At 42.9% G+C, this 72,089-nt stretch overlaps 1 protein-coding gene and 1 pseudogene across 2 annotated transcripts; one reads left to right on the top strand and one right to left on the bottom strand.

The window, feature by feature from the left end:
- Positions 1 to 5,801: 5,801 nt before the first annotated feature.
- LOC142047855 (E3 SUMO-protein ligase KIAA1586-like) lies at positions 5,802 to 8,103 on the bottom strand (annotated as a pseudogene).
- A 24,588-nt stretch (positions 8,104 to 32,691) lies between these two features.
- RFT1 (RFT1 glycolipid translocator homolog) lies at positions 32,692 to 71,465 on the top strand. Of its 2 annotated transcripts, XM_032772904.2 has the most exons (14): positions 32,706 to 32,957; positions 37,466 to 37,551; positions 39,465 to 39,581; positions 42,065 to 42,254; positions 42,540 to 42,641; positions 44,260 to 44,394; positions 48,133 to 48,211; positions 51,723 to 51,773; positions 52,886 to 53,016; positions 55,023 to 55,167; positions 59,158 to 59,253; positions 60,085 to 60,190; positions 63,448 to 63,697; positions 70,532 to 71,465. In XM_032772904.2, the coding sequence occupies exons 1-14, from the start codon at positions 32,895 to 32,897 to the stop codon at positions 70,694 to 70,696; spliced, it is 1,716 nt and encodes a 571-aa protein (XP_032628795.1). In that variant the 5' UTR covers positions 32,706 to 32,894; the 3' UTR covers positions 70,697 to 71,465. The 2 variants fall into 2 exon arrangements, with proteins under 2 accessions (XP_032628796.1, XP_032628795.1); XM_032772905.2 differs by lacking the exon at positions 59,158 to 59,253 and having other exon boundaries at positions 32,692 to 32,957.
- The last annotated feature ends 624 nt before the right edge of the window (positions 71,466 to 72,089 follow it).

Below are 72,089 nucleotides of genomic sequence, written 5' to 3'. Positions count from 1 at the left end.
ATTTCTAATGGAAAAAATAGTGCAATTCCTCTGTCCTGGGAAGAGGAAGAATTAATGACAACAATATCCACCTAGACTTTTCCTTTGGTAAGGTCTCCCTCCTGTAGTAAGGCCACCCTAGTTATGATTTTTTCCATAATTGGTGGGTCTTATTTTTCTGCATGTTTAATAAAAAGTTTAAATAGGTTCTCTCATGCTAACCCATCTATATTCATCCCTTTTAGTCAGTTTTCTAAAAGTAGGCTGTGCTGAAATCATGCATGTTTGTTAGTTCTCAGAAGTTTTGTGTACCTAGCACAGGTAGAACTGGCCATGATCCAAAAGGATTCAGAGAAAGGATACCTCTAGTGTCTGGTAGAGTTCACTGGGCCATGGGAATTGGGAGTGCTGTCCCCAGGGAATAGAAAAGGCAGTGGCAAGTCACAATGGGGTCTCATCTAGTACAGTAGGGATATTCAATCACTAGGATGCAGTTATGTTTTCAAACACTATAAGCTCCCATACAGGAGGATTTAGGAGTATACAGAATGAAGACTTATTGGCATTGAGATGCCAGTGTGGACCTGGGATTAGCTCAAGGGAGAGACGAGAGTCCCAAGAAAAGGGATAGAGCCCTTACTCCTATACAGGTGCAGCAAAGCCACAAACCAACATCTATTAATCTGAAGAGGGGCTGCTCAGCAATGCAGGACAGCGTGCAGCTACAATACAGCCAGTTCTCTGTCTACAGCAGGAAGCAGGAATGGCAAGGAGTGTAATAACACATCTATAAAAATCTATTGCTACGGGAGAACTTTGCCCTGAAACTCACTAACTCGCAGGAAGAGAAGGGGGAAGTGGAATAGCCAGCCATTAGTATCAGCTAAGCCAAATCCATCCCTGCTGTAATTCTCTAACCTTCAAGGGGCTTACCCCAGGGATAATATTGGCCCAATATACCTATTACTCTGAATGGGATCTGTGTTTGTGAGGTAATCAAGGAGGGAGTGAACATTCTTGCTTTGTCAGTTTCAGCTAGACTCTTAGCATTTTGACACTGTGGTTCATTTGTAGTTTAATCATATCTGGTTGCAGAAAGGGAAGTGTGTCTTTCTACTTGGTTGCTTAAACTGCCTTGATGTAGCACAAACCCTTTCAAGTGAGCGGTAAAGCTGAAGAAAGGAAGTACATGTTTGAAAGGAGACATACCATAATAGCTTATTTTATGGGGAAGCAAGAAGGGGAAATTTACTTGAAGCCTTTAAGTAAATAAGGGACAGGTCTGGGGAAATCCCATAATAATGTTTATGTGAAAGAACATCTCATGTTTGTCTTAAGACTTTCAGAAAGGTTTCTCACATGAGCACTGCTCTCGTTTGTTATTTTTGTTTTTCCATCAGCATTATGTAACTCTTTGTGATTCAGGCAGATGGCATTACACTTGCCTTACCCCATACCATGCAGTGCTGTTCCCTTTGATCCCACAAGATAAACAAGGTCAGATGGGTAGTAAATGTCTTCCAAATAACACCTGAGCACTACAGGAATATTGGTAATGCAACACGTGACGATGTCTGAAATGTTAATACATCTGCATTGTACTGGGGAGGTACAGTTTTTTGTAGGCCATCTGTAATATTACTGCATGCTGTTAAATAGGCAACATGCCTCACTCTTTGCACGTCTTCATTTCAGTAGTGACAAAGAAACTTGTGTACAGTTTGTAACATTTTAAATAGATTAAGTACTGTGAGATCTTCCTAGGTGAAAGGTGGGCTATTGCAAGACAGCAGAACCTCCAAGGTTACCATGCACTATTGCATATTACACACCATTTTTCTGGTATGGCTGTACAGTACAGCTGTCAATCATAGTCTGAAGTGAACATATTTTCAGTGGAATTTTGGAAGCTAATGATGTCTGGAGGGGTTAATCAAGAAGCTCAGAGTTCTCCACAGCAAGGTGGAACTCTGAGAGAGCGTCTATAAGCAAATGGAGGCTCAGGAGGGCTGGGGCATTAGTTCTGGAGTCTGAGCGGTGCAGAGTGAGGAAGAGTGACCAGTCAGTACCCTAACCCAGAGGGCTTAGAAGCACATGGGATCCAGCCACTGGGTCCACTAACAACAGACAGGTGTCCTATGAGAGAAGGAGACTCTGTGGTCCTATCCCAGTAGACGAGTCCCCAGCATGAAGGGGGGAAACCTCCTAGGACAGTAAAACTGGGTTTATGTCTGTATGCTTTCATGACAAGAGCACATTTGTAACATCACAGCAGAGAAGTAATGAATAGATCAATTAAATGATTCTGTGGTACAAGACACTATTGGAGAGACTAAAATATGACTTAACTGGGCATGCTAGCCATAACAAAATGTTAATTCCAAGTAGTAATTTGAAAAACAAACTGGTCAAAAAGAGCTCATGACACAGAAGGTTTGAAGATAAATATGTTTCTGCAAAAACTTCCTGCTTGTCTCTTGGAATGATTTGGCCATCAGCTCATGAAGTAACAATGCTGCTCTCTAGCTATCTGCAACATAATAGAGTGAAGGTAGGCGAATAAAGTGCAAAACTGCCAAGCATTAAAAAATATCTTGAGTCAGAGCTCAATTTACTAAAAATTAATATGTTAGAATGAATTAATTATTGATTCTTTATATTCACCTTCTAGTTTGAGACATTAGGATGTATTTAGTTCATTTTTTTGAATGTTTCTCCACAACCGTGAGGGCTAGCAACTCTTTAAATAAAAGCTGAAATTTTCACATGATTACAGCAGTTGGGGATTTAAGAAAAACACCAAATATGACAAGATTTGCAATAAAAAGTGGCAAGAGTTGGTGACACTGAGTATGATAAAGTATTTTTACAGTACTACTGTATTTATGAGTTATAGAAGGTTCTTTTTTTCTTAGTTAAGCACTGCTGACTAGGAGATGCAACTGAGGAGGATAGTAAGCTTCTATAAAAGTTAACAGCATCTCTGAGAAGTAAATATTTTAGTATGGGAAATAGACAACACGGTTAAGTACCTAGTCCAAGTAGCTGATTACAACTCAAGACATCCTGACTCCAAACCTTTTGCTCATTTCTCTAGACTACACTGCCTCTCAAGGAGTAAGTTTTTTTAGAGGTGCTCCCACTAGAACAGAGGTCTCCAAACAGTGGCATACACACCCCTTGGGAGGCATGGAGGAACCTGTGGAGGGGCTTGGGCCAGCCCCCATGGCAGGTGAGGAGGAAGTGCCATCCAGCCCCTCTCCGGCCCCAGCTCTGCTTTGGTCATGCCCGCAGCCACATCACCATCTCCCCGTCCCATGCCTAGCCCTGTCCCCAGCCTCGGCATGGGTCTGCTCTTGGCCTTGTCCCCAGTCTCGGCCACTGGATGCAGCTCCATTCTTGTCCCAGGGCTGAGGCTGGGAGCAAGGGCAAGGCCGGGAGTGGAGCCACACCTGGCCACATGCTCAGCTGCTGACCCTTTCAGCAGCCAGACTGCGATTCTCCTCAAGCCCACACCCCATCAGCCTCGGCCTCTGGCCATGGCTCTGTCCCGGCCCCAGATCCACCCCCAGCTACAGCCCCAACTTCAGCCCCCTTACCCCTGTATGAGTTCCGTGTTCCCCCCACTCCCCCAGCTGCAGCCCTGCTCTCAGCTCCAAGGGGGCACAGACAAGGGTAAGAGGGAGTGTGACTCTGAAAAGTTTGAGGAACACTGCACTAGAATGTAGATAGTACATTTGAGAAGTCTTCTTGTCCTTTGTTTTCAGCTGATGGGAAACTGCTGTGTGCATCTGGCTACTTGTGCTCTTCTTCCTGCTAGTGACTTGTCTAATAGGATTTGCTGTACTGGGTGTGAAGTTTGCTCATGTTCAATGTAATGGTAATGTTGGCCTTTCCCAGGGCTGAAAGTAATTTACATTTCTTTCCAGTACAGTCATATCACAAGCAACCCACCTCTTCTACATACTTCATGGATACCTACCTTTGCATGACTTAGATATAGAAATTAAAGCTACTACTATCAACACTAAAAACAACAAGAAGTACTTGTGGCACCTTAGAGACTAACAAATTTATTTGGACATAAGATTTCATGGGCTAAAACCTACTTCGTCAGATGCATGGAGTGGAAAATACAGTAGACAGGTATATATACACAGTACATGAAAAGATGAGAGTTTCTGTAGTGACCCATCCACAGGGGCAGCTCTAGGTTTTTTGCCACCCCAAGCACGGCAATCAGGCAGCCTTTGGCAACGTTTCTGCGGGAAGTCCACCCCGGTCATGTGGATTTGGCGGCGGTTCTGCACGAGGACTGCCGGTCCCGCATCTTCAGCGTACCCACTGCCGAATTACTGCTGAAACCACGGGACCAGCGGATCTCTCGCAGAAACATCACCCTCACAGTGACCGGCAGGCCGACCCTTGCGGCTTGCTGCCCCAGGCACATGCTTGCTGTACTGGTGCCTGGAGCTGCCCCTGCCCATCCATTCCCAGTCTTTATTCAGGCCTAATTTAATGGAGTACAGTTTACAAATTAATTCCAGTTCTTCAGTTTCTCGTTGGAGTCTGTTTTTGAAGTTTTTGTTGAAGAATTGTCACTTTTAAGTCTGTTATTGAGTGTCCAGGGAGATTGAAGTGTTCTCCAACTGATTTTTGAATTTTATAATTCTAGATGTCTGATTTGTGTCCATTTATTATTTTATGTAGAGACTGTCTGGTTTGGCCAATGTATATGGCAGAGGGTCATTGCTGGCACATGATGGCATATATCACATTGGTAAATGTGCAGATGAATGATCCCCTGAGGCTGTGGCTGATGTGGATAGGTCCTATGATGGCATCCCTTGAACAGATATGTGGACAGAGTTAGCATGGGGTTTGTTGCAGGGATAGGTTCCTGGGTTAGTATTTTTGTTGTGTGGTGTGTAGTTGCTGGTGAGTATTTGCTTCAGGTTGAACGGGGGTGGCGGGGGGGGGGCTGTCTGTAGGTGAGGACTGACCTATCTCCCAAAGTCTGTGAGAGTGATGGGTTGTCCTTCGGGATAGGTTGTAGATCCTTGATGATGCACTGGAAAGGTTTTATTTGGGGGCTGAAGGTGATGGCTAGTGGCTTTCTGTTACTTTGTTGGGCCTGGCCTGTAGTAGGTGACTTCTGGGTACCCTTCTGGCTCTGTCAATCTGTTTCTTCATTTCACCAGGTGGGTAGTGTAGTTTTAAGAATGCTTGATAGAGATTCTGTAGGTGTTTGTCTCTCTCTGAGAGATTGGAGCAAATGCGGTTGTATCTTAGAGCTTGGCTTTAGACAACAGATCGTGTGAGGTGATCTGGATGAAAGCTGGAGGTATGTAGGTAACTATAGCAGTCAGTAGGTTTCTCGTATAGGGTGGTGTTTATGTGACGATCGCTTATTAGCACTGTAGTGTCTATGAAGTGAATCTCTTGTGTGGATTGGTCCAGGCTGAGGTTGATGGTAGGGTGGAAATTGTTGAAATCCAGGTGGAATTCCTCAAGGGCTTCTTTTCCATGGGTCCAGATGATGAGAATGTCATCGATGTAGCAAAAGTAGAGTAGGGGCGTTAGGACACGAGAGCTGAGGAAGCATTTTTCTAAGTCGGCCATAAAAATGTTGGCATACTGTGGGCAGCAACAAACACAGCGATAGGGGGCGGCAGATGGGGGCTGCAGCTCCAAGGGGAACCACTACCCACAGCAAAACCACCCCAGCCCCCGGCTCAATCCTAGCACATGGAAGATGTGAGCGGGCCAGAAGGGGCAAGAAAGGGGCATCCATGGGAGGGACTGGCCGGAACAAAGCATCCTTATAGAAACTTCCACATTGGGTCATACAGCTGATCTCGCTGCTCTCTCTGTTGTCGTGCCATGTCTTGAGATGAATGTGCTGCATATCGGCACTTTCCAAGCCATAATTTCACATACGGGGGCATGGGATACCACTGAGTATAAGGAGGTCCCACACATGAAATGAATAGCAAGTCTACCACATGATGAGTGGTAAATGCAGTCCATTTCATTGTAATGATGTTGTTCATCACACTGAATCCCCTTTCGCAGTCAGCATTGCTTGCAGCAAGGATGTCCGCTGCAAGGATGAGTTTTTTAAGTTTTCTGGGAATGTTTTTTCCTCCAGAAGCCTTGAATTCCTCAAATCCCAAATGTGTTTCCTGTTGATTGATTCTCGGTTGATCAGCCAATGCTCTTATTTCCTTTTCTCCAAAGTGGGGATTCTCTGGATTCTCTGGCCATTTTTCATGATTCAAAACCAACAAATTGTTAATTAAGTTCTTATAATTGGAAGCCCTTTCTTCACGTGTGCCTTGATCAGCTTTGTTTGAGGCAGTTGTGAATAGTTTTGTCCTCATGTTGTCAATGACTGCTCTAGATGAGTTGATTCTGGGGCTTTTTCCAGTGTGGTTTAATTTGCTGTTTTTGAACATCATTGATTGTTCAGCCTTCTGAACTTTTTCAGAGTGAACTCCTGGGTCTGTTTTTAGACTTTCAGTTCTCTTGATGTATATTTTCATTAGGTTGTCTGCTTTTGGAGTGGTCATGTCTCATTCTTGTAACATCGCAGACAAGTTCTTCAGTTCTCTCAGCACATCCAGCATTAAAGAAAGGTTTCTGATGAAATTTACAGAACACAGCTCTGAGTGTAGTCCTTGAAATTTAATACATTCGCTTTCGACTCTTGACTGGTCTTCTGAAGCTGCCTTAAAGTGTTTTGCCAAAGCAGGGTATGTTTGCCACACTGCACTGACTGCTCTCCACATTGCTGCTACCCACCTTAAATTGAATACTTCACTGATTTTTTGAAATACAATATGTAATTCATTGGCATGAGCACTCAGTTCATGAGAGTTTTTTGGTGATTGACTGTACAAGGAATATAATGCATCCAAAAAAGCCTTAAAGTAACTTCTGAAGCTTAATTAACAGCAAGTTCCAGTCTATGGTTGAGGCAATGACATAATATCACATTAGGAAAGTCCATTTGTAGCAGTTTTCCAACATCAACTTTGACTCCTAACATCACATTTGCACCATCATTACAAAAGCTGATCAACGCTTCCAATAATTGTTCTTTAGTGAACCCACAATGCAGCAAGCATTTTAAAATTTCCCCTTTAATGGCTGCTGCTGTTGCACTTTGCAGCTCAATTAAGTCCAGAGGAAACATAAGTGGCCTCATAATTCCATCCGTACTGGCTTTCAAAAAAATGATGAGAGTTGGGTTTACAGCGAGAATAGTTGATTCATGGACAAGTACTGTAATTTTTGACTTATTGTCAACGATTTTGCTGACAAATCTCTTTTATTTCAGTGGCTATATGATTGATTGTATCTACACAAACTGTTCTACTGTGGAACGAACACCCCATTTCAATTCCGTTGATTTGCTGTAGGTCAATGAAGCTCTCCTGGTCACTGAGTGGTCGATTTGTTTTGGCAATGTAATAGGCTGTTTGGAATACATAAGCAGTAGTTTCAAATGGTGCTTCTTCACTTTTAGCATTCAGATTAAGGCCTTGGCTACGCTGGCGCTCTACAGCACTGCAACTTTCTCACTCAGGGGTGTGAAAAAACACCCCCCTGAGAGCAGCAAGTTACAGTGCTGTAAAGCGCCAGTGTAAACAGTGTCCCAGCACTGGGAGCGCAGCTTCCAGCGCTGTAAGCTAATCCCCTCGGGGAGGTGGAATACCTGCAGCACTGGGAGAGCTCTCTCCCGCGGCAGCGCTTTGAAGTTGCAAGTGTAGCCATACCCTTTAAGAAGAGTTTCTTTTTTAGTCATGGCTTGATTTTTTTCAGCCTCATGTGAGCTGCAGATTTCTTATGTTAATTTATTTTTTTGCGAAGGGAGGACAGCTCTGTCTCTTTATTCTTTCAGTATGAGGATATTTCACAAGAGGCCCAGTTTGGAGAGATGTTAACCCTTCTTGCAGAATGCAGCTTCAAATTGGAAATGTCATGACATGCTGTGCACCCAAGTTTACTGCCTGAAGCAAAAAGGCAGTAGTTTTTCTTTTAGAACTCCTCAGATTGCATTTTTGAACACACAACAGGGTGGAGTATCAGTTTTCTTATCTGGCAATTTAGCAGTTTCATTTGTCTCCTCTCTTTGTGGTGGCTGCGGCTCACCACGTGACAAAGGTGTAAAAGTGTCAGCGTTTTTCCCCTGTGGATGACTAGTTACAACTTCTTCATTTGTTGCTGTTCTTTTTGACTGACAATCCCCCATTTCCTCACTTTTATGTTTAAACATACCTGTTAGGGTCTGTTGAACGTGTATCTTCTTAGCTGGCATTTTTTCCCCCACTTACTATCCTCCTATTGTTAATTGCGCGCCTGATAAGACTTGACCAATAAGAAGAAAGCCCGCATGGTTACCATGTGGTGGTATGGTACTCAACCTTCCACATCTTCCTGTGAAAACAAAATCTTCTTGTCTTGCTTGACAGATCTATAACTCTCCCTCTCATCCATGTATGTTCTAAATATATATGTACAGTATGGATGGATCTCTCAAAAAAGATAGCAGGACACCATTAAGCAGCACCCAGAAACCTAAAAGCTGGGCACCCACAGATGCGCTGGTGGCACTCAGACAGACCTTGCCTCTTGCAGAAGTTTCCAAGGTGTTAGCCATGGAAAAACTGTCTCCCTTGTCACCCCACCCCTCAAAAGGGTGCCAGCGCCCTCCCCACTCCAGTGTCCCAGGCTGCACATCTGGAGAATACTTCCAACCACTGGAATGGGTGGCCGCTTGTTTGCACAAGGACAGTAAATGTAAGTAATACTGTATGTATGTATATAAATGTGTCACAAACAATGCAACTGCAGCCTGCTGCCAACCAGCAGCGACCCCAGCAACCAGCCTTTACGGGCTGCTGCTTGCAGAGAGCTAGCAGCTGCCACTGCACCTGGCGCTGGGCTGGGTCCGCCAAAGAGTAAGTAACCAATGCAAAAACCAGACAGCCAAGAGGTGGGGAGCAAGGGGCTGCGCTGTGCCATGCCTGCCAGTGCCCTGCCTGCCCTAGACCCTCCCTATTTCCTAGCAAGTTAACAGATCTCAAGGATTGTTTAATCTCCCTCCCAGGCGCATAAAAGGGCACAGGGGGCACACCAATGGGTGGCTCGTAGTAGAGTGAAGGAGAAGTGAATGAAGGACAACTAGAATAGCCTTCATGAAATATACAAGATACTTAGAGAAAATTTTGTCAATTTCAGCCTCCACATTCCGCAGGACACTTAAACAAAACAAAAAGGGATCTGAGATCACACCCCTATGTCCTAAGGACATTTCAGGTGTTTAATTCAATATATAAATAGGGTGGAATGGAAACTATTTTTTCTTTCAAAAGGCAGCACAATAATTTCCCTGAATATCCAGTTTTCCCCTTTGATCTCTTTGTGATTTTGTCTATGAGGCTATTTGCTTTCCCTGTGATTCTTTAGTTGCTTTAGCAAAATTTCTTTGCCAATAATAAGCCCCGATCATCATGACGCATCTTCCCACCACCTTTTTCCATGCTTTTTTAAAAAAATAACATTTCAAAGAGGATCTGCAAGCAGTTTGGGCATCACAACCATCCTCTGATGGGGAGGGAATGGGATAGATTTGAAATGGTCCCCAATTCTGATTGTATTTGTGTATTACTATTGGATCCCCTCATCCAGAGCAGAAAAGAACTGCCCCTTGGTCACACCAACAACTGTGAAATAAACAGGAATGCAGAAATGGCCCCTAATCCTGCATCTTGATCCGTGGAGGGAGCAGCTAATTTAAACTGTTATGCAGGTGCCCTGGGCAGGCTTGTCCCTCAGCCAGTCCCCCTCCTTCCCACAGCAAGCTGAAGAGGAGCCTCAGCAGCCGCTGCTGAGTGGGAGGCGGGGTGAAGTGCAGAGCCTAGCCACCTTCTGCTGCCTGGCCAGAGGAGGAGGGAGGAAAGAAACAAATGCGACAGTGAGTTTTCACTTTCTAGGCTTTTATTAGCTCTGACTTTAAGCTGTTATGCAGCCAAAAGAGATGAAAGTAAGCTGATACTGAATGATTTGGCCACTCTCTTACCGGTATGCCTCTGCACATTTTTTTACCGGTACGTCCTACCGGCCCCTATCGACTTACTTTCACCCCTGGCCTTTCCTGAGCAGAGATTAGCCAAATGTAGGTTGTGACTGCTTTGGGAAATAGATTATTTGCTTGTGACAAGGGAATAAGGGGAATCCAAAAAGTCTAATTAACTTGTAGTCAGAACTGTCAAACAGCTTAGATAAAAACAGAGGGTCCCAGCAGGGAAATGTTAATATTTTACTCAGTTAATTTGTCAGATTGATAACTGCTTTCCACAAGGGGAGCTATCCCAATAGAGAATGAAAGTATAGTCAATCTAAGTACTATGATATGAAGGGATACTTGACTTCTATTTCACTTTGTTTTGCAGGCAGGCACATACAATATTTTATAATAGAAAAACATGAAAGCTGTTTTCTATGTAAAAGGTCACTGGTTTATAAAAATATAAAAAATACTATCAGTCTATTTAAGTGAGTCCAGAGTTTCCAGACAAAAGTTTTTGTTTTTTTTAAACGTATGGTAGCAAAAACATTTCTGATTGCTCCACAGCAGATGTCCCTTATGGCTCATAATTGTGACTTGGACAGATCTTCAGCCATTTAAGATACATTTCCTTTATTATATTAGCTGACTCAAAGGAAGAAGCAGAGGAGAAATTAGGATGAGCCTAACATTTTACTTTAAATCCATTTTCAGGGGGCCAAATTCCAGTATGTAATCCAGAAGCATACTCTTGATTAACCCTTTCATTGTTCATTTCCCACCATGTTTGATGTGCTATTCATCATTAACATTCAATTGAAATTAATCGTACCTAACCCATTTGGGTAACTTTTGCTCATGTCAAAAGTGTCTTTTAAAATGTTTTTGGTACAATTCAGACATAACAGGTGCATTCTGAACAATTTAAGTTGTAAAGCCTCCGGTTCTGTTTTGTGATTATCACTGGAAATAGCTTAACTGAAGATATATAACAAATACTAGTTTGGATTAAACATTTTCCAGCCTTTCTGTTTCTCCATATCTCGGTTTCTCCACATTCTCTCCATTGGAGTTATCTGAAACCCAGAAGCCCTGTTATTTAGTATCAGAAAATACTGTGTTATATTTTTGTAGTATAAAGATGCCAAACACACCTCAGACAGGCTACCAGAGTGTAAATGCTCTTAACTTCAGAACCTACTAATGATGTTTTTCCTGTTGCTATTGTACCTCCTCCGTGTGGTGTTCAGTCCCCGCTTGTGGGACAAAGACCACTTTGAGATTAATGACTCTGCCACAGTCACTTTTAGCTCATGCAGTAGAGGTTCATACATTTAGCTCCAGAGCTCCCAGGTTTGATCCCACCCATGTCCAGGATCTGTTGATGTTACATATCTCTATCACTGGAATAGTAAGAAATACTAAAATGAGGACAGCACTTAGAATTGTATCAAAGCACAGCAGAGAGTCAAGAGATGTTTAAATAGTACATCCAGGTTAGGATTGCCAACTTTCTGATTGCAGAAAACCAAACACTCTTACTCTTCTACTGCTCCTTCTCTGAGGCCCCGCCCCCACTCACTTCATCTTCTCTGCCACCCTTGCTTGCTCTCTCACACCCTCACTCATTTTCACCAGGGGGAAGGGAGTTGGGGTGCAGGAGTGAGTGAGGGCTCTGGCTAGAGGTGCAGGTTCTGGGGTCTGAAGTGCACCAAGGGTCAAATCTTGAACACAGCATCTAGCCACTGTTGCTGGGTTGAACTTCAGTCTGTTGTGGAAAAACATAATCCTCCATGCCTGCCAGGCTGCAGAGTGACTCCGTAGTGGCCTGTACACTGAACTGGCCTGTACAAATCCTCCTGAGGGCCCCTATATTAAGGGCAATGACACATATTTCTGCAGTGGCAAACCAATTGCTCCTAACTCTTCCCTGGCCAGTGGTCTGTCCACCTTTACCTTCTGCAGCTGTTCAGTAGGACAAAAGCTTTTCTCTGTATAGCGGACATACGCAACCTTCCATCTGCAGCCTTCCCACCACTTACTCATTCAGTGGAACCAATACGAAGTTCTTCACAGCCATGGATAATGAGGCTGGATTTCCCTCATGTGCATGATTTAAAAAAAAAATTTATACATTATAATGTAACCTAGACTACAAAGAATTTGTATTTTGCAAAGCTAGAGGCACATTCAATTCCTGCAGAAAATCCATAATCTTGGGTTTACGGTCTATTCAGTTAATGCTGTGCTATCTCACATAAATCTTCTAGATTTAATAAAACTGTTTCAGCTCTAACCTCAGTTTCTTGAAGACCCCTCAAGTAAAGGACAGATAATTTTCCATTTTCTTTATGCTTGTAGGCTTTATATTGCTAGTTGTGAAACACAGTATTAATTTGGGGTAATAAAATACTAAGGTTTTAGCTTCTGGTATTGCTCATTAAACTGGCTCTGACTTTGATTCTGGGAAGAGACCTTTATATTAGACTAGATGAAAAATGTCAACTCATCAGACTCCATGCAGTGTCTTGCTGCTGGTTTAATAAAGTCCTATTTCCCAACTCTTGCTATCTCATTATCATTAATTTGCAAATGCTTGAACCCTAGGAAATTAGCTGTAAGATTTTAGTTGAAGCTGATTTCCCATCTGAGGAAGTGATATGATTGCACAGACCTTTAACAGCACTTAGCACGTTTTAAAACTTTCTATAATACTTTCACGTGCTTTGTTATTTGAACCATTTAAACCCCGAATGCTCTTTTCCTTTAATAGTCTGAAACCAGAAATAAGTATAAAAGAAAAAAGCTTTAATAACTGAGTAGTTCTGCTGGCAAGAGTTATAATAATTTGCATTTATAATGCCCCTTTCATCTTGAAATACATCACTAACTAGCATTGAATTGCAGTCATCTCACAGCTTTTAAACTCCACAAAGCACTATAAGGAAAGAGAAATTTTGGCTTTAGACAGTCCCCTGCTCTTATAAAAGCCCATAGGAGCCATAGAGCAGAGAAGCTCTGTTTCAACTCTAGTGCAAAGAAGTCAGACAGACCATGGACTGATGGTGCCTTTGAAGAACATAAGAATGGTCATACTGGGTCAGATCAAGAGTCCATCTAGCCCAGCATCCTGTCTTCCAACACTGGCCAATGCCAGGTGCCCCAGAGGGAATGACCAGAACAGGTAATCTTCAAGGGATCCATCCCGTTATCCACTCCCAGCTTCTAGAAAACCAAGTCCAGGGACACCATCCCTTTCCATCCTGGCTAATAGCCATTGCTTGACCTATCCTGCATGAATTTATCTAGCTTTTTTTTGAATCATGTTATAGTCTTATAGTAGAGCAAGGAGTTCCACAGGTTGACTATGTGTTGTGTGAAAAAATACTTCCTTTTCTTTGTTTTAAACTTGCTGCCTATTAATTTCATTTGGTGACCCTAGTTCTTGTGTTACGAGAAGGAGTAAATAACACTTCCTTATTTACTTTCTCCACACCAGTCATGATTTTATAGGCCTCTATCATATTCCCCCCTTAGTCATCTCTTTTCCAAGCTGAAAAGTCCCAGCCTTATTAATCTCTTCTCATATGGAAACCGGTCCAGCCCCCTAATAATTTTTGTTGCCCTTTCTTGAACCTTTCCCAGTTCCACTATATCTTTTTTGAGATGAGATGACCACATCTACATGCAGTATTCAAGATGTGGGCATACCAAGGATTTATATAGAGGCAATATGAAATTTTCTGTCCTACTTTCTATCCCTTTCTTAATGATTCCCAAAACTCTGTTCACTTTTTTGACTGCTGCTGCACATTGAGTGGATGTTTTCAGAGAACTATCCATAATGACTGCAAGATCTCTTTCTTGAGTGGTATCAGCTCATTTAGTCCCCATCATTTTATATGTACACTTGGAATTATGTTTTCCAATGTGCATTACTTTGCATTTATCAACATTGAATGTCATCTGCCATTTTGTTGTCCAGTCACCCAGTTCTGAGAGATCCTTTGGAAGCTCTCACAGTCTGCCTGGGACTTAACTATCTTGAGTAGGTTTTTATCATTTGCAAATTTTGTTTGTCAGATTTGTCACCTAGAAAGAATGGCTTAGGTTTGGGAATCTCCCTCACATTCTCAGCCATGAAGACTAATGCAAAGAATTCATTTAGTTTCTTCACAATAGCCTTATCATCCCTGAGTGGTCCATTAGCATCTTGATTGTCCAGTGTCCCCACTGGTTGTTTAGCAGGCTTCCTGCTTCTGATGTACTTAAATTTTTTTTTGCTATTACTTTTTGAGTCTTTGGCTAGCTTTCTTCATATTCTTTTTTGCCCTTCCTAATTATATTTTTACATTTCATTTGCCAGAGTTCATGCTCCTTTCTATATTCCTCTCTAGGATTTAACTTCCACTTTTTAAAGGATGCCTTTTTGTCTCTCACTGGTTCTTTTACTTTGTTGTTTAGCCAGGGTGGCTCTTTTTTGGTTCTCTTACTATGTTTTTTAATTTGGGGTTTACATTTAAGTTGAGCCTCTATTATGGTGTCTTTAAAAAACTTCCACACAGCTTGCAGAGATTTCACTTTTGGCATGGTACCTTTTAAATTCTATTTAAATAACTTCCTCTTTTTTGTATAGTCCCCCTTTCTGAAATTAAATGCTACAGTGTTGGGCTGCTGTGGTGTTTTCCCCACCACAGGGATATTAAATTGAATTATATTATGGTCACTATTACCAAACGGTCCAGCTGTATTCACCTCTTGGATCAGATCCTGTGCATCACTTAAGAGGAAAGACAATTCTTTATTTAGTCCTATGGGTTACTGGACTAGCTGCTCCAAGAAACAGTCATTTAAGGTGTCAAGAAATTACATCTGCATCCCATACGGAGGTGATATGTACCCAGTCAATTCAGGGATAGTTGGAATCCACCATTATTATTGAGTTTTTTATTTTTATAGCCTCTCTAATCTCTCTGAGCATTTCACAGTCACTATCACCATCCTGGTCAGGTGGTCAGTAATATATCCCTACTGCTATATTCTTATCATTAGAGCATGGAATTACTATCCACAGAGATTCTATGCAGCAGTTTGGTTCATTTAAGATTTGTACTTTATTTGATTCTATGCTCTTTCACATATAGTGCCACTCCCCCACCAGCATGACTTGTTCTGTTCTTCTGATATATTTTGTACCCTAGTATTACTGTGTCCCATTGATTATCCTCATTCCACCAAGTTTCTGTGATGCCTATTATATCAATATCCACATTTAATACGAGGCACTCTATTATACTCATCTTATTATTTAAACCTCTAGAATTTCTATATAAGCACTTTAAAAACTTGTTACTTTTTAGCTGTCTGTCCTTACATGATGTAATTGAATGGGACTCTTTTTTGTTTAACTGTTTCTCATCAGATCCTACCTGTATTTTAGCATCTTCCATTCTCTTCTCCTTACTAGGACATAGGAAATCTTCCTTAATAGATCCACCCCTAAGAGAAGATTAAGTTATGAGCTGACCCTACCAAGTTTCATATGCGACTCCAATGAACCTAAATAAATCCTCCTTTATGCAGTGTTGTCAATCCCAAGTATTCAAGTAAATCACAAAATTGGCCCAAAAATAATAAATTAGGGGTTCTTTTTATTTGCCTCCTGTTGGACCTGTGAGAATACACCTGGGTCATATTTAAAGACTCTCTCTGCAACCATGAGAGCTAAAGACACTTTTAAAGAAGACAGATTCTTATGTAAGCTCTTGACTTCAGATGCTGGGGTTTTAAGACAAACTCCAAATATCAAAGCTTGTGATAAAAATTACAAGAATTGGCAGCACTAGCCTTACATACTAGCACAGACTGCTCTTCAAAGGCTTAGCCCTGGTCTACAGTACAGGGTTAGGTCAAATTTAGCCACATTAAGTCGATTTTATAGTGAATGCATCTACACAAGCAACCCCATTCCATCAACCTAAAGGGCTCTTAAAATCGATTTCTGTACTCCTTCCTGGCAAGGGAAGTAGCGCTAAAATCGAACTTGCTGGGTCGAATTTGGGGTAGTGCGGTTGCAAATCAATGTTATTGGCCTCCAGGAGCTATCCCAGAGTGCTCCAATGTGACCACTCTGTACAGCACTTTGAATTCTGATGCACTAGCCAGGTACACAGGAAAAGCCCCAGGAACTTTTGAATTTCGTTTCCTGTTTGGTCGGTGTGGTGAGCTGAACAGCACAGGTGACCATGCAGTCCCCCAGAATTGCAAACAAGCTCCAGCATGGAGTGAACAGGAGACACTGGATCTGATTGCCATATGGGGAAAAGAATCTGTGCAGGCAGAACTTCAATCAAAAAGAAGAAATGGTGATATATATGCCAAAATTGCACAGGGCATGGTGGACAGAGGCTACAACAGGGACACACAGCAGTGTCGCGTGAAAGTCAAGGAGCTCAGGCAAGCCTACCAAAAGACAAAGGAGGCAAATGGTCACTCTTGGTCAGAGCCCCATACATGCCACTTCTATGATCAGCTGCATGGCATTCTAAGGGGGGACCCTACCACTACCCCACCACTGTCCATGGACACGTGCAAAGGGGGAGTCTCACTCAACATGAAGGAGGATTTTGTGGATGAGGAAGAGGAGGAGGAGGAGCAGAATGCACAGCAGGCAAGTGGTGAATCCGTTCTCTCCAGCAGCCAGGACCTTTTCATCAGCCAACACCCTCCCAAGGAAGGATCCCTGACCCTGAAGGTGGAGAAGTCCCCTCTGGTGAGTGTACATTTGTAACTACAGTACAGGGTTTAAAAGCAATAGTGTTTAATGTCTGATTTGCCCTAAAGACTTGGAATGCATTTGTGGCAAGTACAGCTACTGGAAAAGTCTGTTAATGTGTCTGGGGATGGAGTGGGAATCCTCCAGGGACATCTCCATGAACATCTCCTGGAGGTACTCTGAAAGCTTTTGCAGAAGGTTTTTGGGGAGGGCTGCCTTATTTCGTCCTCCACAGTAGGACACTTTACCACACCAAGTCAGTAGCAAGTAGTTTGGAATCATTGCAGCACAAAGCATGGCAGTGGATGGTCCTGGGTTTTGGTCGTATTCAAGCAACTTTTGGTCTATATCTTTCTGTGTTAGCCTCAGAAGAGTGATATTATTCATGGTCACTTGGTTTAAATAGGGGAATTTTTGTAAGGGAACAGTAAAAGGACTCTGTTCATGCTGGCCTGTTTGCGCTTGGCTAAAAGGGATCATCCCTGAGAATAGCCATGCGATGGGGGGAGGGGTGAAGGGATCATCGCAAATAGCCACGCAGAGGGGTGGTGGAGGTGTGTGCTGCACATCCACCCCAAAACGACAGTCCCTCCTTTTAAATGGCAAACCCAACCACCATTGCTTGCTATGGGAAAGGAAGGTGCTGCAGTTTGAAAACATTCCCACATGTTGTCAAGGCGTTGGAAGCCAAACCCGTGTACCCTTTGGCTTATCATGGCTTTCTGGAAACCAAATTCTGTTGCCCAGCTGTATGTGATGTGTCACCATACCGGCAGGCGCTCAATATAAAAGGCAAAATGCGACCTTGTACTTAAAGTATATGTGCTGTCTGCTGTGAATTGCTTGATTTACTGTGAAAGAGTCGCCCTTTTGTTCTCAGAAATGTATCATCTTAAATTTTACTCTCCCTTTTTATCCCCCCACAGGTGCAAATGTTTCTATGCTCCCCCTATCATCTCTGTCCCTGAGGTTATCGCAGATTAGAAGGTGAAAAAAACACATTGGCGATGACATGTTTTCTGAGCTCATGCGGTCCTCCCGCACTGATAAGGCAGAGCTGAATGCATGGAGGCATTCAGTGGCAGAGTCCAGGACAGCATTAAGTGAGAGCAATGAGAAGAGGCAGGATGCAATTCTGAGGTTAATGGGGGAGCAAACGGACATGCTCAGGTGTCTGGTGAAGCTGCAGGAAAGCCAACAAAAGCACAGACCACCACTGCATCCACTGTACAACCGCTTGCCCTTCTGCCCAAGTTCCATATCTTCCTCACCCAGACACCCAAGAATGTGAGAGGGGAGGCTCCAGGCAACCAGCCACTGCACTCTAGAGGATGGCCCAAGCAACAGAAAGCTGTCATTCAAACAGTTTTGATTTGTAGTATGGCTACAATAAGCAATGTGGCCTTGTCCTTCTCTCCTTCCCTACCCCACCCAGGATACTGTATCAGTTATCTCCCTATTTTTTTAATTAATTAACAAAGAATGCATGGTTCCAAAACAATAGTAACTTTATTTCCTTTGCCAGCTGTAATTGAAGGGGGGAGGATGGTTGGCTTACAGGGAGTTAAAATCAACAAAGGGGGCAGGTTTGCATCAAGGAGAAACACACACACACAACTGTCATACCGTAGCCTGGCCAATCATGAAACTGGTTTTCAAAGCCTCTCTGATGCGCAGTGTGCCTACCTGTGCTCTTCTAATCGCTCTGGTGTCTGGCTGTTCAAAATTGGCAGCCAGGCAATTTGCATCAACCTCCCACCTTGCCATAAATGTCTCCCCCTTACTCTCACAGATATTGTGGAGCACACAGCAAGCAGTAATAACAATGGGAATATTAGTTGCGCTGAGGTCTAACCTAGTCAGCAAACAGTGCCAGTGAGCTTTTAAACATCCAAAGGCACAGTCTACCACCCTTCTGCACTTGCTCAGCCTGTAGATGAACTGCTCCTTACTACTGTCCAGGCTGCCTGTGTATGGCTTCATGAGTCGTGGGAGCAAAGGGTAGGCTGGGTCTCCAAGGATAACTGTAGGCATTTCAACATCCCCAACAGTAAATTTCTGGTCTGGGAAATAAATCCCTTTTTGCAGCTGCTCAAACAGCCTGGAGTTCCTAAAGATGCAAGCGTCATGTGCCTTTATTGGCCATCCCATGTTGATGTCGGTGAAACGTCCCTTGTGATCCACCAGTGCTTGCAGAACCATTGAGAAGTACCCCTTGCGGTTTACGTACTGGTTGGCAAGGTGGTCCAGTGCCAAGATAGGGATATGTGTTCTGTCTATCGCCCCACCACAGTTAGGGAAACCCATTGCAGCAAAGCCATCCACTATGACCTGCACATTTCCCGAGTTACTACCCTTGATAGCAGAACATCAGTGATTTTGCACTGGCTACTTGAATCACAGCAGTTCCCACAGCAGATTTGCCCAATCCAAATTGAGTCCTGACTGACTGGTACCGCTCAGGCATTGCAAGATTCCACAGTGCTATCGCCACTCGCTTCTTAACAGTCAGGGCAGCTCTCTTCTTGGTATTCCTGCTCTTCAGGGTGAGGGAAAGCAACTCAGAGTTACAGAAAGTGGCCTTATGCATGCAAAAGTTTTGCAGCCATTGGGGAGTCATCCCATACCTGCAACACTATGCGGTCCCACCAATTTGTGCTTGTTTTCCGGGCCCAGAATCAGCGTTCCACTGTATCAACCAGCCCTACTGTCACCATGATGTCCCAATTGCAATAGCCCATGCTCTCAGGAATGTCTGTGTCCACGTCCTCATCACAATCGTCCTCGTGCTGCCGTCTCTTAGCCAGGTTCTGCACATAGTGCAGTATAATGCGCAAGGTGTTTACGATGCTCGCAACAGCAATGGTGAGCTGAGCGGGCTCCATGCTTGCCGTGCTATTGCGTCTGCATGGGTAACCCAGGTGAAAAGGCGCAAAATGATTGTCTGCAGTTGCTTTCATGGAAGGAGGGAGGGAGAGAGAGGGAAGGGAGAGTGACGACATGTACCCCAAACCGTCTGTGACAATGTTTTTGCCCCATCAGGCATTGGGAGATTAACCCATAATTCCAATGGGCAGTGGAGACTGCAGGAACTGTGGAATAGCTTCCCACAGTGCACTGCTCCCTGAGTTGATGCTAGCCACAGTAGTGAGGACGCACTCCGCTGACTTAATGTGCTTAGTGGGGACATACACAATTGACTGTATAAAATCAATTTCTAAAAATTGACTTCTATAAAATCAAACTTATTTCATAGTGTAGACATACCCTTAGGTTGGTTAGTCTGACAAAGCCTTTTTCAGATCATAGTACCAATTCGGTATCTTTGTCCTAAATTAAATGCTTGATAGTGTCTGTTAATGTTATCTTAGGCAAAGTCATTGATATTGATTGTACTGGAAAGTAAAGAAGCCTACTCTCCCAAGTTTTCATGAATAAAAGGGAGTTACAAACATGAAGACTCTTGTGCTGCATTTGACCAGCTGTTGTTGTTCCACTGTTCTTGCAAGGCCTGTTCAAGCAGGCCTATTTTAACTGTAGCTGAGACATAGGCATACAACAGAAACAGTGAGGATGCTAAAGGTCTAAAGTTGTTGATTTTAGATATCATCTGTGCCACATGCTGCTTTGTGAACTGAACAGTATTGCCTCTTTGCTGCCTTAAGGAGGGCTTGCCATCTAGTGGCTCAGATGCACCAACTGAAACCAGTTGAAGTGACTAATTTCTCTTTCACTAGCTTCTACTGCTTCATATTTATGAGGTGACAAATCAAACTCCCAAGCAAGTCAACAGCAGCTGTCACTTACTGCTGCTCACTGCACATGCCTGAAAAAGACCAGACAATGGCCCCCAATAAGCACACATTTCTGTCCCTCCTAATTCTAGGCCTCCACTTCATTTACATATGCAAAAAAAGTAGAGAGCATGTAAATCCTTGTTACTCTATTTGTAGATGCTTCTTGTTTGACATTTATTAAGTGTCCTTTTCTTTCCCTTTGTGATATACTAGATAATTTGTAAAAAGAACAGAAGTACTTGTGGCACCTTAGAGACTAACAAATTTATTTGAGCATAAGCTTTCTTGGGCTACAGTCGACTTCATCGGATGCATGCAGTGGAAAATACAGTAGGAAGATATATATACACACAGATAATTTGTGGTTTTGTCCATAATGGAAAAGTTCAGACGCATAATTCTCCACCATTGCAGCAAAAGAAGAGATGGTAGTGTATCCCCTGTCATCTACAGTACAACTTCCACCAACTGAGATATGATGAGTCTGACATACCTTCAGGGCTGGCTCTACAGTTTTAGCTGCCCCAAGCAGCACACCGAATTGCTGCCATGGGCAGCGGGGCAGCCTGTGTGCCCTTAGGGTGGCAGGTGCATTTCCGCGGTGGCAGCAATTCGGCGGCAGCTTCTATGTCTAGCTGAAGCTACCGCGGACAGCTAAACATAGAAGCTGCTGTCGAATTGCCACCGCCGCGGAAACACGCCTGCTGCCCTAAGGGCACACAGATTGCCCTCGCTGTCCGTGGCGGCAATTCGGTGTGCTGCTTGGGGACAAAACAACAGGGACTGCCACCCCTTGCAAAATGCCGCCCCAAACACCAGCTTGGAATGCTGGTGCCTGGAGCCAGCCCTGCATACCTTGATACTTCTGATTGTACTTTCCTTCTAGGACTTGGTTGGGGAGCAGTGGAAGGGAGAATAGGGTAAAGGGAGACAGTGTGTCTTAGGGGTGCAGGAGACTTATCATATCATAGAAGATTAGAGTTGGAAGAGACCTCATGAGGTCATCTAGTCCAAACCCCTGCTCACAGCAGGACCAGCCCCAACTAAATCATCCCTGTTTAGACTTGGATTCTCCTCTAAAAAGGAACAAACCAGTAAGGTCTCAACTACTGGCTAATTGATCAGGAGAAAAGGGGCAACATTGTAGTAGTTTTTAAGGCAATCTTCATGTAGCTTGAATCCAGATCTCCAGAAGTTAAAGGACATAATTCAAAGCATTAACCAACCCTTCTGTCTCCTCTCATATTGTAGAAGAATAGTACAGTACATAACTGTCATTTATTGCACATAATTATCTCATTAGCAGCACCCGGAAAACCCTAATAAGGATCAGAATCATATGCCAGACATCATAGCAATTACTCCTTGGTCCTACTATATGTTTAACCAAATTAGGGGTCAATTGTAACTTTAGTAAGAGCTTGATTTACTGGACAATATTTAGATTACTGTAAGGTTAAGAGCCACCCGAGAACAGGCAAAGTTGTGAAATGCAAAGTAACTTTTGAACATATCCCTGCTTACAGTAGGGAATGCAAGTCCCAAGATACCTAGACTATAGAAAATTGGACCATGCAGATAGGGTTTAAGAATTTTTTTAGTTAATAATGTACATTACTTATCCTAGTAATTAATATGCTTTTGAGTTTACACCACAGTCTTCCAAAAACACTGTTCACAAATCTCTGCTCCAAAGGCAACAGATAAATGACAGCAAACTGTATTGAGGTGGTCACAAGGGCATATATGAATCCTGTAGTCTACATAGCTTAAGATTTTACCAGATTTTTTCTTTAAATATTAGCATAAAGATATTGATAATGTTGCTGTTCCCTGGCCAAGTACTCCTCCAAATCCAGCTGTTTAGTTTTCATCCTTATTTGTATTAAGTTTAGATTTTCTTCTAGCAGCCATCTATGCTTTTAACCAGCCCTGGATCTGACTCATTTTCCTCTGGAACTGTCACTGACTGCATAAAAACTTGCTCCTTCCTCACATTAAGTTAATTTTATTAAACGATATGCTCAAGAACAATAGGCCATATTTATCTACCATAATGCCTAACTAACTGTTGTGAGAGTGTTACATGTTCAACACTGCAGGAGTTATTTCAAAATACACTTAAAAAAACAAAGGCTTCAGGGCTCTACTTTCATTGCCATGTGCTTGATGTGTCTGTAAAATACAAGAAAATAAGCATGCATGTGCATATGCAGTCTGTTACCCACAAAATTAGATGCAAATATACACCTGCCTATTTCAGCTCTGCAAAAACACTAAGGGACCTCTTAAGGTCATCTAGTCCAGTCAAGACCCAGTGGTCTCCAACCTTTTTACACCTAAGATCATTTTTTGAATTTAAGGGCAACCCAGGATCTACCCTGCCCCTTCCCTGAGGCCCCATCCCTTCCCCAAAGCCATGCCCCACTCCCTCCATCTCGCCCCCCTCACTTGCTGTCCCCTCCTTCACTCACTTTCACCAGGCTAGGGTAGGAGGTTGGGATTCAGGAGGGAGTATGGGCTCTGGGCTGGGAGGTTTGCAGTGTGGGAGGAGGCTCTAGGCTGAGCCTGGGACAGAGGGTTGGGATGCAGGAGAGGTTGAAGGGTGCAAGCTCTGGGAGAGAGTTTGGGTGCAGCAGGGGGCTCTGGGCTGGGGCAGAGTATTGGGATGCAAGAGGGGGTACAGGGTGCTGGATCTGGGAGGGAGGTCAGGGCTGGGGTTTGGGGTGCAGGAGGAGGTTTGGGTGCAGGAAGGGGTATGGGATGCTGGCTCTAGGAGGGGGCTCAGGGCTGGTTTGGGATGCTGGCTCTGGAAGAGGGCTGTGGCTTGGGGTGTGGCCTCTTGCCGGGCAGCACTTACCTCTGGTGGCTCCCGACGGTGGTGCAGCATGGCTGCTGCTAAGGCAGGTTCCCTGCCTACCCTAGCCCCACGCCAGTCCCTGAAGGAGCCAACGTGCCCCTGCGGTCCCTGTGCGGAGGCAAGTGGCATGTGGCTCCACATGCTGCCCTTCCCTGCCAGCTCTGCCCCCAAAGCTCCCATTGGCCACAGCTCCCTGTTCCCAGCCAATGGGAGCTGTGGGGGTGGTGCTTGCAGGCAGGAGCAGCGTGCGGAGGGAGACCGCGGCTTCCCAGCCCCTGGGGCCATGGGGCCGTGCTGGCTGCTTCTAGGAACAGTGTATGGCCAGGGTAGGCAGGGAGCCTGTCTTACCAGCAACCCCACTGTGCTACCGGAGATCATGATTGACTGATTGATGACCACTGTTCTAGACCATTTCTGACAGGTGTTCATCTAACCTGCGCTTAAAAATATCCAATGATGGAGATTCCACAACTTCCCTAGGCAATTTATTCCAGTGCTTAACCTTGCTGCAATTTAAACCCATTGCTTCTTGTCCTATTCTCAGAGGTTAAGATGAACAATTCTTCTCCTTCCTCCTTGTAACAACATTTTATGTACTTGAAAACTGTTACCATGTCCCGTCTCAGACTTTTCTTTTCCAGACTAAACAAACTCAATTTTTTCAATCTTCCCCCAAAGGTCATGTTTTCTAGACCTTTAATAATTTTTATTGCTCTTCTCTGGATTTCTCCAGTTTGTCCATATCTTTCCTGAAATGTGGTGCCCAGAACTGGACACAATACTCCACCTGAGGCCTAATCAGAGCAGAGTAGAGCAGAAGAATTACTTCTTGTGTCTCGCTTACAACTCTGCTGCTAATACATCCCAGAATCATGTTTGCTCTTTTTGCAACAGTGTTACACTGTTGACTCATATTTAGCTTGTGGTCCACTATAATCCCCAGATCCCTTTCCACAGTACTCCTTCTAAAGCATTCATTTCCCATTTTGTATGTGTGCAATGGATTGTTCCTTCCTACATGGAATACTTTCCATGTGTATTTATTGAATTTCATCCTTTTTACTTCAGACCATTTCTCCAGTTTGTCCAGACCATTTTCAATTTTAATCCTATCCTCCAAACCACTTGCAACCCCTCCCAGCTTGGTATCATCTGCAAACTTAATAAGTGTACTATCTATACCATTACTTAAATCACTGATGAAGATATTGAACAGAACCAGACCTAGAACTTGATCCCTGCAGAACCCCAGCATGACTGTGAACCACTCTCTGGGAATGGGAATGATAACTACTCTCTGGGAATGGTTTTCCAACCAGTTTTGCACCCACCTTATGTAGCTCCTTCTAGGTTGCATTTCCCTAGTTTGTTTATGAGAAGGTCATGCAAGACAGTATCAAAAGCTTTACTAAAAAGTCAAGATATATCACATCTACTTGCTCCCCCCTATCCACAAGGCTTGTTACCCTGTCAAAGAAAGCTATCAGGTTGGTTTGACATGATTTGTTCTTAACAAATCCATGCTGACTTATCTATCACCTCATTATCTTCTAGATTTTGCAAACTGATTGCTTAATTATTTGCTCCATGATCTTTCCAGGTACAGAAGTTAAGCTGACTGGCCTGCAGTTTCCTGGGTTGTCCTTATTTCCCTTTTTATAGATTGGCACTATATTTGCCATTTTCTAATCTTTTGGAATGTCTCCCATCTTCCATGACTTTTCAAAGATGATGGCTAATGGCTCAGATATCTCCTCAGTCAGCTCCTTGAGTATTCTAGGATGCATTTCATCAGGTCCTGGTGACTTGAAGACATCTAATTTGTCTAAGTAATTTTTACCCTGTTATTTCCCTATTTTAGCTTTGTATCCTACCTCATTTTCACTGGCATTCACTATGTTAGACATCCAATCACCACCAATCTTCTTGGTGAAAAGCAAAACAAAGAAGTCATTAAGCACCTCTTTCATTTCCATATTTTCTGTTATTTCCCCCCCTCACATTGAGTAACAGATCTACCCTGTCCTTGGTCTTCCTCTTGCTTCTCACGTATTTGTAGAATCTTTTCTTGTTACCCTTTATGTCTCTAGTTAGTCTGATCTCATTTTGTTCCTTGGCCTTTCTAATTTTGTCCCTACATACTTGTGTTATTTGTTTATATTCATTGTTTGTAATTTGACCTAGTTTCCACTTTTTGTAGGACTCTTTTTTGATTATTGAAGATTTCCTAGGCAAGACAGGGTGGTCTCTCTTTCCTGTGTAGTTGGATAGTTTGCTCGTGCACTTAATAATGTCTCGTTTTGAAAAACTGCCACTGTCTTCAATTGTTTTTCCCCTTAGACTTGCTTCCCAGGGGATCTTACCTACCAACTTCCTGAGTTTGCTAAAGTCTGCCTTCTTGAAATCCATTGTCTTTATTTTGCTTTTCTCCTTCCTACCATTCCTTAAAATCATGAACTCTACCATTTCATAATCACTTTCACCCAAGCTGCCTTCCGCTTTCAAATTCTCAACCAGTTCCTCCCTATTTGTCAAAATCAAATCTAGAACACCTCCTCCCTAGTAGCTTTCTTCATCTTCTGAAATAAAAAATTGTCCCCAATACATTCCAAGAACTTGTTGGATAATCTGTGCCTTGCTGTGTTATTTTCCCAACAGATGTATGAGTAGCTGAAGTCCCCCATCACCACCAAGTCCTGGGCTTTGGTTGATTTTGTTATTTAAAAAAGCCTCATTCACGTCTTCTTCCTGGTTAGGTGGTCTGTAATAGACCCCTACCATGACATCACACTTGTTTTTTAACCTCTTTTATCCTTACTCAGAGACTTTCAACAAGTCTGTCTCCTATTTCCATCTCTACCTCAGTCCAAGTGTATACATTTTAATATATAAGGCAACACCTCCTCCCTTTTTTCCCCTGCCTGTTCTTCCTGAGAAAGCTGTACCCTTCTGTATCAATATTCTAGTCATGTGTATTATCCCACCAAGTCTCTGTGATGCCAATTATGTCATAGTTGTGTTTATTTACTAGCATTTCAAATTCTTTCTCCTTATTCCTCATACTTCTCACATTATTGTACAGACATCTAAGATATGGATTTATTTACTTCCCCTCCCCAATTAGGTCTTGTCTCTCCTTTATCCCTGCTATAATAACCCATGCTCCACCCAAATTCTGACCCTTGTCCCAGGTCTCCATGTTTTTGACTTACCTGTGGGCTTTGGTCACCTGCCCCCTTCGAACCTAGTTTAAAGCCCTCCTCACTGGGTTAGCCAGTCTGTATCCAAGTATGCTCTTCCCCTTCCTCGATAGGTGGACCTCATCTCTGCCTAGCAGTTCTTCTTCCTGGAACAGCATCCCATGGTCAAGGAAGACAAAACCCTCCTGGCGACACCATCCTTGCAGCCAGGCATTCACCTTCAGGATGCATCTGTCTCTGCCTGGGCCCCTACCCTTGACCAGAAGTATCGAAGAGAACATCACCTGCATGTCCAACTCCTTCACCCTTACTCTCAGAGCCCTGTAGTCACTTCTGATCTGCTGAGGATCATACTTTGCAGTATCATCAGTGCCCACATGGATGAGTAGTATGGGGTAGTAGTGAGAAGGCTGGATTATCCTCAGCAATCCCTCCGTAATGTCTCAGATATGGACCCCTGGCAGGTAGCATATCTCCCTTGATGCCATGTCAGGTGACAGACAAGTGCCTCCAACCCCCCTCAGAAGAGAGTCATGAACAACCACTACCCTACATTTCTTCCTGGGAGTAGTGTCTGCTATTCTCCCAGCCTTGGGGCTACATGGCTTCTCCTCCTCTACCTCTGGAGGGTGATTTCTCATCGCTTGTTGCCAGGGCAGCATACTGGTTTTCCATCACCATGGTGGGCGGGTTGTTAGTTGGGATGGAGCACTGCCTGCTGCCAGAAGTAATCAGCAGCCAGATTCCTCCCTATGAGAGAGCCATATCCTACTCCCTGCAGTGGCATGACAACAGTCCTCTGTAGCTGGATAGCTTCCTCAGCCTTGGATGTCTCCATATGAATACTCTGGAGGAATTCCTCATGGGCATGGATGCTTCTTAACCTAGCCACCTCCTCCTGTAGCTCTCTCACCTGCTTCCTGAGAGATTCCACCAGCAGGCACCTTTCACAGTGGATGGTCCCCGCAGCCCAGCTTTCTGTGAGTGGGAAATGCAGACCACAGTCTCTGAAAATCCACATCAGGATCTGGGTAGAGGCATGTGGTAATCTAGCCTCCCAGTCCCAGACCTGAACTTTAGCGTCCACAGCCTGGTCCTGTCCCAAACCTGGACTTTTGCGTCCAAAAGTCTGGGGGCTTACCTGAAACTCCCCCAAGCTCACTACCAGCTTGGGTATTTGGGCTGCCACCAGGTCAGGTAGGTAATTTACTTTAGGGGGCCTGACCTCCCCCTTTCCTCTCTCTGGTGTCCCCAACCCTCCCTGGGTGGGACCTCCAGATTCCAAATCCCTTGGATGCTAAAAGCAGGGGAAAAAATCCCTTCTCCCCTCCTTCCCCGCCTTGCACAGAAACCGGTTTCTCTACTTCCCAAGCGATAAGCGTTCTCTACCCTCAGGACAATTGAGATGCAAAATGCCACCAGCTTGGCTTTGCCTTCCCCCGTGTCTGCTCTCGTAGCAGTAACAGGAAAAAAACTTCAACCACAAGAGAACAGAGATGATTCTTTGTCTCTTGCCCCGTAGCCTGCTCCTTCCCTGAAAGCAATAGGAAAATAGCTCACAGCCTGGCTTTTCCCTTCCCTTTGCCTCCCTAGGAAAAGAAACTTCCACACGTTTTAAAAGAAAAAGTTTATATAAAAATAGAAAGAAAATATAAAACAATAATCTTGCATTAAGAAACTCAATACAGGCTCTTGCTTATAAGAAGATATGAAAAAACAGTCTGATTTAAAGATAGCCCAATTAAACCAGTCCAACAAATCAACATACAGGTAAATACACCACAAAGATCATCATAGCCGAATTACTTTGCGTTCCCTGGGTACTTACAGATGTTTAGAAGAAACTTTAAGATAAGATGGAGTTAGGAGGAAACCTTGTTTACTCACAGCTGAGCAAACAACAAAGACCCCTGGTATACAAATTCCCGCCCCTGACTTTAAACAATCCAGTTCTCTGATTGGTCCTCTGGTCAGGTGTTTGGTTACCCTTTCCAGGTAAAAGAAACTTAACCCTTACCTTACCTATCTAGTTATGACAAGGCATCCATGGTTTGGTTGTCTGTCTGGATACAGGCGCAGGTGGAGGAAACAGGAGCAGTGTTGGCACTGATGATGAGGCCCTTTCTAACAATAGCGATTATATTAAATCTCCCTCTCACAAACTCCCTCCAAACTCCCATTTGCTAGCTCCCCTTGGTCGCTTAGCTATTGGCATTTAAGGCTTTCTCTCCTAGGTCAGCCCTACCCTCTCATTAATCACACAGGGGGAGGGTGATCACAAGGCTGATTCAGGCTGATCAAAGATGATTAAGGACGATTCAGGGAACAAAAGCTCAAATGGTCCCCAGACACACAATCCCAACTGATTCTGTAACTGAAATAATCTGAAAGAGAAAGAAAAACACAAACAGCCAATCAAACTCACTCATCCCAAGATGAGTACTTGAAGCTTGTTCGTTCAGCAGGGGGATCTCCTTCTCCCCCTCTCAAACTCCTGTGTTTGCTAGCTCCCTTTCAAGCTACAATCATTGTTACCTATTAATAATCTTCATAGGAAGTCTTACAATGTACCTGACCAAGTCTATAGGGGTTCTTCAAAGTCTTCTCAATTAGAGTTTGAATAATTCTTTTTTCTCTCAGCTGCAGAGATGCACACAGTCCTTAACTAGCACAACAACTTAAAACTCAGTAAAAATTATTTCCAGAGTCAGACATCAGAACTACCCTGTTTACCTACAGCTACTCAGCTTTCATATTCTGCTGTGTTCCCAGAATGCCCATGCTCAAAAGACTAAGGCCCAAAACAGGAATGCTGGATGGCACCTGCCCTTAAAGGGTCAGCATGCTCTTACCAAACTGACTTGCCAATTATTCTGTCTTTTGTAGGGAACAGATACATGAGCTCAAGCCAGTAAGAAAAAACATGAAGAAAGCAGAGTGTGGAGGCAGAACATGTATACAGATGATCCTTTATTCTATGAAGGATTTGAAGTATCTTATGCTCATGACATTTGGCACAATTACACTTGTGGGGAGGATTGGAATATGTAAATAACTGATTAAAAAGCTGGGGAAATATTGCTTATTTAAATATATTTGAGTACCGATACATGTGACATATGTGATTGTCCCTCCATAATCCATAAAGTTAACACAGCATAGATGCAACTAGTCTGTAAATAAATATATAATGAACTGTTAGATAAATGTATATTAAATAATGATAGAGAATTAGATATTATATATTTAATAGTGTTAAAAGAAAATATAAAAGGGATTTTTCTGCTTTCTGTGTGTCGTGTTGACATAGCTCTCAAAACTCTGCTAAAACAACTTCAAATGTTGTAAAAAACCAGAAAACTGTCTTATCTACAGTTGATTCTTGGTCTGTGTAGATAGTAAAGTAAAACCAGACAAATGTGTGATTTACTAGCCAGGCGTAGCTCTCCCTAATAAAACAGATTAGGGAGTATGGACTCTGCCTGGACAGGACTAACCAACCAGCAATTCCAAGGCCAAAAGAAGCAAATAAGTAAGAATAAGACAATTGTTGCAAAAGACAATGGAACACATGAAAGTAATGAAATGACAACTAGAATGAGTAAGGAGGAGGGTAGCAATGGTTACAAAGGATAGATAAGGAGGTATCAATTAGAGTTTTAGCAAGCTAAGTAAAAATGTATTAGAGCTATTATGATGTATGTATGAAATTATATTTGGAACAGAATGATTATAGATAAGGTAGTTTTAATAATTTGTGCTTGCATATTATGAGACAAGGTATAAAGGATGTGTGTTTATAAAAGGGAGGGTACAGCAATGCAGGACACCCACCAGATCAGACCAGCATGGACCTGATGAAGACAGAAACAGCCTACTTGCACCCCAGGACTTGGTTACTGATTGATATTCTATCTTGTGCTGTTTCACTTATGCTTTATGCTTGAATATGGCATAAAATTTTCTTATTAAAGCTTTAAACTAGTTAAGCTTAGTAATTGGTGTGGACTGCTTTTCACTCCACAAACCTTTCATAGGCTTAGGGGCTATACATGTGTATCTGTTTGAAATAGAGTCCTAAATACTGTTAACCATTTTGCTGCTGCTCCTGTGCAATGTTAGAGCACAGCATAGTGATGTGCCAATGTACGGTTGGACACAATCCAGTTAATGTGACAGGAATATGCTATTGGAATACTGGCACTGCAAAGGGAGCATAGTCAGTACATCCTTACTGCAGTGATAACAATGAGCCAGAGTCTGGTCTTGCCACGTTTTTATCACACAGCAAAACCCAACTCTTCATGTAAAGATATTCTTGTAGAAAATAACCAAAGCACTCAGATACTACAATGATGGGTGTCAATAAAATAATTTAATAGGAATGAGTCTGCTCAGAGCAGTTAGAATGAGAGGTAATATTAACATAAAGCCTAGAAATTATGCACATAGGTACTTTAAAAATGTAGACACAGATGGCAATATAGGAAGTGTATTTTATGCTAGGAACCCAAAAGAAAACCACCCCAAAGGTTAACTCTATCATCTTTGGTGTCATCTTAACAGAAGTAATTTCATATAATTTACTGCAAATAACATCTCTTCAGCAGCTTTAAAGAAACAGGAGAGTCACAAACAGTTTTGATTTGCTCGTGGCCATATACACCTCAAATGTCCATCATTTTGAGGAACATGATTCATTTTACTCTCAAAGTTCCCTATGTTCCATACAAATTTCTGTATCTTCAGTTTTGTTGTTGAAAATAATTTACATCACAAATAAACACAAAGAGCTATTTTCACTAAAGGAATGCACTCCAAATAATTAATTTTCCCGCATGAATGATTTGTGTGTTCCTCATTTTTTGGATCTTTCCGTCACATTGCATTCCACATTTGGGTCTTAGCAGGTGTTGAGTTATATCCATGGCTGTTTGTTGCTTTAGTGAAGTACACAAAAGTTATCTATTTTGACATTGTGGGTATCTAAAAACTAAGCGTCTGAGTGAAAGTGACTCAAAACTCTACACTGGAAACCAGCCGTTTTGAGATCAGCCTGAGTGATACATTGGTGGGTCTGAGCTCTTGGATAGTTGCCAGGTGCACCTCTTAACAGCTGCATGAGGAAACGTTAGAAATAGTTATCAGTGAGAATGTGTCTCATCAAACAGCCAGATTCTTCACTTCACAAGGACAGAATCAAAGTACATCTCTAATCTACCCAAAGGGAGAGGAGTGTGCGTGAAAGGTGTCTCCATGCTGCCTTTAAGAGTTGGTGTTTGGGGAGCTGTCTTTCCTTGTCCCATGAAGGTAGAGTTTGGGGGAGCTGTGTGCCTGTGAAGGATCTCTCCTGGTCTATTAGGACTGGAGGAGTGCTCGTGGTGTTTGCCTTGTCTCCATAGGGGTTGGGGGACCTATATAGATGTTTTCCTTTCCCCCTAAGAGCTCAGGCAAGAGCTGGGTGTGAGTTGGCACCTCTCTTTCAGCAGGGGTGGCTCCAGGCACCAGCACGCCAAGCGCGTGCCTGGGGTGGCAAGCTATGGGGGGTGCTCTACCCATGGCAGCGAGGGCAGCAGACAGGTTGCCTTTGGCGGCATGCTTGCGGAGGGTCGCTGTTCCCCTGCCTGCCGTGCTTGGGGCAGCAAAATACCTAAAGCTGCCCCTGCCTTTGAGAGTTAGGACGTGTGTTGGAAGGTATTTTCACTTGTTCCCTACAAGGGTCATGGGGAGTTGTGTGTAAGGGCTGCCCCATTCTCCCGCCTAATGCGGGGGGGGGGGGCAGTTGTGTGGCTCCCCTTGCCCCTTCTCACGGTTAGGGAGGGAGCTTGTCTGCCCGTCCCCTGTAAGGGTGTGGGTGGAGAGGAGGTACGTCTCCTTGTCGGGGTTTGGGCTAGAACGGAAAGCGGCTCAATGCTTCGCCTCGCCTTACCGAGGGCGAGGCGCTGCGCTCTCCCGCCCTGAGGAAGCGGCCGCTCGGCCAGAGTCCCACGCTCCGCCCCTGCTGACGAGATTGATGCGCGACAATGCGGCAGCGCCACTGACTTCCCGATGCTCTGGCGTCCGAGATCGACTGCGGTCTGGGAGCGGGATGGAGCCGGAGCGGAGGCTGAGAGTGGCTCCCACGCGCGGCAGCCGGGGGTCTGGGTGCTGAGTCCCGCCGGCGTGCGGCGATAGCACGTCTTCCCCTGGCGCGTCGGGGGCGCGAGCCATGGGATCCCGGGACGTGCTGAGCGAGACCACCCGGCTGGCCTCCTCCAGCGCCCTGCTGCAGGTACCCCCCTGCTCCTCTGCTGGGCGGCCCCCCCCCCCCCCGAGCAGGCAGACGCGGAAGGAGGGAATCTTCTCTTCGGTGTAAGAGCGAACTCCTCCGAGTGTAGGATACCGCTCCGCGTAGGAGTGTGCTACTGGTAGCACTTACTGATGAGGGCAGATTGTAAGAAACTGCTATTGTATTAAACTGCTACCTGCTGTAGCAAATGCCTGCAGGTAGTAGGTTCTTGCACTATAATGTATGTGAAATTGCTACATGTGGGAATGTGCTATCTGTAGCAGTTAGTGATATGTGTAGATTGTAAGAAACAGCTCTTGTAAAAAGATGCTACTTTATTTGTACATGCTTGAGAACTGTTATCATGTTTCAGTCTTCTCTCATAGGTCGTGTTTTCTAAGGACCTTAAATTTTCACAAACTTTATAAGCTATGCTATTATCTCAGTCATTAAGATTTTGAATAGAAACATATCCAGAACTGATCCCCGGAGAATCCACTTGTTATGCCCATCTTATTTATCGTTATGTCTATCTAGGTTTCCTTTCCATAGTTTGTTTATGAGAAGGTCATGGGAGACGGTATCAAAAGCCTTACCAAAGGCAAGATATACCGCATCTACCACTTGTAGGCTCGTTACGCTGTTAAAGAAAGCTACCAAGTTGGTTTTACATGTGAGACTGCTTGAAATACCTTTTTTTAGCAAAGTAGGACCTGTCACTGCTGCAGGTAGCACGGTCCTACAGAAAGCATTATCACACACGCATGTATGAAACTGCAGACTATAGGGATGTGCTGCCTGTAACACTGCAATGCAATGAAGCTAATTCCTACAGACAGCAGTTTCTCACACCATTGGTAAGTGAGACTGTCTGTAGGAATTAGCTACATCAGATGGCTTTAGTGAATTCTTACCATTAGAAGTTCCTGAGAGCTGCAAAGGGCCATACGTGTTAGCCTTGTGGTGTTCTGAACAACAGTTATTAGCTATTATGCTAACAGAAAGTGAGATGAATTGGGTACGAGCTAAAGATATGACAGTCTTAACTCCTTTGCTGACAAAACATGAAAATAACCTTTTCCTTACATATGTTTCTGGATGGTACACAGCTGTGGCCAGCTCAATTAGGGCCTAGCTGTCCTGATAAGAGGGCTGTAGGCCAGAAGCTGGAGAAGTCTCACTCTAGCCCTGGGGTGAGTGGGAAGGGGAGCAAGGTATTGAAGTGGAGCAATGCTGAGGAAGGGCAAGGGAATCTGGAGAATTCCAGCCTGTTAAACCCCCAGACTTCAGGCCTTGATGAAGACCTATGTAAAGGTACTTGGGCTGCAGAGGGGCAGCCTGGCGATAGGCAAAGGCAGCAGGTCCTAACCCCTTGCCAATGATGAGTGATCATGGCAGACTGCAGTCTGCCCCAGTGAGCAGGTGCTAGATGATGACTGGCAGTAGCCCCTGAGGCAAGGTGGGTTTAGAGGGTTGGGGGTTCCCCCTGGAAGGGAAACCCAGAATAAGGGGTTATTGTGGAGGCAGCACCCGAAGGTAAACGGCACTGGGGTCCAGCAGGGACATGGGTGCCTGTGGCAGGCGAGACACTAGCTAGTAGGAGGCACTCGGTACACTGGCCAGTATAAAGTTCTCTGTACCCTGGAGAGCTAAGTTCCCGAGACAACCAGCAGGAGGTGATGCGCTGGTGAGTCTTGACCTAGCTACAGTGTCATTGGATTAGAGGAGCTTTTGTGGCAAGAACCACCAGTAGAGCAACATTTGTGTAATATAATATTATAAGCATATTTTCATAAACAATGTAGAGTATAATGTCACACCCCACATGTATGTTTGCTAATCTGCAAAGTAAAGGAGCATGCACCTTTGGGTGCAAATGCGCATGACAATAGTGCAGAGCCATGCAAGCTCCATGATTTTGTGTGAGATGGCAGATAGTGAGGAGGGCCAGGCAGGTTAGCGGGTTTAGAAAAAAAGGTGTAAACACTATGTATACATTTATGTATGGGATACTTATAAAATTAGTGGATGATTAATCACATGAGTTATAAGAAGTCAGATCCCATGGCCACAACCACTCCTGTCTGACCTGTTTGGTACCCAGCATACACTGCCAAACCAAAGCTTCCCAAAATACAGTGGGATATCTATTCATGGTGCACCTCACTCTGAATCTGTACAAGTGCTTCTGGTGAGTACTCTTGACTGCTGAGGCAAGGAGTCCAGGAGGCATGCACACAAGTGACATATGTCACCATAGAGTCACTACGGTTACTAACCTGAGTTAATCCAAACTTAAAGTGTACGTATGGCCTTAGGTATATTAAATGTTTGGGAGTATGAGGGTAGACTAAGATCCATTCAGGTGTTTAAGCTCAAGGCATTGAAACTGGCCTTACTACACCCTACAGGCTCAGGAACAAAGAGGCACACAAAAATATAATTTATTTATTAAAATTTCTTGACTTGAGGGTGTATAATTCATGATTTTAGAATTCTTGTGGTTGTAAAGGTATGTTGGGGTGTAGATGTGTGTTCATTATATTTTGCAAGGAAAAACGATGAATGGGTTGAACAAAGAATTAAATCAGTCCCTCAGGATAAGTAAATTGGCTATTAGCCAAGATAATCAGGGATGCAGGCCCATGCTCTGCATGTCCCTAAAATGTTCTTTGACTGCCGCATGCTGGGAGTGGACAATGGGATGGTTCAATGAATCATTGCCTGGTCTGATCATTCCCTTAGAAGCACCTGGCATTGGCCACTGTCACAAGACAGGATACTAGATGAGGCGGACTATTGGTCTGACCACCAATATTTACACCATTGGTGAATTGACTCAAAACAAAGTTTTGACAATAGGCCAGAAATTCAGTCAGCATGGAAGTCAGATGGTCCAACGGAATAAACATCTGCTCTAAAAATGAGAAGAAAAAATTAGAATGAAGAATTCAGGGAATCCCAGCAGCAAATAAGACAACTTGACTTGGAGACTTTATGCATTCAGATACAGTGATAAGGGATTCTTGGTTTCTGAGGGGATGTATGTAAAATGTTTCACCGAATTAAATCTTGGGGATTATTTATACTGGCAAGTTAAAGCGCTCTAACTTGCTGGTTCAAGGGTGTGAAAAATCCCCCCCCTCCAAGCGCAGCACGTTTGAGCGCTTTAAAGCGCTAGTGTAGACAGGCTCGGCTGCCTGTGCTTGGAGCTAATTCCCTCATTGAGGTGGATTACCAGGTGCACTGTCACCCATGACAGCGCTTTGAACTTTGTAGTGTAGTCATAGCCTCGGTAGGTTAGATCAGACAAAGAGGAGATTCATTGACTAGGCATTGGGATGCAGGGTGCGGGCTCCAGCTTGGTGCCACTTACCTAGAGCGGTTCCAGGGTGGCAGTGGCGCGCACTGGGATAAGGGCAGGCTCCCTGCCTGCCTGCCCTGGCCCCCGGCCCCGCGCTGCTCCGTTCCAGGAAGCAGGTGGAACCCTGTTCCTGCAGCCCATGGAGGAGTGGGGGGGCTCAGAGTTCTGTGTGTGCACTGCTCTTACCGCTCCTCTATACTTCCCACGAAGCTCCCATTGGCCGCAGTTCCCTGTTCCCAGCCAATGGAAGCTGCGGGGGCCGTGCCTGGGAGGAGGCAATGCAGGAGTCCTGTCTCCCCCCCCGCCCCGGCCCGAAGGGGCGTGCTGCCAGCTGCTTCAGACAGCAGCGCGGGGCTCGCAACACCACAGGGGGCAGTCCTGTGGGTAGGCAGGGGCGCGGGGAGCTTGGCGGGTCACATGCCCACAAGCCCCTTGGGCCACGTGTTTGAGACCCCTGTTATAGACTAACAGACGTATTGGAGCATAAACTTTCATGGGTGAATACCCACTTCGTCAGATGCATGACATTGCACCTCCATGTAGTTCTTCCCTATAAGTAATTTTTCCTTTCCAGAGCAACAATGCATTTAGCACGTGAGTTGTTTCCAATGTATATTATTTCTAGATTAAATTAATGCTGTCTGGGTGGTTCTCAATCTTCGCAGACTACTGTGTGCCTTTCAGCAGTCTGAGGCCCAAGCCCCGCCACCCAGTGCTGACGCATATAATTTAGCTTTGCAAGACCTCCTGTGGCGTAGGGCCCTGTGCAGTTGCCCTGCTTGCCACCCTCTAACACTGGCCGTGCACTTGTGATACCCCTAAATCCATCCCGTGATCGCACTGGGAGTCGTAACCTCTATGTTGAGAAACAATGATGTAGATGATTGACGTGTCATACCCTGGTTGAGAACCACTGATTTAGATAGCAAATAATAAAAATTATTGTCAATGGGCTTAATCCTGTGAGATACTGGACACCTCATGTGAGCAGAGCACGTATGATCATCAACTTCAGTAGCAGCTGAAAGAATTCAGCACCTTTCAGAAGTTGCTTAGCCCTGCACAGGATCTGGTCCCTTGTTAAGATTGATATTGGCCCATATTTGAAAGTAATTAGTGCAACTTATTCTGTGTGTTTTCTTTACAGATATTGTTTCGGGTGATTACTTTTGGCTTAAATGCATTTACTCTCCGCTATGTATCAAAAGAAATGATTGGCCTTGTGAATGTAAGGTAATGAAGAATAGAATTGATGGTGAATGATTCCAATATAGAAGTTTGTCACACTTTTCATTGTCTAAATACAAATGAAGTACTTGGGCTTTCCCTAATGCAAAATTTTTAAAAAGGGGATGCATGATAGCATAATGAAGATGCTGATGTCAGTACACTTTAAAGGCTTGAAGTAAGATTATATGCCTTGTGTTTAAAAACAAATTTTACCCATGGTGGCTAGTAACACTTCAGAAAAAAAAATAAAATCTAACAAAGTACTTCTTGGTATTTTGTGGTGTTTGCTTGTTGGATTTCTCTAAATCCAAGCAAGGAAAGTACACTTCTACCCCGATGTAACGCGACCTAATATAAGGCAGGTTTGCATACAAGGTGGTAAAGCTCTGACACGCTGCTCTGAGCAGCATGTTAAGGGTGCCGTGCCAGGCCAGGGCTGAGGGGTTCAATAAGGGGGTCTCCAGGGCGGTCAGGGGCCCCCCCTCCCCCAGGGTCTGGGGGGCAGGAGCTGTGGGAGGGCACTTTTGGGGGCAGCGCAGTCCCAGAGTGCCCCAAGGGATTAGCGGGGAGCCGGGAGTAGTCTGCTCTGCTTCCCTCACCCCGGCCCCAGCCCCAGCCGTGTCGCTCAGGGGAGGGGGCTTAGGGGAAGGGATCCCCCCCACACTCACCGGCGGTGGGAGGCAGGGCAGCCCAGCCCCAGACAGCTCCACTCCGCCAGCTCCCAGCCGTTGCGCTTCACTTCCCGCTGAACAGGTGAGTGCAGGACCTTTCCCCAGCCGCTCCCCAGCGACATGGCTGGGGCCAGGGCGAGGAAAGTGGAGCAAGCTGGGGCTGCGTTGCTCCGCTGCCAGTGAGTGTGTGGGGAGGGCACCCTTTCCCCAACCTCCCCGCACTCACCGGCAGCAGGAAGCAAAGCGCCGCAGCTGGGAGGTGGCGGAGTGGAGTGGGCTGGGGCTGGGCTGCTCCGCTTCCCACTGCTGATGAGTCCCTGTCTGGGGAAAGTGGGAGGTGGATAGGGATTGGAGCAGTCAGGAGACGGGGGTTGGGTAGGGGGTGGGGTGCTGGGCGTGATTAGGGACAGGGGTCTCTGGAGGGGGCAGTCAGGGAACAAGGAACGGGAGGGCAAAGCAAGTTTGATATAACGTGGTCTCACCTATAACACGGTCTCACCTATAACGCGGAGAGATTTTTTTATCCTGAGGACTGCGTTGTATCGGGGTAGAGATGTGTATCAATCCACTTCACTTTCTGCCTCATGGACTAGCAGGATGACTAAGTGAAATGTTTAGAGCTGTTTCCAGTGGCATTAGAAACATTACTGTCTGAATTTTGAACTGTACAATGGTGTGCCTGTAATCTTGTGATAAGAGTAGCTTTATAATGTTCAGTTTTGAAGTTATAAATGAGTAACTGTCTAGTAGGTTCTTAATATTCAATATTGAACATACAGGTACCTCGTGTTGGCTTTGGCAAATCTTAAGCAAATTGGGTAGAGTATTCCCTTTCCTCCCAACTTCCCTGGGACTTACTTAAATCTTATCTGGTAAAGATTGGAGCATCAATTTGAAAAACACTGCTGTAATCTTATTCCTTTCCTGCCCTTCAGAACTGTATGTTAACAATGTAGCACATGAGGGGGGAAAAAAAATACAATTTGCCAATATTTGTATTAAACCATATATCGTGACACCACATCTTCCCCTATTGGGAGCAAGTTGGTCAACCCTCTGTTATGCACAATTTTTATTATAAGATCATCTATTAGAAATAAGTTTTTGCTCTATGGTATTTAAACTATGTTTATAGGTAAAGTAGCTTTGTCAGATTAGTTATTAAACGTCAGTTTAGCCATTGTAGTGCTGTACATGAAGACATGCCCTCAAATGAATCAATTTCTTTTTATTCCCGTTCTTTAGGCTAACACTGCTTTATTCTACAATTGTTTTCTTAGCCAGAGAGGCATTCCGTAGGGCTTGTTTGAGTGGCAGCACAAAGCGAAATTGGACCAAAACTATTAATCTTTTGTGGCTAACGTAAGTGTCCTTTTGAGATTCTTATTTATTCCAGTCTATGTTTATAAAAGCATTCATTGTCAGATGTCTGAGCACATATAAAGATGAAAATATGTATTTACCTAACCAGACTACTATTCCAGGATGTAGCATATTATGATCTCCTCGGTTGCAGCCTCAAGACAAAGACTCAAGGCATTAGATTAAATGGGATTAATGATACTTACTTCCCTCTTTAAAAGTGTTTTGAGATCTACTGATGAAAAGTGCTGTATATGAGTTGAGTTAAGTATTATTGTTTATACTGTGCTCTTAGCACCCATGGACTTGGCCTCTTTTGGAGCTATACTGGGGAAGTAAATTCTATAGTCAAGATGCACACTAGGGAAAATTTGATTATTTAGGAACATGTACTTCAAAAGTATTAGAACTAAATTCCTTAGAGGTTCTTATACAGCATTCATCACCATAGTACCTGAATGCCTTCTGGTAGCGCCTTAAGCTTTGTCACTAGCATCTGTTGTGTATGTTTGCTTATCTTCTCCCCATGGGGAGAAGTGAAACTGAAAATGAAGGTTTTAATTTATGTGGAGGGTCCAAGTTTGGATCTAGAGCTTGATCCCAAATATCTTTGGGGTTTGGAGCACTGCGAAAGCATTGTGGTTGGTCCCTGAGGGCTCAGCAATCTTTGGTTACTTTAGAGGCTAATTAAGTACTGGAGGAAGCAGAGTACAGCTTTTTCTTAGAAGTAATAGTTGGCCCAGTACAGGACCTTGGAGGGGAAATGCGAATAGGAGAGTGAGAAATCAGAGAAACACTTTGTCCTCCCCTCACTCACAAAACTGCCACATTTAGATAAGATCAGAGGTTTGCTTATGTTTTCAAATGTGGAAGAAGCAAAACTAGGCGCCTAGCCAAAATGCCTAGCAGCCAAAATATAGTGTGTGTTATTTTCTTATTACTTAGATTCTTCAGGTTTGTCTATGCAAACATTTAGTTCATGGCAAGCTGGGGTGCAAATCTAGCCCATTACTAGCCTGCTGTGAACAAAGTATCCATGAAAAGAACAGGAGTACTTCTGGCACCTTAGAGACTAACAAATTTATTTGAGCATAAGCTTTTGTGGGCTACAGCCCACTTCATCGGACGCACAGAATGGAACATATAGTGAGGAGAGAGATACGTATACATACAGAGAACATGAAAAAGTGGAAGTTGGGATCAGAGGATAATGACCTGTGTAGAATGTGGTGTTTGAGAGCTACCTAGCGGCCTCTTGTTCATATTCCAACTTATTCATGATGATGACAGCACCTTCTTTGTCAGCCTTTTTGATTATCATGTCAGAATTGTTCCCGAGGCTGTTGATGGCATTGTGTTCAGCAAGTGATGCTGCTATTTCCCCCATGTTAAGTATCCTCACAGCTTCTTGTCAAACTGTCTTAAATGAGCTATCTTGATTATCACTACAAAAGTTTTTTTCTCCTGCTGACAACAGTTCCTCTTAATTAATTAGCCTCATAGAGTTGGTTGGGCAACTCCCATCTTTTCATGTTCTCTGTATGTATATCAGGGGTAGGCAACCTATGGCACGTGTGCCGAAGGCAGCACACGAGCTGATTTTAGGAGGCACTCGCACTGCCCGGATCCTGGCTACCAGTCCTGGGGGCTCTGCATTTTAATTTAATTTTAAATGAAGCTTCTTAAACATTTTGAAACCTTATTAACTTTACATACAACAATAATTTAGTTGTATATTATAGACTTATAGAAAGAGACCTTCTAAAAACGTTAAAAAATATTACTGGCATGCAAAACCTTAAATCAGAGTGAATAAATGAAGACTCGGCACAGCACTTCTGAAAGGTTGCCAACTCCTGATGTATATATATCTCCTCACTATATGTTCCATTCTATGGATCCGAAGAAGTGGGCTGTAACCCCATGAAAGCTTATGCTCAAATAAATTTGTTAGTCTCTAAGGTGCCACAAGGACTCTTGTTCTTTTTGCGGATACAGACTAACATGGCTGCTACTCTGAAAAGTATCATGTGAACCTTACTGACATGCACCGACAGTTCCTTAGTGTACTTCATGTGCCCTGCTTTGGAGTAGGCCTATAAAAAGAAGTCAAGGGAGTTTGTTAGAGATCTTTTTAAAACCACAGCAACAATGGGCAGGATTGTGGTATGGTGAGTTTATTTTTTTTAGGGGAGCAGTTAAAAAGTGGGTGGTAGTGGTTAGAACTTTTTCCATTAGAACGTTTAACATATTTATGTAAATATAATCACTACAAAGAAATGAAATATGAATACTTGTATCCTGTAGTATCAATTCAAATATTTTAATTGTATATAGCAAAGTGAAAACTGCATGTTTCCCTCCTCTTTTGCTTGCAATATGTGATCACTTAATTTAATTTGTGTTTTTCCATTTAGATAAGCACCTCTATAACTCAGAAAAACAATTTATTTGACTTTATTTATTTATGTATTTATTTAAAGAGTTCCGTTGGGGGTGTGTTGGTCACTGTTCCTGGGCTGGATCTGGCTACAGTTACTTGAAGTTCCTGATCCTAACTCAATTCCCTACTATAAGATTGGAGTAGTTGCATTTGGTCTTTCTGCAGTGGTTGAACTTCTAGGAGAACCATTCTGGGTTTTGGCACAAGCACATTTGTTTATAAGGCTTAAGGTTAGTAAAATGAGCACGATACTTGCATATACTGGATAATGATGGAGAAAGTCTTGATTGAGTTAGTCAAAGATGACTGGGGTATTTAACCACATAACTCTGAATGAAGTTAAAGGCTAGTGTGATGAGATGCCTTTGGTCATGAAAGTCTGATACCTAATATTTAACACATGTATTTAAATGTACATATATAATAAGTGAATATGCAGTTTGTGTACACTTCAGGTCTTCTGACTGTTGCAGTTGGCAGTGAATCTGTGTTTTTTGTTTTTTTTTTAAACTTAGGTAATTGCTGAAAGTCTTTCAATAATCTCCAAATGCATTTTGACAGTTATTTTAGTAGTGCTGTATCCACAATGGGGACTTTACATTTTTTCTTTGGCCCAGGTAAGTTTTCTCTGTGTTCTCTACTGTATGTTTGTGACTCACCAAACTTCTGTTTGCTGCTGCCTCTTGGATTTAACCAATTAACTAATCCTGAAAGTAAGAGGAAGATGCTTCTGCAATGTTGTACAGAATACTATTCTTATATATCTACGTCCACTGCACATTTAGCATTTTGACTGATACAGTTTAGTGCTAACAGAAACACGCACCATGTTTTATGTATGCATGCACATTCTCCAAATATGGACACTTATTATTTGCTTCTTATTTCTAATTCATTTATACATGTTAATGAATGGTAGGCTTAATCTTTGAATTTGTTACTTTGGATTCCTACTGTTTGCAGCAGGAGATGACAATGTGTGTACCAGTTCAACAAATATGTTCTGATTTTTTCCCCCCTTATTGCAGATGACTTTGTGTATGAGAAATAAGATCTTGAGTTCTTTAGCAAAGAATTTCAATGATAAATGACCAAATAGATCAGTGTTTATATGTAACAACTTGATAACTGGCATTTAAGATTTGAGTTTTTATTCCAAACTAAGAGAGCCTTTGTGCAAACTAAATACTTATGTTATTTTTCTGTGGTGTGGTAGCGCTTAAAGGCCTGATCCCTTTTGTGCTAGGCACTGTAGGAACATAACAGACCTGCCGCCAAGACTTCATCAGACTGATTTATAATGTATGGATGGTGAAATAATCTATGGACTGAATCAGGATTTGAGAGATAGCTGTTCCTCTGTTAAATACATGCGTGAACCCTTACTTTAGGGCATAACAAACTTCATCAATTACGTATTTTTATCTTTGTAACCCTTTCCAGTTCAGTGTCTAATCCTGCAAAACTCTACTTCACAGTAAGAATTTGTAAGATCAGGCCTTTAGATTGCAAATACCCTGCCTTTAATTTTTCTGCAAAATGTAGTGCATACCTGTGGCGTTATATAATATTAATGCAGTCTGTCACTGTAGTTGCTATCAACCCTTCCATTTAGGTCCCTCTTTTACAGAGATTACTATTATTTGGCTGCAAATTTCAACTGTTTTGAATCATTTATAAACCTCTTCTCCATATGTAATTCCTTGTAGCACAGATCAATACAATAAAATAGTCTATGAATTAATTAAAGCTTTATAATTGGCTGTCTACTAACTAGGACAAATGAATCGGTCAACACAAGAGGAAAACAGTACAGTGAAAGATTTGTGTTGTCTCAGAGCTTTGGCTCCAGACATCTACACTGCACTTTTTAGCCCTTCAGCCTGAGCCCTGTGAGCCTGAATCAATTGACCTGGGCCAGCTGCAGCCATACTACAAATCTTTTATTGCAGTGCAAACATAGGCAATTTTAGGGTGGAGTGACACAGATCGGGGCCAGTAATGTTAAAATGTGCTGATTTAAAAAAAAAAAAAGTTACGGGATTTTTGTGTGTTAGGGTGACTAGTGATAGTAGTAATTTTGGTTTAGAACATTTGTTTGTAAACTATTCCTTCACTCAGTCTACTATTTGACATTTCAGAATAATTGTGAGGTATCCAATTATTATTTAGCTGAATCCTAGTATGTACTTTTAAATCTGTAGTTTATATTATGTTTCATATCTTTTCTTTCAGCTTTTATACACCAGTATTCTGGTGCTGTGCTATGTAATGTATTTCATGAAGTTTTTGGGTTCTCCTGAAGCAACGAAGAAATCTTTTCCAGTTTCTAGAATGACAGATCTGTTACCCAACTTGATTGAAGACCAGGTAAATTGCAGAGCTTGAAGTTTTTAATATTGTTGTCTTTCATGAATGAGGGAATTTCAGAGTTGGTTTTGCTGAATAAGGAGAAACAATTTGAGTAAAACCCATCTTAAATGTGAGTTTGCAGGATGTAGCCTCCTTGCAGAGGATGCAGTTGAGCAAGAACAAACAGGTTGAGTAGATTATTCTTGTAATGGTTCTCTTTGTATTAATAAAGCTTTTATTACTATTTAAAACATGACCACCACCTCACTTTGGTCAACACTCAGGTTCCCCCAAGCTTCTCAAGCACTCTTTTTATTGAAGTGAGAAATGAAATCAGTTATTAACTAGCTAATTTCTTCGATGCAGGATTGTTTCACTGAAATATATTTTCTAGTGTTTTTGCATAGACCTTTAAGAATGTAGCTGCATGTAATAATGAATAGAATGAGCATTAGTGATTGAATTCCAAGCAGGTTAGTTTATCTCCTAAAGGAATGATAATCTAACTGTTGTGCCAGGGAGTTTTCTACTCAATGTTTTTGGAAAAATACTGAATTCTGAAATATACAGAATCCCTATTCAGCAAAACATGTTCCATTCTCTTCATAGATAGGGCTCTGAGGAAAATCATGATTTAATGGACTGGGAAAAATTATCCCAATACCTGAATTTTTCCAACAGCAGGGAGGTAGAAGTGGGCACCTGTGCGCACTCGTCTGGGGCTCAGTGTGGCTTGTAGCATGTGGCAGTGTCATGTTGGAGCAGCAATTTCGAATGGTGGCCATCTTGCCTCTCATAAAACTGGCTGCTGAGTCCACTCCCGAACTGCTGCAATTTACTCTGGCTCTGTGGACTTCTTCCACATTCTCTTCCTGTCGCTGCTTGGTGTCCACCTGCCTGCCAAGCTGGCTTACCTGCTGCAGGTTCAGTGGCCATTTTTATGTGAGGTGGTACTGCTGTTCTTTGGTGCACGTGAGCAGCTGCAGCCTCAGCAGGGAGGCAGAAGTAGCACCAGCTGCCGAGTCTCTTCCCCTCCCCTCCCACTGCTGTCCAAAGTGATGATGCTGTCCATTACTAGCCACAGCGAGTATGAGACCTGCATGCACAGATGCCTGCTTCTATCTTCCTGCTGTCAGAAAAATTGCAACAATTTAGAGGTGGACTCAGCAGATGGTTTGTGCTCCTGTCTCCCCAGTGAGGCTGCAGGTGCTTATATTCCAAGTGGTGGTGGCAGCACTGCCTTGCATAAAAGCAGCAGCTGAGTCTGAAGCAGATGAGCCAACTTGGCAGGCACTAAGCAGGAGAAAGGAAGAGAAGGAGGAAAAAGTCTACAGCTGCCAGAGTAAGTTGCAGTGGTTTGCGGGGCTTTGGCATCCAGTTTTATGCAAAAGGGTGAGGTAGTGACCTTTTGCTGACTGCACTTTGTGGATATCCTGTGAGAAATATTGTAGAAAGCCTTGTTTGCTTTAAGCCCTGTATATGTATTCAAGAAGTCAATGGAATGCAAAATAACACTCATTAACTTTTAGCTTAAAATGGTACTGACAGTATATCTGAGCAGTAGTATAAGCTATAGACATTAACTAAATTTTTCATTTCAGTCATGATTATTACAAACCATTTCATGCTGCTTCACCTGATGAGCTCTAAGGCACAGCTAAATCTGTTATTACTAATTAAAAGTGCTTGCAAACAATATAGAATGCTGTTCACAGTGTTACTGTAGCTGTGTTGGTCCCAGGATATTAGAGAGACAAGGTGGATGAGGTAATATATTTTATTGGACCAACTTCTGTTCAGCTGTGGGCTGAAGAAGAGCTCCATGTAAGCTCAAAAGCTTGGCTCATTTATCAATAGAAGTTGGTCCAGTAAAAGATATTACTTCACCCATTGTATCTCTATAATCTAGAGCATTAACAGAAATAGTGTTACTCATCTCAATAATTAAATAAACCACTATTTTAACAAATGCATTCACAGTTAAACAAAAGGGAACCAAAGCAGGGTTTGTCTGCTCTGTCAGCACAAGACTCAGAGTGGGAATCTTTGCTCCAACTTGCCCTTTGGCTGTGATTTAGTTAATCAGTGATGATTTGGCCACAAATCTCAATATATTAAACCTTTCATTGTTCACAATTACTGCACTGGGCACCCCCTTCTTAACTAAAGAGGTATTTAAATATTAATAGTTTGCTTCCTAGGAATTGTAGCACTTGCATGCAGTTCCAATTAGATGTAGACCTTATTTGCTCCTTCTCTTAAATATGGGAAGCATGATCATCTGATCGCTTTCTCCATGCTTATTAATGCTCTTGCAGCAGCACCGTGTTCTTTCTTCTTTCAGCCTTTCCTAGTTGTATCCAGGGTAGAACTTTATTGAGGACAACTTACTCCAGGGGTGGACAAACTACAGCCCAAGGGCCGGATTTGGTCTACCAGCTGTCTTAAGCTGGCCCTCGAGCTCCTGCTGGGGAGGGGGTCTGAGGCTTGCCCCGCTCTGGCACTTCAGCTGGGAGCAGGGTCAGGGGTTGCTCTATGTGGCTCCCAGAAGCTGCGGCGTGGCCCCCCTCCGGTGCTCCAATGGGAGCTGCAGGAGCGGTGCCTGCGGACGGGGCAAAGTGCAGAGCCAGCTGTCTGTGCCTCCCTGTAGGAGCTGGAGAAAGGAAGTGCCGCTGCTTCCAGGAGCCACTTGAGGTAATGCTGCCTGGAGCCTGCACCCCTGAACCTCTTCCCATGCCCCAACCCCCTGTCCGAGCCCTGATCCCCCTCCCACCCTCCAAACCCCTCGATCCCACCCTGGAATTCCCTCCTGCACCCCATACCCCTCATCCCCAACCGGAGCCTGCATACCTGCCCCAGCACTGATTTCCTACTCCCCCCCGAACTCCTTGGTCTCAGCCCAGAGCACCCTCCTATACCCAAACTCCTCATCCTCAGCCTCATCCCAGAGCCCATACCCCCAGCTGGAGCCCTCACTGCCCTGCACCCCACTCCCTGCCCCAGCCTGGAGCCCCCTCCCTCACTCTGAAGTCCTCATTTCTGGCCCCACCTCGGAGCCCGCACCCCCAACCAGATCTCTTACTCCTCCCACACCGCAACTCCAATTCTGTGAACATTCATGGCCCGCCATACAATTTCTATTTCCAGATGTGTTCCTGAGACCAGAAAGTTTGTCCACCCCAGACTTTACTCAGTCTACTTAGGTTTGGCATACAGTTCAAGAACAACACTCAATAACTGAGCCTGAGGCAGAAAGAAAGCTGACCCTTCCTAATGTTTCAGCTGGCCTCATTGTAGAAGCTTAGCAGACTAAGGTTACGTCTATACTATCTGCTGGATCGGCAGGTAGTGTTTGATGTATCGGGAATCGATCTTTCGTGTCTCGTCTGCATATGTGCTTACTGCATATCAAGGAATCAGCTGCAATATACTTCTCCCTGGTCCCATCCTGTGCTGCGCAATGCTTTCTGGTAGAAACTTTCAGCTATTCTTGTTCTTTTTTGTTACTGTAGGGTGCGATGCAGTGGAGATTGATCTTAGTCTGTCACCTTGTAGTGTTAAGTCTGTGCTTGTATTCAAGAATATTTTATGTTCGTCATTAGATAATAGAGACGGTTTTCCTGGTTAGTACAGGGGGGAAGAGTAGATGGAGTTGGCCTTGATGATAAGAGCAATGTATTCACATACTATCTTGCAATTCTAATTCTCAAAATCAACTCCAGTGATTAAAACACAGTACGTATTTCTTTCTTGCAGACAGTAGTTGACTGGAAAGAGGCTAAGTTGACATGGAGCTTCTTTAAACAATCTTTCTTGAAACAGATGCTGACAGAAGGTGAGTACTATGTGCCCTCTTCATGCCTGTCCATGGTTGGAAGGACCTTGGTATTGCTTGTTTGGCTGTCAATTCAATAGCAAGAAACCACAGATAACATTTTGGTTGAAAAGAATCACAAAAGACTAATAGTAGTGTGGTTGTGATACTGACACCCACAATAGGAAAGGCGTTATCAGCATATTGGTGGCCCAGCCTTATTTTCTGTGCTTTTCCAGTAGAGCTGGGCAGAACATTTTTGACTGCATGAAATTTGTAAGGGTAAGTGTGACTGTATACATCCCTATCTATACCCTACACTATTGTGATAATGTTTGTGCAAGGTATGCCTTATGAGGTATTATTTAAAATGCATAATTTGCTAATCAGTATTATGTTAAAATGCATATAGCAACATTATATGTGAAGTTATGAACAGAAGCTGAAATCGTGACTGAAGTATGTTTCCCAAATAAGTTTGGGGAGTGGCTAAACCAGTTCCTCAGAGACAAAGGGAAGCTGATGCCTCAGTCGGGTGTCAACAAGTCTGATGAGCCATTACCTGCTTAGTGACCGTTCTTTGGTGAGGAAGGGAGTAAGGATAAAAATCTGCATCTTAGCAAAAAAGCATGGAGTTATTCGTCTCAAAGGAGGAACAAGACTATAAAAGAAGGGGCAGATGCTCCAAGACACTTTCCTCTCTCTCCCTGTCTGTCTCTAGCACCACACCTAAAAAGGCAAAAGAAAACAGCCGTTGGACTCTGGAGGGTGAGAGGTGTGGTGGTAATGGTGGTCCTGACCTCAAGGGTTTGGTCAGTAATCTTGTTGGAAGCGTGTGGTTAGAAAGTTTTGCTTTGCAACTAGGTTAGTTTCTTAAGTAGAAGCAAGTAAGTATTTTATCTTCTTGTAACCATTTCTGACTTTTATGCCTCATTACTTCTTTGTAGTTAATACAATTGTTTTACTGTTTAATCTACTCCAGTGTGTTTAAGTTGGAGGGCCTGGGTAACTATTTAATGTAATAAGACGGCACATTATTCCTTTAAAGGAATAATAGATTAAATATATTTGTACTGTCCAGGAGAGGGTGGGGCAATGCAGGACAATCATTTCTGGGGGAAGATCTGGGACTGGGGATGTGTTGGAGTCACCCTGCAGTATAACCAAGGCTGGTAAGAGCCAGGGTGTAGCTGGCAGACTACAGTTATGCACAGACACTCAGGGTGTAGCTTGTCTGCTGGATGGTTGAATGGCTCAGGTGGGAGCTACTACAGCAAGGCATTGTACTTAAGGCTACAATTTTTGTCATGGATATTTTTAGTAAAAGTCGCAGGCAATAAACAAAAAGTCACAGAAGCCGTTACTTGTCCCTGACTTTTACTAAAACATCTCTGACAAAATGGGAAGGGAGGGGGGTCCAGCACCCTGCCCCCTCCCTTCTGCAGCACTTGGGAGCTGCAAGGACTCCATTGCCCAGTGGCTGGGGAGGGGTCCCCCTGCTGCCCTGTAGGGTTGGGTGCTGTGATGTGTGTGTGAATTTCCTTGCTGCCCATGGTGGTGCCCCCTGCCCCTTGGTGCTGAGCAGCCCTGGGGTCCCTCTGCTGCCACTGACTGGAAGTTGTGTGCTCTTTCTCCACCCCCACCTGTGGCCCCTTATCAGCTCCAGGGTTCCACTACTGCCAGCAGCAGGAAGCTACAGGTGACTGCTAGCAGTGGTGGCTGGGCAGCTCAGGGGTTGCTGCTGATGGCAGCAGCTGGTCAGTTGCGGGGAGTCCCACCACCCGCAGCTGCTGGGCAGCTGAAGAGTGGTCCTGTGCTGTCCATGGAAGATGGGCTGCTGTGGGGTCTCCTGTTGCCAGCAGCACAGAGATCGCTGGAAGTCATAGATTCCATGACTTCCATGACCTCCATAACATAATTTTAGCCTTAACTGTAAGGCACCCAAGGTTGCAGGACAGGGGTGACATGGCCCCTCATCTGACCTGGATTGTGCCCCGATATGTCACGGTAAATTTTTAAGTTTTTTTTTTTAATGTATGTTAAGGTAAAGCATGAGAACTCAACTATGGTAGAGCCTCTGTGGCTTTTGGCCTTGGAGACTTTTTCAGATTTGTTCTAACATTAATGAACGTGAGTTTGGCCAACAGTTGTAGCTGATATATGCCTACTCCACATTTTGTCTTTTTAAAAACAAACACACAAAAAATCCAGATGCTTTTTGTAAGAAAATAAACTCAACGAATCACGAAGATTGGCTAGTATGAAACAGAATCAATTTAAGGATTATTTTCTCACACATTCTTAAATGTTGCATCTTAACAGTGTTCACAAATTAAGTATCTATATGAGATTTGAGAACGTATATGCCACAAAGTAAACCTGGTGTTAGTAGAAGTCATATTAGCAGGCTCTGGGTTTGTTAACCTGGGGCTTACATATTCGTGTAGATGCTCAAACCTTAGGTTAACAAACATTGCATTATACTGGCCCAAGTCCAGCTATGCATATCCTAGATTTCCTAGTGCCCTCCGAACATGTGGCTGCTTTCTCCCTTTGTTCATAGTGCAGTATGGATAAACTTGACTGTCTAGAGGACAAAGAAAGTCAGCCTATGGGACTGTGGGATATTTTTGGCAGACTCCCAGAGCACAAATCCATTGTGGCTGTATCTACACTGCAACGCTGTGGGGCTTGAAGCCTGGGTCCTGGCTTGACTTAGGCTCGGCCCTTCCAGCCCGGTGGGGTCTTGGGATCCTGAGTCTGAGCTCTAGTTTTAGCATGATTGGTGTGTGGATGAAAGGAGAGTTAGTCTTGAGCCTGAGTTTACATTGCAGTGCAGATATACCTTTAGGGTTTTCTGTTGCAGTATAAATTTAAACACTGAGCAAATCTGGAACATCATTTACATTGTGCCAGTTTAGGTCACTCTTTATTCATCATTTCCTTGCCTTTTTCCTATTTAAAGTCTCCTGTGTATACAGTAATATGAGTGTCCAGCATCTCCTGCACTGAGAAGAGGAAGTAAGTTTTAAAAGATTAATGGATGACTGGAAAATACAGATGCTGGTGATACATACTAATTATTATATTTTATGGTTCATCTGGAGTTTGAGAAAGCTGGGTCATGTTTGATCCATTTTGGAACTGTTCTGAAAGTTTTGTATTAATCACATTGCTGTTGATTTCTGGGATGTGTTAAACATGATAGATTTAATTAAAGAACAGTTAGGTTTCTTTACTGATCAGTGAGGACAAAATGTTCTTAAAGCATCCACAGTTTTTGCTGTTTCTGTTTCTAGTTGTCCAACTCAATACTTTGTGCCTGACTTTCAGAGCTGCTTGCCCCTTCAATTCCCATTGACTTCAGTTCATGCCAGGCCTATGGTGTAATTAGTAGATTTTTTTTTTTTAAACTTTTTATTTTGGCTTCCTCACAACATTGCCTGCTAGAAGTAGATGAATAAAAACTGGAAAAGGATATGGGTGCTAACATTCATTGTTAGTTGTTCATTTCTTTGTTTTGAATTTACAGGTGAAAGATATGTGATGACTTTTTTGAATGTGCTAAATTTTGGAGACCAGGGTAAGCATGATATTACCAAGTGGTAACAAAGTTATTGGTTTTTGCTTTTACATAAACTTAGAAATTAAGACACCACATTGAAAAGAGATTTTGAAACTTCAGAGATGATCTCAAAGTCTTAATGACTTCGTACTGAAATGATGGGGAGGTGCAAGATGTAGACAGAAAAGATGTTGGTAGTTTATGATCAAAGGTTTTAATTTTATGTTTCTCTTGATGAAAATTTTCCCCATAGTAATTGAGAAGGCAAGAACATTGTGCATTTTATAGTGTATCTTATGTAGCACTTTTGTTAAACTGTCTTTGCCTCCTTTTGAGGCTTTTGCTGCCGTCACTTCTCTCTTTGAATGTGTGCATTGATTGCATTTTATTTTTATTTTTTTCTTCTTGGTATTCCAAGGCACTGGCAACTGAAATTTACACTAATGCGACAGCATGGATTTTTTTAATACTGTATTTTTCCCAGGGTTGGGAAACTAACTAGGACCATTATTTCATTCATAGGTCATAGTCCTGAAAAGAGTTATGTATGTACTTAATACACTGTGAGTACTCACATTGTAGTAATGAACAGTAGGTTTTGCAAGATTGGACCCTAGTCAACTTCTTATTGGGGATAGAATTGTTAGAGTGTTGTAGAGTGTCATTCTGGTAGCTTATATAAAATTCTTCCAAGTCCTGATCTTGTACCCATTCAGTGAAACAACATTTGTTCTGCGGTGTCTGTTGATCTTATCTCAACAAGTTTTTCCTATAGTCATCCCCTGCTAATATTAATGTAATTTGAGGGGCATTACACATTTGTATATAAAGTAAGTTTCACTCAAACTTGTCTTTCTGTCCAAAAATGAGATTTGCAATTCTGGCAGTTTATTGTTATCAATATGTTTTAGGTCCAAAATCCTTATGGATAGGAATACTGCTTCTTTTAAAAGTGCTCTACTATATATTGTGAGACAAATTGCTGTTTTATTTATGACCATTCACCAGAAATGCTAGCTCAAAAGGAGTTTGTATGCACATAACTCTTTAAGATCTAGAACTAGGAAGCTGAAAATAAAATACTTTATAAAATTTAATATATTGTTTCTCTGGTTTTTGTTTTGTTTAAGGTGTGTATGACATAGTGAATAACCTTGGTTCTCTGGTGGCTAGATTTATCTTTTTGCCAATAGAGGAGAGTTTTTACATTTTCTTTGCTAAGGTGCTGGAAAGAGGGACAGATGTAAAGCTACAGAAACAAGTAGGTTGAGTGTAATTATAAATTAGTAAACATCTGCTATAGAACTGTGCTTTAACATAAGTAAAGAACTAATCATAAAAATCTACTAACGCCTAAAAGGAGTAAGTTTTACCTTTAATATTTAGGGGAAGGGATAGGGTGGGAAAGTCATTGCAAAAATGTGTTCCTCAAAGACAGTAAAAGTGAGCACACAGACATCTGCACTGTCTAATTTCTTAATTCATTTTGGTTAATTAGGGTGCCAAATCTAATCTCAAGTTTTTTTGGAGGATTAGAGTTGTAAAAAGAAGTGAAATAGAAAATAAAGAAGGATTGGGGAGAGATGAAAGAGTATTAAAATATACCAGCTGGTAAAATGCTAATAGGTCATCCCATCTCAAAAAAGATATATTAGAATTTTTGGAAAAGTTACAGAGGAGAGCAACAAAAATGATTATGGGTATGGAACAGCTTCCATGTGAGGAGAGATTAAAAAGACTGGGATTCTTCATCTTAGAAAAGAGATGGGGGTGGCGGGTGGGGGCGATGAATGTGATAGAGGTCTATAAAATCACAAATGGAGAAAGTGAATAAGGAAGTGTTATTTACCCCTTCATTTACCACAAGAACTAGGGGTCACCCGATGAAATTAATAGGCAGCACGTTTAAAACACAAGTATTTCTTCACACAGTGCTCAAACAAACTGTTAAACTCATTGCCAGGGGATGTTGTGAAGGCCAAAAGTATAACTGAGCTCAAAAAATAATTAGGTCCATCAATGGCTATTATGGTCAGGAATGCCAGTCTCATGCTCTAGGTGTTTCAGAAGCTGGGCCTGGATTAAGGGGATGGATCATTCAATTATTGCCCTGCTCTGTTCATTCCCTCTTAAGCATCTGGCACTGGCCATTATGGGAAGACAGGATATGGGGATAGATGCCCCATTGGTCTGGCCCAGAATGGCCACTCTTACATCCTTAAGTAAAAATGAATCAAGGGAACAAAACTCCATAGTATGGTATTCCAGAACGTTAGCTTCAATGTTAATACACTGCGAAATAGTTTTACATAAACCTCACTCAACTCACCATTTAGGTTGTCTTATTCTAAGTTAACTGACAAAAACACTCCTAGTTACTTTGGGCAATGCTTTGAAAATACATGGAACTCAACAAGTACTATGTAGTCGTATTGCCACTTAACTACACTAAAAAAATAGTTTTTTTTCCAGCTTTGAAAAGAGAATAATCAGATGAGACTGTCACTGAGCTTTTTGAGATTATGAAGTGCATAGTAAAAACTGCCTTGTACTGCCTTTTCATGGTGGTGAATAACAATAGAACAAGGGAAGTGAATTATAGATGCAAGTCTATGTAAGGAATACTTCATAAAACATAAAGTTTAGCCTCTGGAATTTACAAATAATATAATTGGATATTTTATTTTCAGTAGTACTTGTTGGTACACATGATAAAACAGGGTTAATAAAATCTCTTGCTTCAGGGCATTGTTTGATTGGTGCATGGGATAACAAACGAATATTTTCTCATGTTCATGTTGTATAATTGGCCAAGTGCCTTATAAGTTTTCACATTTTTGTCACCTATCTAGTATAGACCGCTGTTATGGAAGGGACACTAGAGTTAACAGACTGTTCTGGTATGCAAATACTGTGTTCCTACACAGCAGTAAAAATCCTGCCTCTGCCACTCAATCACTGTGGCCTTGGGAAAAATACTTTGCCCTTCTCAGTTTACCACTACTTCAGTGAGGCATAATGTAGTGGACAGAGCTTTGAACATATAAAACGCTAGATAAATGACCAGTATGTTAAGATTGAAAGTGCATATGTTTGTACACAAAATGTATAAGGATAACTCAAAACAGTGAAAACTTTACGATCTCTCTAAAGCAGTAGAAAAATGCGGTTCTTTTTTAAACTAATTCTTTGTGAAAATGTCTTTCAAAATAAACTGCAGAATTCTGTAGCTTCTGATTCATGTAGATCATTAAATTCTTTTCGCAGGATGATATTGCAATGGCTGCAGCAGTGTTGGAGTCACTGTTAAAACTCGTGCTTCTGGTTGGCCTGAGCATTACAGTTTTTGGCTATGCCTATTCTCAGCTGGCTCTGGATATTTATGGAGGTTCAATGCTCAGTTCGGGATCAGGTAACTAATCACTTTTTGCCAGTTTCAGAAATCTTTCTGGACAGAAGATGCAGATTTACTGAGTTATTTTACAAATCACATGTCAATTAAGAGCAAAATTGTCTGATAAGTAGAAAAGCACTTCTATCTGCTTGTACATGAGAAACTGAAGTACTTAAAATCTCATGGAGTTTCTGTATCATGCACTGACCTCACTTTGGATAATCCGCTGCATCTGTTTGTTCAGTTATGCACACCTAATTTCAGAACTTAATGGTACCAGGGTACCAACTTGCCAGGTAGCTGTTGAGAACTGCCGTGGAAGATAGACCATTGCTTAGAAGCACTGTGTAATTACATTTGGCTCTAGACACATCTGAAGCTAATAATTTGTAGGGTTCTGTTTTGTTCTTTTTGCAGGGTAATCCTTTGGGTGGGGGGCATTCCATATGTGGCATTTGCAGATTTATGTAGCAATTGGTATATTTATAATGATATCTTTAAGAGAATGGTGTTACAGGTGCATTTTATGTACAATTTTGTCTGTGCAGTTCATCAGTGCAGCTATAGATTTCCATTATAACCTATTGTTGTGGGGTTTGATCTCCTTCATTTCAAATCACATTTGACAGGGATTTAGAGCCAGATTCCTCCCTTGTGCATATATATCCAGGTCCTGTGGAGTCCTGTAGGCTAGTTTGTCTATTTGAGTCCAAGAATTTGGTTTTTAGTATTCAAGCTCTTTATATATAAGTAGTTATCTTCAGTTTTAATCTGCTGGAGAGTTTAATTAGTGATCACATAATTCTTTTCAAGATTTCCCATTGTTGAAAGTTACTTTAAAAAATATTGTGTGTTTGTCATTCCATAATGCAGTATTACCTACCCCAAGAGGTTAAAAATCATGAGTCAGTCCTCCCCAGTCCCAACAAATAAGATATTGTGTCTTCTTTTTATTGGTTTTCAAGCTTCTCAATCTGTAGGGTCATGTTCTTAAACCTTGCTTTGTAATTGTGAGGGCTACAAACGTACTTATTTTTAAACATGGAAAGCTGAGATGCTTGCTTAATTACATGATTCCAGTAGCCAATGGTTGAAGAAAACGCCAAGTATACTGAGACTCATGATAAAAATACCAGAGTTGTTAACAGTACAAAGAGGATTGTGTTTGTCTTGTGTGTGTGGCATTTTTTTATTTTAATTTTATTTTTAAGATTAGCAAAAACATTTGTTTGAAAACTGCTTCTGTACTGAGAGTACTATTATTTGTAAGTCTATACAATTATGATGCAGGTCCGTGGCTATCATAAGTATTATTCAAAGCTGTTAGATTAGTCAGAACAGTAATCACTGTCTCAGTAGTAATCACTAAAGATGATTTGGGTTTAAAATTGATCCTTTGGTGGTTTAACGCTGTCAGTGCAGCTTTAAAGGGTAAAACGTACAACTGGAAAATAATTTCTGTAGGCTGTTGGCCTCTCTTCCTAGCCCTGGAAGAATTGACACTCCTTCTAGAAACTGGTACAGGTCCTTTTTCTCCTGGCTTTCTTCTACCTAACACAAAATCAATATATCAGTTGTCCCTGCCCCTAATCTGGGATCTGCTGCAAGGGCCTGTCATAAACAGATAGCTAAGAGTTAATGTTTCTTTTACCTGTAAAGGGTTAACAAAGGGAACCAAACACCTGACCAGAGGACCAATCAGGAAACCGGGAGTGAGGGAGGGCAACTCGGTGTTGGCTTTGTTCGCTTCTTTTGTTTCTCAGCTATGAGGGACTTTTTTTTTTCTATCTCCAGCTTCTTTCTACCCTCTGTTCCCAAGTTTAAGTAACAAAGTACAAAAACACAGATAAATTGTTTTGATATTACAATTGTGAATTTCTGGAGTATGATATCTTTTTGAATCAATTGTTTATCCTATTCCTTATAGACAATAGCCCTGTATTCTCTTGAATGCAGAGTTTAGTATTCTTATATTTCTCTTCTTATATATAAAGTGTTCCCTTTTTTAAGAATTCGTTGACGATTTTCTCTGGTAGGATCAACGGAAACAAGTGGGAGGGATTCGCCTTGAGATCTACGGACGTAAGTGCACTGCACCAGAGAGTTTGTGGGAAGGGGGAAAAGAAGACATCTCTTTTCCTTGGTATTGCGTTGTCTCTTGTGGAATGTTGTGAATGTAAGAGATTGCACCGGTGCATCTCATGAGGGAAAGTCTGGGGTGGAGTAGTTCGGAGGGAAGCGGTTTCCTCGCTCTGGGGGGGCACCCTCCCGCGAGGGACACACGGTCGGGGAGACCCGCAACCAGGCAGAGTTTATCAGGTACTCAGAATCCTGATTGGTGGCAGCGAGATAAGATCCAAGCTGGTAATTAAGCTTGGAAGTTCATGCTAAGCACCCAGATTTTGGACGCTAAGGTCCAGATTTGGGACAGGAGGCTTATTACAGGGCCTACGCATTCCCTACATGTTAGCAATCTATTGGCCACTTGCCTGAGAGTCTCCCTGCTCCAGTGCCTGATATAGGTGCCAGCCTGCTTCCTGTAATTTTCCTTCCCCCACCCTACCCATGGGTTTACTGCCAGGGCCTCCCCACTCCTGGCAGGTCTCTTCCCAACTGAGCTAGTTGCTAGGTTTTATAATTGCCTGATTCCTAGTTGATCTCTCTCAGTTGGGAGGTAGCTGATCTGTCAGTTGAGGCAGGGCACAATTCCAGTTAAAGGGCTAGCCATCCTGAGACATTTCATTTCAGTATGGAGACACTGACAGTGCCACAATGGGATATTAATATTCTGACTGACAAACACTTATGTCTTTAATACTGAAAAATTACAAGGAAAATGGAAAGCCTTACAACACAATTTATTACATGGAATGTATAGGACCTTTATAGTGTGAAACGTTGTCCTTTGAATACCGCTAATTGAATAACAGGGAGAAAGTTGCAATTACCTTATTCAACTTCAACATAATTAATTTGAGAGGGACTGTAGCTCCATGAAGACCCTTGTTACTTCTATCTTTAAGGAGGTTGGTCGGACACAGGCTTGTAACAATTGCTGTTGTTTCTGTTGTCCCTTAATCTGAAATTTGATAGTATGGTGCAAAATGTGGGTATGGCTACACTCACACTTTATAGTGCTGCAATTTTCGTGCTCAGGGGTGTGAAAAAACACCCCCGTGAGCGCTGCAAGATACAGCGCTGTAAAGCATCAGTGTAATCAGGGCGGCAGTGCTGGGAGCACAGCTCCCAGCGCTGCACGCTACACCCGTAAAGGATGTGGTTTCCATGCAGTGCTGGGAGAGCTCTTTCCCAGCACTGCCGCTCCGACCACACTCACACTTGCGCTTTGAAATTCCAAGTGTAGCCATACCCTTAGTCAAAGAGGAATGAGCAATAAATATAAGTACTTAAATATTATCACCTGTTCCTCAAGAACTTTGGGCTCTTGACAGGTTAAGATGCATGTCTGGAAGCCAACATTGGTTTTTATGAAGAATTTTTAGCAATAAAGAAACATGACTTGCATCAATTGTCAATACATCTGTTCTGAGTACATATGTTATCACTAATCCACTTAGATTTTTATTAATTTCAGGAAAATGAAAATTCTGAAAGTGGGTGGTTGTTATAGAATAGCAGCAGTTAGCCCTCTTTATCAAGAGAGCATTTTCTAGCCCCTTGCTTGCATCACTTGCTTTACATTTAGCATCAGTTAAGGGGAAATGAGAAAAGGTGTTACTAACTGTGGGCCCACTCTATCAAACATTAACTGTACTTAAGGTATTAGCCTCTTAGCTTCAGGAGGACTACTCATGTGCATTAAGTCACTCTCAAGTATATTCACAGGATTGGGTCCTATGAAAGTGAATTCTTAAATGTGACACACTGGCATTTGTATCTACCCTGATTTTCCTTGAGTATCCATTAGTTGTTTTAAATTATTTCATTTCCCTTTCTTCTCACGTGCTTGTAGCCTGACTTTGATTGCCTTTATGTGCATCTTCATAGAGTTGAAGAGTTTCTCTTCACCTCAAAGAAATGTGCTGTACCATGACTGCTCGGGAAATTACTCCTCAGAACTGAGACAGAGGGAGAGTGCACAGTGTAATAACCCTGATCAATTAAGTCCGTTTTTGGGAGACGAGTTCATTTGTCGGCATTAATTTTTTGCTACCAGAACAAACTGAATTGTTAGCTGCCATTTTGTAATTTTCTCACCTTTACAAGTTCACATGGGAATCTTTTAAAGGACAATAAAACAATTTCCAAAACTGATGTAGAATTTTTAACTCATTTATAGATTACCTATGTCCCATTAAAAATATTAATGTAACTCCCAGTTTAGCACAATTGCTATCTGTTTCCTATGACAATATATCCTGGCTGGAGTGTGTATATATTCTCACTTGCTTCCAGCTCTTGAGGATTGGCCTCAAACTTATTCCCCAAGTCCTCTACAATACACAATACTGGATTTAACAAGCTTTAGTCTTTATTAAAGAAATCTCAACTATTAAAATATCCTTTTGGCTATGGGGAAAAAGAGATCTGAGCTAGAAGTGATGTCCTTGGCTTTTTGGCAGGTTTCAGAGTAGCAGCCGTCTTAGTCTGTATCTGCAAAAAGAACAGGAGTCCTTGTGGTACCTTAGAGACTAACAAATTTATCTGAGCATAAATTTGTTAGTCTCTAAGGTGCCACAAGTACTCCCGTTCTCTTGGCTTTTTGGTTAGTCTACTCATTGTCTTGTAGTGGTATTGATAGGAACATGCCTGTGTAATTTAGATTACAGGTTGAATTTGAAAGTAGCTGTAATGGTAAAATCATCATTGAAAACATTTGAAGGATGATCTTTGAGTACCAGAAGATAAGAGAAGTATGTACATGAACCTTCATTATAGGAATATTGGTTCATTTATTGTTTTACTGTTTTTTAGGTCCCAGTCTCCTGCGCTGCTATTCTTTATATGTCCTGCTTCTTGCTGTCAATGGAGTAACAGAATGTTTTACATTTGCTTCTATGTGCAAAGAGGAGGTAGACAGGTAGGCAAGAAGGCTTGTGGATCCATTAATAGCCCCTAAAGTGTTCCTGAAAAACAAATTTACTGCAGGTCGACCCTGTCAGTCTACAGTGCATCTGTACCTAAAGGGGGAGGGGTTGAAGGGTGGCAGGGGAGGGGAACGACACTTTGGAAATTCAGGTTCCTTTTTACATGCTGTTCTTTTACCCCTTAAGCTTCCATTGTGAATTTCACATCTTCAGTGCCAGTTCTAAAGTAGCGATACATTCTCAGCCAATATAAATATGGTCAAAATGTTCAGACTCTGGTTCCTAAGATTACACACCTGAATCCATATATAGGTGGTGCAGTAAATAATTTGATTTACGCTTTGCAGCCATCACCCACTCCTCCCTTTGAGGTTAAAGGGTGTTCATAGCTCCTCAGCACTGCTGAAAAACAGGCTACTTGTTTAGCAGTCTAAATATAGATTAGATGGATAATCTTGGGCATGTACAAGTTTGGACGTTATGTACACAATACATATCTGGTCAAAGTATGAAATGGAAGAAAATAATGGGGGGACAAAAATCCTAAACCTTAGTTTCCATATGTGTGCACATTGAGTGGTTTTAAAAATAACTTTCCATAATAGCAATATTTTTTATTATACAGTATACTGCTTTAGTAATACATTTCATTTAAAAATTTCAGTTATAAAAATATTCCATCTCAGGTATTTTTCTGAATGAATGAAATTCCTGTCTATATCTTCCCATATTTCCTTGACTATTTTAATTGCTAATTTCCTATTTTTCTGAAATCTGTGCTGATGTGTAGCAGAGGCTGCTTTTGTTGACAGGGAGAAGGGCTGATGCATAATACTTATGACTACCAGCTTTGGTCACTGTTAAGTGGCGCTACAAACATTTTATTGGTTCCAAACTTTTTCAAGGAGAGGGTTTGACTGTAAAGAATTTGCCAATCTCAATTACAGATTTGACTCTCCTGTAAAGAAAAAAATATAAGCGCTAAATACTGTATTATACAGCATGTTTTATTGTCTTATTAATTTTAGGCAAGTGAACAGAAATATTTGCTAGCACAGAAGACTTGTGTATTTGGCAGTATATCAATTAGTTAGGTGCAGGGATTTTACAGTACATCATGAAATAGCTGTCTTATTAAATAACGTACATAAGACTCATTAAACTTCAAGTTTTTTTCAGACTTTTGACAAAGGACTCTTTCATGGAAAAACCTAGTTCCCTCTTCTCCCCTTCCACCCCCCCTCCCCCCAATTTCCCTAATTCTGTGGCATATTGGTGAATTTTAAAAAGTGAAATGGTTATCAATATAAGAGGACTGTCAAAATAGTGCAATATAAGAATATTAATGAGACCATTTTTGGATTGGCAAACATCCTTGCTTGAGGAAATAAGTTTGTATGTCATGTAACTTGGCACAGAGAGAATTTTCACATTATATTTTAAAAATTATATACTGTTTTGACCAAAGTCTTTATTAGATTAAATGATCAGACTTTACAAGTTTGAATGTCTGAGCCACTGATCCATTTTAAATGTCAATTTAATTAAAAGTGTAATTTTCCAGCTGTGAACTTTTTATTTCACTTCATCAAAATAATCCCTAAAATTAGTTGATATTATTAGATTTTAAAGCTAACTTTTAACACGTTGGGATAATTGCCTGCTTTAGTGAGACTGTATGCCTATCATGTCTTTTTGGCAATCTAAGCATCTTACTGCAATGTCAAATTTCAAACTGAATTTCACTGCTGAGCATCAAGAGCAGAACAATAAAAATATGGCAGCATACACTGCATTTTAACCACAATCTTATGGCAGAATAATTGCTGTTACAGTATAATAATTTTCTGTTGATTTACAAAGTGCTATATTTGTATCTCATTTTAAATTTGCAGTTTGTCAGATGTACAATATGCATTTTAAGGCTGCTGATTCGTGATCTGTGCTTAATTGGGAAATACAACAGCTGCAGAGCGCTCATCTAAAGGAAGACAGCAGGACTTGTCATTATCAGCTGTACCAATGCTGTCTTCAAGTTATTCACTGTAGTCTTTTAGACTAGGGCTGTAATGTTGAATTAATCCTTATTTTCATGAGTTAGTTATTAGTTCACATCTATTTTAGCTGTCTTTATGGGTGTGACTTTGTGAACTAATGAACTTGTTGCAATTCAGGATGATCATGTATCAACTGGATATTTTTCTATGGATACTATAAAGAAATAGAAGTTGGATCAAGTGAAGTGAATTTTCATCTAAGTTTCTGTAGGGGTAAAATGGTTGGTATAGCTCTCTGCACACTAGTTGCACGTATACTTCATGTTGGAGTAACCACATGTCCAGCAATCTGGGAGACTGTTCCAATGCACACATGCTTGCTGAAAATCAGCAGATGTTGCACACCTGCAGAGAGTGGTGTGTGTGTGTAACATCACTACTTCACTTTAGTTCAAATTAAAATAGATTAATATTGCTTGCCAAAAATGTTTTTTTATTTAGATTATAGCCCTTTCCCAATATTGGCTATTTTAAAAAACAATGTAGTCTCAGACATTAGGCTATAACTATCCACTTCATATATTAAGTTTTAATGACCATCTGGCTTTGTTTTTTTAAAACCAGAATCTTGTTCTGTTCTGTTAAGAGGTGGGCTTCGTATCCCAACTTCCTTCATCCTCTCCATTTCTAAAGGCTAACACACTGCTGGCCTGGCTAAAACTAGCAACAGCCCTTTATTCATCAGTGTGCAACAACTTCCTGTTACAAGAGTTTTCCACTTTTGCTTTTCATACACAGAGAGAGATTTTAGACTGAACCAGATGACTTGCGTGATCTTTTCAAAGGGCTGATTTGTAAGTGAAGTAACATTTTTAACCAAGGTTTGCAGAAGTTTATGAATGTGCCATCTTGTTTAAGAATTTTTAATATATGGTAGAAATCTTCAGATATTGCAAGCTTAATTAGTCTGTCAAACATGGTAAGAAAAATCAGAAATGTATGGTTCACTGTTAAAAAATAAAAATCTCACACTTAGTGTGGCTCTTCTTTGTTTTCCTCCACACCCTTCAATAAGCCTTCTTTATTAGCACATCTTAATTTGATCCCTACTGTACTGTTTATGTTCAAAATTAGCCATAATTTGGTTTCTTCTTTTCGGGGAAAAAATTGTAGGACTCTTCCTGACGTAGGTGTTCATTGATAAATATTTTCACTGCATACATTGCTTAACTTGTTTCTTTTTTTTCCTTTAGGTTCAATTTTGTTATGCTGGCCTTGTCCTTCACATTCTTGTGCGTCTCTTATTTCTTGACTCAGTGGCAAGGCAGTGTAGGCTTTATCCTTGCAAACTGCTTCAATATGAGTATTCGAATAGCACACAGCATTCACTACATCTACAATTACTTCAAAGAGAGCTCTTACAGACCTTTGAAAGGGCTGCTACTCTCGCCATCACTAATTTTTGTTTATATTATAAGTGGAGTAGTCACTGTTTTTTCAGAGGTGAGTGTGTTTTTCAGATTTCACTATCATTCTTGTAAAAGTCTGTTCATATCAAATAATTAGAAAATATAATTAGCTTAATCATTATCAGAATCTCACTAAAGGGCATGCAAGTAGATTATGAGCATAGGCTAATAAAATGTTATTACAATTTTGCAAGGTTTATTATTTTGTATATATGTATATGAGACAAAGGTGCATGATGATAAATGCAATTTATCACATAGATATTACCATACATTGTGGAGTTGAGTGAGTGTGTGTACACAGAATATCTATCAATGCCACGTGGCCGGGGTATGATAGGTTAATGAATAATGCTGTTTTTTTACCGTACCATCTGTTCTCTGTCTACTAATCAGTTTTCATAGATCTTATTTCAATATCTCCAAGCTCCCAACAGCTTTAAACAGCAATCAATTAAAAAAAAACTTGCCACAAAAATGTTCCCTTTTTTTTCCCCTGCCATCCCCTCTCCAGTATGTGGCATTCTTCCCCCATTCACACCTACCTAGGATAGAAGATGGGCAAAGTTCAGTCCTGCACCAGCTGCAGATTTTCTGTGGTAACGATTACGTGAATTAAGTTGAATATCCCATGGCTCTGTGGGGTAGAAACTAGAGATTGTATTGGAAAGGGAGATTCTTCTTCAAGTGCTTGCTCATGTCGATACCATTCTAGGTGTGTGCATGCCCACGTGCACAGTCATCAGAGATTTTTGTTGACCATAGGGTTGGCTGTGGTGCCCCCTTGAGTGCCGTGCTCATGCGCTAGTATATCAGGCACCACCAGCCCTGCACCCTCTCAGCTCTTTCTTACTGCCCATGACGGTTGGTCGGAGCACCTTGTCTTGCATAGCAAGAGCGTTAGCGGTTCTTAACAGCCCATTGGTATTTCCTTTCTATATAGTTTGTAGGTACATTTTAAGTGTTAGTTTAGTGATCAGAGTCCTGGCTGGAACTTTACCCTGGAGCTGTGTGTGTTGTGCAACAGGCCGATTCCTCTCAGTGATCCTCACAGCAGCTGTATGAAGTGCTTGGGGGAATCCCATGTAAAGAATAAGTGGAGGATTTGCAAAAACTTTCATCCCAGAACCCAAAAGGAGAGGAACATCTGCTTGAGACCCCTCCTGATGGAGGCAGCTGCGCCTGGCATTGGAGTCCTCCTGACCGGATTTTGCTCCTAGCACCTTGGCATTGGTGTGGTGGCCCTGCTGGCACTAGGATCCTCCCAGCACTGATCCCCCTCACTAGTGTCCGAAGAAAAAGGGCTCCCTGGCACTGTCCAAGGAGGGGAAGGGGGCTCTGGGCAAAGGACCTAGTTCAGGCCGTGTGCCCGCCCCAGAGCTACAGAGGAGTACTGCTATGATCGGACCCCCGTAGCCTAGCCAAGGATCTGACTGCCGGAAGCGGTAGGGGATCCTGGCTTGTAGGGGACCTTCATCATCTGAGAGAGCCCAAGTGGCCAAAGACCTCGTGGGCTTACTGGTATCACCAATGCTGTGCTAGGTGCTGGAAGTGACTAAGGCCCTACAGCCCAATGGCAAGCCAATCATGGAACCTCCCCAAAGGGCAGGGGGCACCATTGGTCCCTGGATCGCAGACTTTGCCCCTGTCCCCACAGCCTAGGACACCAGTCCTGCAACATCGGTCACCAGCCAGAAGGCCCCGGTCCCCAGTGCCACACTGTCCTTCCATGAGGCACAGGTCCCCACACTTCTGGTACTAGCCAGCCTCCTGCCTACAAGCACCTTAGCACAGATGTCTGTTGCCCAGGCTTAACTTGGCCCTTTGAAACACACGGGGCCCAGAGACAAGCATTTTGCAGGTGCGACCTAGGAAGGTGCCCCAATCAAGTACCTGGATCCACCCTCCTCACCCGCCTGTGCCCCTTTCAGTTGACATGGTCACGAGTGGCATCTGATTGTTGGGTGCTCAACACAATATCCTTGGGCTATACCCTACAGTTCGACTTCCTGTCTCTCTTTAGGAACCCTTCTCAGGAGCAAATCCTTGCTCAGGAGGTAGGAAAACCTCCTAATGCTAGGATCGGTGGAGGAGGTCCTTTTGGGATATGAAGGGAAAAGGATTCTACTCCCGATATTTTCCTAATCCTGAAAGCAAAAGGGGGCCCCAAGACTCATCCTGGACCTGCCTCACCTCAACAAGCAGCAAGCACCTCAAAAAGTTGACATTTTGCATGGACTCCATCATCCCTTCCCTGGATCCGGTACACTGCACTTGACTTGAATGACACATATTTCCATTTTCCCAGGACACAAACAGTTTCTCTGTTTTGTTTTGGGCCAGCGCCATTTCCAATTCACGGCACTGGATCAGCCCCAAGAGTGTTTACAAAGTGCATGGTGCCAGTGGCCGCTTACCTTAGGTGTCGGAGTGTTCAAATTTACCCATGCCTCGATGACTGGCTGATCAAGGGCCAGTCTTGGCATGAGGTGTGGTGGCACCTTGAACTGGTTTGCTCCACATGTCATGATCTAGGTCTACTGATAAATGAGAAAAAAATGTTAGTTCCAGTGCAGCACATAGAGTCCATAAGAGTGGTCCTCTGACCCTACTCGAGCTGTGGAATCAAACAGAAAGTGTTCCTTTCCTTTCTTTTCCTCCCCGAAACCTGATTCTGTGCTATGTCAGACCTGATCTTGTTGTAGAGACAAAACTACACAGGATCTTCAGGGGGCAAGACAAAGATGCCACATTTATTATGATATTGATTTATGACCAATAACTAATATCTTAATTCTTATACACACACATTATACCTAATACCTATATAAACACACACACATATCCATCAGATGTTCTGCAGCTGCTGCATAGTTACCAGTCCTGAAATAGCTTGAGTTCGTGGCTTGATTTTGCAGCTTGGGTTTGTAGCTTGTGGCCGCTAACTGGCCAGGAAAGCCGGGCACAAGTACGAGCTGGGTCTCTGTTGGGCATGCACCGATGCCCTTCCATGTTGGCAGCAGAATGTTACCCTCTTCAAAGTCTTCCATCTGACTCATCCTTTTCGTAGGCTTTTGTTTGAATCCAGAGTCTATAGGTCTTGCTGTGTCACGCTGCCTCTAGGTTTGGTGATTGATCACCCGTGACTTTCAGCCTCGGACCTGGCTTTGATCTTTTTTCTACTGTACCTTTTCTTTTTAGAGTGGACTCTTCTTACTTTGTTAGGGCTCTTGTCTGCATCTTCAGTCATTGGTGTTTGAACTTTATTTCCTGAGGACAGGCTGGGGCTGGAGGTTGATTCCATCATTCATACATGCCTCATTCACTCGTCTAAACTAAACTCATAAGATTACAGCAGGGTTTGCAAAAATGAAGGTTGGAGGAAGCTTTTACAAAATGGAGTGAGTGTTTTAAAATGGGGTTTGAATTACAATAAGGCAAACAGTGAACAGAAGGTACAATGTAGGCAAGTGTAGTGAATGGTGAACAGAAGTTACATTAATAAAGTGAACAATTAAAAACAATTTTATTTATTAGTTCTACAATCTCACATATGCAAGACCACGCTTTCACTACTACTCACACATACTTGAGGCTGTTGGGTCTTATGGTGGTCTGCACGTACATGGTCCGGCATGCATGGCTCCATCTCCAGCCCCTACAGGCATGGCTGGCATTGGTCTGGGTGCCTGTAAGCGTGTACAGACTGACCCTGCAGCGCCTCCTGCTTGTTGTCTCCGGGAATTAGCTCTCCAGCTGTTAGAGCGCCCTCTGCAGGCCGGTGTGGCCTCTGCAGGCTGGTGATCCACCTTACCTCACCCTCCCAGGACCCAGTGCCCCATTATCTGGGGTGCTGCCCCCTGGCAGTAACCCCATAGTTCTGGGTCTCCCCCTCCCAGGGGAACCTCCACCCACTATCCCCACTTCGCCTCAGTCTTGGCTTCTGCCAGTCATCACTTATCCCCCGTTCACTAGGGCAGACTGCAGTGTGTCAGCCACTCATCACAGGCAAAGGGTTTTGGACCTGCTGCCTCTGCCTACCCGTGGGCTGCCCCTTTCCAACCCCAGTACCCAGTTGGTTTTACCCTAGGCCTGCAGCCTGGGGGGGTTTCCTGGCCGGAGCTCCCCAGCTCCTCTTGCCTTCCCCCAGCCTGCTCCACCTTAGGTACCCAGGTACGGTCCATAGCAGCCAGGCCCTTCTCCCTCTAAAGGCAGAGAGAGACTGAGCTTCTGGCTGCCCTGGCCTTCTTATAAGGCCTAGTTACTCAGTTTGGGCCATGGCCCCAGCTGCAGCCACTTCTGCCCATCAGCCAAGATTTTGCTCCCTTCTACAGCCCCAGCCCTCTGCAGGGCTTTTCCAACCCCTTCAGGGCTGAGTGGGGTGTTCACCCTGCTACAGTCTCCAACAGACACAACATAGACTGGGTAGTCAAGGTTCTGGACCGCATCCTGTTGTTGCTCGCTTGGTGGTTGGACCCAGTCTCAGTGTTGGAGGTGAGTCCCCTTCGTGGCCCCATCAGTTACCCTGTTGTCTGATGCTTCGGCTCTGGGGTGGGGAGCCCATCTGGGCATTTTTGGCATGCAAGGTCATTGCATAAATGTCAGGGAGCTCAGAGCAGTATGCTTGGCCTGTCAAGCTTTTCTGCCTTATATAAAAGGCAGGGTGGTTCAAGTCCTGATGGGCAATACTGCCACTATGTTCTATATCAACAAGCAAGACGGAGCCTGCTCCTCAGCTCTTTGCCAAGAAGCCTTCAAGGTCTGTAACATCCAGGTTCAGCCCGCCATTCATCTCGTGGCCGCACACCTCCCTGGGACGAGAAACACTTTCAGCAGATCACCTCAGCAGGACCCTCTCATATTGCCATGTGTGGTTCCTTCATCGGGAGATAGCATTATTTTCCAAAGGTGGGGACTCCCCAAGTGGACTTGTTTTGCATTCAGGCACAACAGAAAGTGTCACACTTTTCTATTTGTTTCGGGGGACCGACAGAGGCTCCCTGTGAGACGCCTTCCTGCTCCCACGGTCGGGGGTTCTGATGTATGCCTTCCCTCCTGTGCCATTAATCTAGAGTCCTCATGAAGATAAAGCAGGACAGAACGAAAATGATCCTCATAGAGCCATCTTGGCCATGCCAACACTGTTTTGGCATGTTGCCGGACCTCTTGGTGGCTGCCCCGTTACAGTTACTGCTCCAGGCGGACCTTTTGTCTCAGAACCATGGCAGGCTGTTACATCTGAACCTGATGGCGCTGCACCTGATGGCCTGGCTGCTGCACGGTTGAATGCAGATGAGTGGCTGTGCTTGGCCAGCGCCCAACAGGTCCTGCCGGGTACTAGAAAGCCCTCTATCAGAGCAACCTGCCTGGCCAAATGGAAATGGTTTACATGTTGTACTTCAGATAAAGGTATTCTACCTGAGAGGGCCTGGATTACCTCCTTCATCTTAAATTCCAGGGTCTGTCTCTTTCATCTGTTAGGTCCACTTGGCCCCTATTTCGGCATTTCATCCTCCACTCGAGAGCAGGTTGGTTTTCACCCATGACATGACTGCCAGGTTCCTCAAGGGCCCTCACATCAGGGACCTAAATCTTGTGCTATCGTGGATCATGGGAGCTCCCTCCTCTCCTGAAAGTTTTCTTTCTTGGTGATTACATATACCCACAGGGCCTTTGAGATAAGGGCACTTACCTCGTAGCCACCCTACATGGTGTTTACAAGGACAAGGTCCAACTGCGACTGTGTCTGGCCTTCCAACGCGAGGTTGTTCAGCAGTTAAATATGACTCAGGACATATTCTTACCTGTCTTCTTCCCTAAACCTCATAAGTCAGAGAAGGAAGCACAGTTTGCACTCTCTGGACATCAGAAGGACGCTAGCCTTCTACATTGAGAGGCTGTTTCGTAAGTCAACACAGTTATTCATTGCAGTTGCCAACAGGATGAAAGGTTGTCCAGTGTCGGCCTGGAGAATCTCATCTTGGATTATTGCCTGTTAAGATGCTGGCTTTGGTAGACCAGTATTGCAAGCTGTACGACCATGAACTCCAAGTCCACCTCCACAGATACCGAGTATGAGTCACCTAGAATGGAGTCAGTATGAGGAAGCACTCGAAGAAAAAACGGTTACCTACTTTTTGTATCTGGTGTTCTTTGAGATGTGTTGCTCATGTCCATTTCATTACCCACCCACCTGCCCCTCTGTTGGAGTTGTCAGCAAGAAGGAACCGAGAAGGCATAGGGCTGGTGGCACCTGATGTGCCAACACATGAGCGCAGGACTCAAGGGGGTGCCACAGCCAACCCCATGGCAAAAATCTCCAATGACATTGCATGTGGGCATGCACACACCTAGAATGGAACTGACATGAGCAACACATCTCAAAGAATAACGAAAATTAGGTAACTGTTTTTTCCCAGATTTCCAGTACGTCCGTCTTTTAAACATAGGTGGATATATGGTTGCAGAAATGAAGGAATGATGTATAGCCTTAATCTCAACGCATACTAAGAAAATAGTTTCCTTAAGTATATGCACACACACAGTTAATTGATAGTGAATGATGTATTATGGCATATAACTTTTACAGTGATCAGGTATATACCAAATGCTTATTTATTTTCATAGAAATTTTATTATAAAAATATTAATATGGCCAATATTAACTATAATATTTTGTAGGTTCAAATTATGCTAGCCAAATCTATTTGACTGCCTTGCCTGAAACTGGCAGCCTGATGACCACCTCAGTAGTACCGGTATTGTGGTCAAGAGAAGTATTAGAGCCTACTTGTCATTGATGCAGAGCATCCACCTCTCTACCAGTAATCTCTCTACAACTGCTTGCTTACTTTTGTTTTCTTTGTAGGTATTCTTGTGCTGTGATAAAGGCTGGCTGGCAAAGCTGATTCACATCACTGTGGGAGCTCTGTGCTTCGCAGCAACACTTATCACTGTATTCTTCACAGAGACCAAGCTGATTAACTTTGTTAGAATGCAGTTCCTGTCACGATATACCAAGAAAGAAACTTAAAATGATCATGTACGGAATAATTGTTATGTATGTATACGTTTTATATATAAAATATGCATAGGATAAGTTTTAATGGCACCTTGTAAGGTTTCTTAAAAAAAAAAATCAAACTCCCATAGAATATTTCTGACACTGTGTAGCTGAAATGGAAATATTTGGCAACCAGATACTATTTCGATTTTCAAATCATTTAAACTCATAACAGGTTCCAACACAAATTATATCAACCCTGAGCCAGGTAATTCTCCTTGTCATTCTTATCAAAGCTTTTTCCTTAATAACAGTATTGCCTAACTTTGTGTTTTAGCAGAATGAAATAACTAGGTTTTACACTGATGCAAATCTTCCTTTTGGGACACACACATTGTTACAAATGGGACTGCCAAGTGTGACAGTGTCAAAGAATTAGATTTTACCCACTTTTATACAACTATCAAATATTGAAATGGATGAATGACCCTTCAAAGAAAGTGAGGCCACTTAATTATTAAGAAAATATATTTACTTACCAGAGTATTGACTAGTATGCCAAAAATATACTACTTCAGTGTTCACTAAATATACAATATTGTGTTTTGAAAGGAAGTTCTGCGAAGCGTAAGCTCTCTCTGTTCTTTCTCCTGGGTGCAAGTCACAGCTGAAATTTCCCGAAGTCCAGAAGCTCAATAGAGTTAAACTTAAATTCTATAACTTTTATTTTATCTCTATTTTTAGTCAATTTATAAATACCAGTGCAAACAAAAATTTAAATAAAAATATTCTCTCATAATTCACATGTGTAAAATATGTCCCAAATGTCTGTGTTTGGATGACCAAAATGGGGTGTATGGGGGTGTGTGTGTGTATATATATGTGTATATTGTGACAAAGTTCCTCCTCTACCTTGGTGGGTCCTGTGTTTATTTGGCAGATTTGCTCACCTCAGTGATCTTCCCCACAGTCTGGGTCAACTTCTCCTGTGTCTGATCAGGAGTTGGGAGGTTTGGGGGGAACCCGGGCCCGCCCTCTACTCTGGGTTCCAGCCCAGGGCCCTGTGCATTGCAGCCGTGCTTAATCAGTCTTCCTTTACAGCTGCATGACAGCTACAAGCTCCCGGGCAATCTTCCCATGGCCTCAACAACACCTTTTACCTCAACCCACAGGACCTTACCTCTGTGTCTGTAGCACTTGTATCCTAGTCTCCAGCACACACCCTCCATTCACTCCACGCAACCTGGCCTCTTCTCCCAGCGCCTCACGACACACTTCTATAGATCTTCCTGCGTTGGGCTCTTCTCCTCATGCTCCCCCCTTCCCTGACGGAGTGCAAGCTCTTTTGAACCAAGTGCGCCTGATAAGCCCTTGTTGGCTACATGTTCAATCAGCCGTCGTGCCTATATGGTCTACGCGCAAG

Source organism: Chelonoidis abingdonii, chromosome 16, assembly GCF_003597395.2.
Source record: "Chelonoidis abingdonii isolate Lonesome George chromosome 16, CheloAbing_2.0, whole genome shotgun sequence".
NCBI classification, from domain to species: domain Eukaryota; kingdom Metazoa; phylum Chordata; order Testudines; family Testudinidae; genus Chelonoidis; species Chelonoidis abingdonii.
The sequence above is the reverse complement of the archived record's forward strand: the minus strand, read 5'-3'. Positions and strand labels throughout refer to the sequence as shown.

What these genes read in the sequence shown, in the direction of transcription:
- RFT1 (XM_032772904.2), top strand. Translation starts at nt 32,895, where the DNA reads ATGGGATCCCGGGACGTGCTGAGCGAGACCACCCGGCTGGCCTCCTCC. An exon ending in ATTGGCCTTGTGAATGTAAG is followed by an intron (nt 37,552 to 39,464) that starts GTAATGAAGAAT and finishes CCCGTTCTTTAG; the next exon opens with GCTAACACTGCTTTATTCTA. An exon ending in GCTAAATTTTGGAGACCAGG is followed by an intron (nt 51,774 to 52,885) that starts GTAAGCATGATA and finishes GTTTTGTTTAAG; the next exon opens with GTGTGTATGACATAGTGAAT.